The 70,341-nt window shown below is 41.5% G+C and overlaps 8 protein-coding genes across 8 annotated transcripts; 2 read left to right on the top strand and 6 right to left on the bottom strand.

Moving 5' to 3' along the window:
* The first annotated feature begins 1,766 nt into the window (after positions 1–1,766).
* TTC5 (tetratricopeptide repeat domain 5) lies at positions 1,767–9,982 on the top strand. Its single transcript, XM_044422412.1, has 10 exons — positions 1,767–1,835; positions 2,935–3,067; positions 3,655–3,866; positions 4,155–4,305; positions 4,415–4,506; positions 6,165–6,221; positions 6,652–6,798; positions 6,906–7,120; positions 8,195–8,342; positions 9,008–9,982. Exons 1-10 carry the CDS (start codon positions 1,788–1,790, stop codon positions 9,125–9,127), a joined length of 1,323 nt encoding a protein of 440 aa, XP_044278347.1. The 5' UTR covers positions 1,767–1,787; the 3' UTR covers positions 9,128–9,982.
* Positions 9,983–13,022: 3,040 nt separating this feature from the next.
* Positions 13,023–13,919, bottom strand: LOC123019485 (vomeronasal type-2 receptor 26-like). Its single transcript, XM_044422397.1, has one exon. It carries the CDS (start codon positions 13,917–13,919, stop codon positions 13,023–13,025), a length of 897 nt encoding a protein of 298 aa, XP_044278332.1.
* An 11,977-nt stretch (positions 13,920–25,896) lies between these two features.
* On the bottom strand, positions 25,897–27,156 carry LOC123019484 (vomeronasal type-2 receptor 26-like). Its single transcript, XM_044422395.1, has 2 exons — positions 27,078–27,156; positions 25,897–26,801 (listed from the first exon to the last, which is right to left on the bottom strand). Exons 1-2 carry the CDS (start codon positions 27,154–27,156, stop codon positions 25,897–25,899), a joined length of 984 nt encoding a protein of 327 aa, XP_044278330.1.
* An 8,875-nt stretch (positions 27,157–36,031) lies between these two features.
* LOC123019483 (vomeronasal type-2 receptor 26-like) lies at positions 36,032–37,285 on the bottom strand. Its single transcript, XM_044422394.1, has 2 exons — positions 37,207–37,285; positions 36,032–36,942 (listed from the first exon to the last, which is right to left on the bottom strand). Exons 1-2 carry the CDS (start codon positions 37,283–37,285, stop codon positions 36,032–36,034), a joined length of 990 nt encoding a protein of 329 aa, XP_044278329.1.
* Positions 37,286–49,143: 11,858 nt separating this feature from the next.
* LOC123019482 (olfactory receptor 10P1-like) lies at positions 49,144–50,180 on the top strand. The gene has a single exon (XM_044422393.1). The coding sequence runs from the start codon at positions 49,144–49,146 to the stop codon at positions 50,110–50,112; it is 969 nt and encodes a 322-aa protein (XP_044278328.1). The 3' UTR covers positions 50,113–50,180.
* A 2,579-nt stretch (positions 50,181–52,759) lies between these two features.
* LOC123019481 (vomeronasal type-2 receptor 26-like) lies at positions 52,760–54,390 on the bottom strand. The gene is made up of 2 exons (XM_044422392.1): positions 54,312–54,390; positions 52,760–53,670 (listed from the first exon to the last, which is right to left on the bottom strand). Exons 1-2 carry the CDS (start codon positions 54,388–54,390, stop codon positions 52,760–52,762), a joined length of 990 nt encoding a protein of 329 aa, XP_044278327.1.
* An 8,692-nt stretch (positions 54,391–63,082) lies between these two features.
* On the bottom strand, positions 63,083–64,769 carry LOC123019480 (olfactory receptor 11G2-like). Its single transcript, XM_044422391.1, has 2 exons — positions 64,740–64,769; positions 63,083–64,036 (listed from the first exon to the last, which is right to left on the bottom strand). The coding sequence occupies exons 1-2, from the start codon at positions 64,767–64,769 to the stop codon at positions 63,083–63,085; spliced, it is 984 nt and encodes a 327-aa protein (XP_044278326.1).
* Positions 64,770–65,897: 1,128 nt separating this feature from the next.
* LOC123019479 (olfactory receptor 11G2-like) lies at positions 65,898–68,589 on the bottom strand. Its single transcript, XM_044422390.1, is given in 3 exon segments — positions 65,898–65,907; positions 67,648–68,012; positions 68,014–68,589. Coding segments are annotated over 3 exon segments (951 nt in total).
* Positions 68,590–70,341: the final 1,752 nt, after the last annotated feature.

Genomic DNA, 70,341 nt, shown 5'->3' with positions numbered 1-70,341 from the left:
CTTGGGTCAAGGGGCAGAAGTGCTTTTGCATATCTGAAATTTAAAAAGAAATACATCGACAGACCAGATAGATCTCACTGACTTCCAGCAGGTATCAATTTACTGACTCCCGTACATTCTCCTGAAAATTTCAGGCACAGCAAACTTTAAAGATAGCTAGGATGATGAAAGTCAGTGTTCCAGTTAAAATAAACTCCCCTTGACGTTGGATTTCATCCAAACTAAGTCATTCTCAAAGCACTGAAAACAATTGGACTTAAGTTAGTCATGAGTAACTGAAGGGCACAATTCTGTGGCCTACTGACATTGTCTTTGGGTGGGTTCTTTGGAGGAATATTTGGCGTCCCAGCTCTTATATCTTCCAGTTTTGGAACAGGGATGCCAAATGCAGAGCCTCTGCCCTGCCCCACTTGCAGCTGGTAATGACAGAAATGTGCCAGCTGTGTCTCTGAGGTCAAAATTCAACCTCAGAAATAGCTAAAGGGACGTGCTGGATGAGCAGGTAGGAAAGGAGGCTGGGCTGATGGCTTACACCACTCTAGCCTCCTTCTCTTCCCTTCTGCAGCAGTTCATCTAGATAGCTGGACATGCAATATGAAGCATGGGGCAGTAAAGATTGCTATTGCCTTGTATTGAATACACATACGCCTCCTGGTAAGAGGCTTATTGAGAGTGGACAACATAGGATTGTGCCCTAAATCTAATTGATTTCAGTGCCCACTCTAACGATGATCCGTTCTGAATCTAGCGCAGTATGTTCTGCGTGTTCCAGACAGTTACCCTAGGCACCTCTCTGCTCCAGATTGTTAAAGACCTTGCAATTGTTCTTTCACTCAGCAACACTTCCCCTTTCTCCAAAGATTGTTATGGCACTGGCCATGATATTGAATGCTTCCTTGAACTGAAATGTATTAAAGATTGTTGCCATCTGTAATTTTCTGGTTGTTCTGGCACTAAAATGCTTAATTGTTATATTGATTTTCTATAACATGTTGTAGTACGGTCTCCCCTTCTGATGATTGCTTTGAAAAGTAACTATCATATTCAAGTAATATATTTTTCTCCAATTATGTACAGAATTGTATCATTTTGTTCATTGCTAACAGAATTGTATCATTTTGTTCACTGCTACTTGCAAACAGAGATACATGAGGGGGAAACCTCATCTACCTAGTGTTTTTGTCCAATTTAATCTGTATTTCCCTTGTTAGACAAATTCACACTGTACTGTATTCTGGTTTTAGTTATTAAGTTTGGATAGCTTTTCCAGTTAATCCATTTAAATGTTTATTAGATCTGAATTATGGGGAGATTTGCATCACTCAGTAAAGTGAATTAGTTATTTGGATCCTTTTTAGCTGTAATGATTCTATGTGTTTAACTTTATTAGCTATGATCAGATTGTGTATTCTCATATCTAATGTCACCTCAGCCATTTGTGCGAGTGATTAAGATGTGCAAGGGGTCACTTTGTGCTAAGAATGAGCAGTCATTCATTGGGAATGTGATATTACGAGAACAATACCTCACAGTTTGTACAGAGTTCCTTTCTTTTGTGCAGAAAACCGGATTCTTTTTGTTTCTAAACGGATAAGAAATAGTTTGAAAATACAGTAAGTGGGTAATAATACCGTGTGCAGCTCAAAGCTCCACTCTCGTTGGGCTGCTGCCACTTATTTACTTCCGCAGCTGAACTGTAATGTGGCCTCCAGACCTTTAGATGTCTCTGTAGGTATGTTTGTTGCAGAAAGAGAATAGCAGGAAACGGAGGAGGTTCAGAAGCGACCATGGCCGAAGAAGAAGAAGAAAACGTACAAACTCGAAAAGATTTACAGGTAAGGATGGCGCGCGGGGGGGGGGGGGGCGTTGCGGCGTATGCTTACGCCCTCTCCCACCACGCCTATGAAAGTTATATTATCCCAAGAAAGGATTATTTATTTTTTTTGGCTGCAGCTTTTCTTTACAAGGTTGTTTAACTGTCAGGATTTACTTGCACAAACCTAGGCATATTAAGGAATCGAGGAGGGATTAGCAAAGGGGCTGGAAGATGCAGAATGATAACCTTGTCTCCACTGCAGAATTTGCTTTTCAAACTGTTCCTTAACTTGGATGATAATACTTACCTGACTTCAGCCTTAAATTTGTTTGTTGTCTCTTCTTGATCTGGGTAATACTTAGCTACCAGAAGCTGGAACTGAGCAATATGAAAAGGAGCACTACATACCTCATATCTGTGGGGCTACCATTATGCTTAGTCCAGAAGATGCAGCTATTTCACAGCACAGTAGCCAGACTTTTGTCTGGCACAGCCTATCACCAGCATGTAACAACCTGAATGAGACAACTGGGTGGACTGCTAATTCACTACCTGGCTAAGTTCAAGATTTTGTTAGTATTGTTTAGACATCTAAGTAACTGTGTCCCTGCCTGGTCACTGAAGTCACCAGAGAAAACACTTTTATGCAGAACTTTATTCTTGGTCTGACCTCTCTGTGATTACCAGAGAAAGGGAGTTTATTGCATTGCATTTATGGAATTCCCTCCCTATTAGGTAATCAGCCACAGTGTTGGTTTTTAGATGCTATTTGTTTAGACAGACTTTCGCTAAATTAAGTTTCTAGCTATGCATCTTTTGATCAATGTATATATTATATTGTTTTATGAATTATTATGCTTTATGCTGTATACCACTTTGTTATTTTTTACCTTAAGTGGTTTGATAAATGAGTTATGTTCTGTTTTTTTTTTCATACACACTTTCTCATGCCTGGTAACCCTCACTGAATCACTATAATGATGGACAATTTATCTTAGCCAATAAAGTCATGCTCATAGTTATGTGTTTCTTTCCCTCAAAGTGGAGTGTTTTAACTTTCTGTGCCAGTATATTATGATTGCCTGGGTAACATACTTTCTTTGGAAACTTCCTGATAGGAACTGGTTGACCAGCTATATCATTTTCGAGACCACTATTTTGAGAGCCACAGTGTGGAGGATGCTGGGAAAAAGCAGCAAGATGTACGGGAGGAGATGGAAAAGACTCTTCAGCAAATGAAAGCGATAGAAGGTAATGCTCACAAATTCTGCATTCCCCTATATCCACCCTGTATACCACCAGCTCCTGCTGTCTCTCACACTGTCTCAATTATTTCATGGCTTCCTCTAATCTTCTACCTGGCCAATGGCCATGCTGGTTGTAAGATGCTTGGAGATGCAGTCCAAGATATTTGGAGGGCACCAGTTTGGAAGAGGCTGCTCTAAACCATTTGGTACATGTCATGTAAGACAAGCCCTTCTGAAACAAACAAAAGGACTTTGTAGACCACTACTCTGATTGCAGTGATGGCCAGCCGGATGCTTAAGGAATTGCATAAAGACATGAGGGCAACAGCTTTCTCCTGCTTGTTTCCCTCAGCACCTGGTACTTAGAGGCATGCTGGCTATGATCCCAGAGGTATCATATCATATCTTTCTCTTCCATGAAAATGCTTTTGTTTTAACTGGAACAAAATTGTACTGGTGTTTTTGGGTCATCTTTGCAATTTAACGTCTAGTGGGTGGATTTCATAGACTTGTGGTGCCCGCATGGCATCTCTCTCTCATTCTTTCTGCCACCCCACTGATACACACCTCCTCTCTCTTACCTACTGTTAGGTTTTTCTAAGGGGAGAGCTCTCACCCTGATGCTGAAGGGGAAAGCTTTGAATGTGACTCCAGATTACAGTGTACAAGCTGAGGAATTGCTTTCAAAAGCTGTCAAGCTAGACCCAGAACTGGTTGAGGCCTGGAATCAGTTAGGGGAAGTTTATTGGAAAAAGGGTGATATCTCTGCAGCCCATACATGCTTCTCTGGAGCACTCAGCCATGTAAGTCTCTTCCATTTTCTTTCTCTTGCAGGTTGGGATTTTAGTTTTTAGAGATTGGAACTACCTCTGGATTTCCTAGTGCCAATTTTAACACCAGTCTGTAGGAAAGTAAGCAGATTCTTTTCAGCCAAAAGCTATACTCCCATGACTTTTTGGGGGAAGCTGGTAATTGGCATTGCAGTGAGAAATGATATGAAATTTTACTTAATGGATACATCTTAGCCTGCAATACCCTAATTCAGCTGAGCATGTTTTTTTCTTCTTCCTTTCTCCTTTTTTTTTGTTCAGTGCAAGAACAAGGTGTCCCTGCAGAATCTCTCTATGGTGTTACGGCAGCTACGCACAAGCTCTGCTGATGAGCATGCGCACAATGTGATGGCCAGTGTGCAGCAGGCCAAGCTGGCTGTGCAGATGGATGTGCATGATGGCCGCTCTTGGTGTGAGTCTGCAATGTGCTTTTCTTAGCCAGCTTTTTGATGGAATGGGATAGAACAAAGAAGGGAATGGGACAGGCAACTTGCTAATTCTCCATTCTCTGTTTTCCACAGATGTTTTGGGCAATGCCTACCTCTCCTTGTTCTTCAATACAGGGCAGAACCCCAAGATCTCCCAGCAGGCGCTGAGTGCCTATGCCCAAGCAGTAGGTGCTGGAACTGTCTCTAGAAAAGGCTGTGGTGGTGTGAGGAGGGGCTTGGTAGTTCAGGTTGAGCTTCTGGAGGAGACTTTAGATTGCCAAAGTGAAAAAAGCTGGTTCGGCATGGTAGTTGAGAGTGTTCAATTTGGATTCTGAGAGACTCAGGTTCAAATGCTTGGTTAGCCACAAAGCTTCCTTGTGGACTATCTGGACAAGTTGCACACACTAGGACTTGGTCTTCACATGCCACAAGGATGAGCTGACAGAGATATGAAGTAGCAGAATGGATTGAGTTACTTCAGATGGTTGGTGAGGTCTCCACATTTTTGAAGATTTTCTATGGTCCCCTACCATCCAGCTTTGCAGTTATGCTAGTTTTTGCATGGATTATATGTTTATTATTAGCCACTTACCTCAGGGAGTAGTTCCAAAAAGGTATTTCTTACCTGCAGGCTAAAGTGATATATCAGGATTTTGCCACCTGATTCATGTGTGTAACCTGTAATGAAATTAGCTCACTGACTTGTCCTGAGACATGTTGCAATCTACCCTAACATAATTTTTGCCATACTGTGTCAGACCAAAGATCCATTCAGATGAGCTGTGATGAACTAGTTATTTATTATTTATTCAACACATTTTTATTTAAAAAGCTTTCAGAGTGGGCAGGCATCCTAAAATGATAAAGGAAAAGGGGACCCGACCCAGGTAAAAAAGAGAAAAATAAATGGTGGAATGGCCTTGCTTCGCCTCTCATTTCCTGGGGAGTATGGAAGTGAGAGAGCTACTGAAGAGGGCCTAATGTACTCTTTAACTGCTTATACTTCCCTCATTCTCAGAGGAAGTTCACAAGCAGAGCATCGTATCTGAAGGAAGAGCAAATTTGGAGATGCTGCAAAGAACAGGAGAGAAGCAAGTGCTATTCTGTGGTTAGGCCTAAATTTTTCCAGGTTATCTCTTTAAGTTTTCCAAGTTCTCACTTTGAATGTGTGGAGAGAAAAGCTATCCATTCACAGATATGCAGAACACATACTGGTTCTTGTACGAAGAGATGCATATAATACACTCCCCCCAAAAAGTCCATCTCTAAGAAGTTAGGCTTGGACAAATCCTCTTTAAAGATTAATTGCTTCATGCAGGGGTGGGGATTGGACGACTTGCAGTGTTTTCAACAGGTTATCCTTTTCCTTCCCAATTGTGAGTCCTCTAAATTCTCCTCCCATTAGGCTTGGAAAAAAGCCTTAGTTTAGCTTCAGTAAAAAGCATTGTGAGTGATTTAAGGGAGGCTTAAGCCTTCCTTTCCCAGCATGCCCTCTCCATGCTCTGCATTTACACTTGAAAAAAGCCTTTTTTGGCTCCACCAAAAGTCCAGTTGTGGGGAAGATGAAAGGCCCTTTGGGTTGCATCTGGGCCTGCAGGCTGGAATTTATCCAGTCCTCTGGATTTTTCATGAACGGTGTTCTCTGTGTTCTGCATAAAATGAAACCAGTCTCCAGCCCTGGACTGGGGCAGGCTACACATGAGAATGAAGATCTGCCTTGGTGAAGAGCTTGGGCAGGAATAGTGCTCCTTAGGAACTGCGAGGCCCAGAGGAAGTGATGCTTTGTCATTCATGCATTTTTCTTTTGGTCTTCTTTCCCTCCCTCCCTCCCTCTTTCTTATAGGTGAAGGTAGACCCAACTGCTTCATGCAATCCAGATTTACATCTCAATCGAGCCACGGTGAGCAGACAGGATGGGGAGGGGCATGAGGTACTATTAAGTAAGGAGAGGTGACTTGGAGGTGACCATGGTCATGTGGCATGCATGCCTTCTACCTCCTAAGAATGCTAATGAATCAGATCAGCTTCTGCAACATGATGCCTTCCAGAGGTTTTGGAGTTCAACTTTGTTCAGCCTCAACAGTATGACTAGTGGCCAGGAATGGTAGGGGTTCAAATCGAAAACCTCTGGAGGGCATCAGGTTGGGGAAAGCTGTATTAAGCTCTGCAGCTCTCCCACGACCCAGTGTTTGGGCTCCCTGTCCTGATTTCCCTTCCCATTCCTGCCTTAGGTAAAATGCTAGAACTCTGAGCTTTTGTTTCAAGAAGACTAGACACCTTCCTTCTCACCCTTTCTTGCCTGTTTTCTGTCACTACTTCTTTTGTGGCAGTTATACAAGTATGAAGAAAACTACATGGAAGCCCTGGAGGGTTTTGCACATGCTGCAGCCCTTGATCCAGCTTGGCTGGAACCACGCCAGAGGGAGCATCTACTCATGGACTTCCTAGAAAGGCTAACCAACCTCCTTGAAAATAAGGTATTGTGGGAGTGAGACTTGGCTGTTTATTTTTTCATTGCCCTCTCTGTGCAAGGCAGCTTCATTTCCGTCCCAGCAACTCCTTCTGTTGCTTTTTCCCCTCACAGGGAAAAGTGAAAGGCAAGAAGCTGCAAAGCATGCTGGGAAGCCTGCGGACCTCTCAGCTAGGCCCATGTGGTGATGGGCACTACCAAGGGCCTTCAGGTCAGAAGGTGCAACTAGAGCAGCGTCCCCTAAGTGCCTTGCAGCCTGGTGTTAACTCTGGTGCTGTGGTACTGGGAAAGGTGCTATTCAGCTTGACCACAGAGGAAAAGGTGCCCTTGTGAGTGTCTGTCCATTTTTTCCTTGGACTCTTTCATGGCTCAAGTAACTCTTATTTTATCTGCCTGCTTAGATTTATTCATATGTCATTAGTATTGCTTAGAAATTTGTGGAGAACCTGGGTCTTGGCATAGGGGCTGCACAGCAGAGCAATTGCACTACTTATAACTGAAAATAGAGAATCCTTTCTCATCACTAGGTAATCCTTCTCTTCACTCCTACTGTTCTCACAGAACTAACCCTTTCATTTGACATGGGCCCTTTCCCCTAAAGCAGTGGGTTTCCAGACATAAAACAAAAGAAATCAAAGATGCCAGAACAGTAAACAAGCTTTAGAGTATATTATAAAACTGAAAGCAAGAAAGATGTTTTTAAGATTGTTATTACTACTTTGAAAACAGGGTTACTATACAGTCACTTTTACCAAGTGCTTGAAGCCCCACTTCCTGTCCCTAACCAAATGCTTCCTTAATTCAAATGAAATGTCTTTTTATTCTCTCTGATGTGAAACAGGGTGCTCTCAGTTCAGCCTGAGGACCGTGGTGCCTGTAAAATGTGTAATGCCTAGTCTGTACTAAAGCTTGATAGATCAGGACCAGCTGTTTGAACTATGCTATGTGCTCTTAGGTCTGTGGGGAAGCCCATCTTTTTGTTCCAACACTGGGGGAAGTACATTGAATGGTGAAATGAAATAGGAATTTTTCTGTGGCGACAACCTGACACTGAAATCTCTTCAAAGAGGTGTACTTTGCACCAACATTGCAAATATTTTGGCATCAAACTAAGGCCTGTTTGTTTACCTGAGTATTTATAAGTAGTCAGTTGCCTCTGCAATGAAAAAGACTGACTGTGTGATTAAGCATTGTTTCTGCTGATTTCATTAGAGGCTTTTTTTGTATTTTATTATCTGTTTTAGATAAAAAAACTAACTACCCTGAGGTTTTTTCCAAAGGATGGCCTATAGATAGAACTAACAAACAAAAATAAATCTTCTGTTAGTTCCACTTGCCTTTTCATTCAGCAGCCTCACTTCTTCTTCCTAATACTTTGTCTTCTTTTCTTTGTTCTTTGATAGCACTTTTGGCCTAATGGACTCCCTTGAGGGCCACTGTTTTGCTGTGACTGTTTACAACATGGCACAAAGCTGGGGCGTTCTGATTGGTGACTCGGTAGCTATCCCTGAGCCTAATGTCCGGCACCATCACATCCAGCATCAGAACAAGGTGAGTCTAGTCTCTCTTCTTCCTCTGGACCTCCCAAGCAGTGCTAGGTACCTGTTTTATGTATGGGAATTCTTCCATAATGAAAGTCCCAAACCATGCTAAAGGCAGCATGGAATTGAAGCTCAGAGACTTTGGCCACCTAATGAGAAGGAAGGATTCATTGGAAAAGATCCTGATTCTGGGAACAATTCTGGGAAGGAGAAGGGGGTGACAGAGGTTAAGGTGGCTGGATGGGGTCACTGAGGACGTGGGTGTGGGGTTGGGTGGACTCCGGGAGATGGTGGAAGACGAGTACCTGGAAGAAGGTTGTCCAGGGGGTTGCAAAGATTCAGACACAACAGTATGGAATTACCTGAATGCACAATTGTTGTAAGGAGTCTAATGCACAGGTAAGAGGTAAGCAATTCAGGGATTACAAACTATGTTGAGTCTGCCATGGTTTCCCCACATGAGCTGCTTCCTTTGCTTCCCATGGCTTGGAGAAAAGTACTCCAGGTAGAAGAGGCCTTTTAAGGCTAGAGGTTTCCTTACAGGCTTTGGGTCGTGTTATTCCCTTATTTTTTTCCAGTTGTCACAAGTCAATTGCATTATAGTCAGTAGAATTTGGAATGAGTGGGTCCCACTTTCACTGAATGTTCCCTTGCTTTTTATCTCCATTTTTTCAGAGTTTTATTTTCTCTGGCATCCGGGTGGAGACACCTTTGCTGCTCGTAGTGAATGGCAAGATGCAAGGATCCCAGAGTCAGGCTGCTCCCACCATTGCATACCAGGCACAAAGTGAATGAAGAAGGAGAGCGGGAAAATGGGGCTGTTCCCTCTTGTAATTGTGCTTGATCTTTGGGTTGTACCTGCTGCCTCTTAGACAGCTGTGATGTTCAATGGCTTAGGAAAGTTGGACTATTTTTAATATTTAGAGTTAAGGGATTGTGTGAGACAGACAGAGAGGGAATTACAGAGCATTTGTGCTCAAACTGGAGCTTACCCCTCTTGATTTGCTCCTCACTTCTACTTCCACAGGCATTGACCTATGCCTTACTTCACTGCTGTAATAATTATTTGGTCTGCAAAATTGGGGTTGCTCATTCACTCTGTCTCACCTCTTCTCAACTCCTTCCACTTTCCAAAAACAAAGCCTGCTTTCTTTATACTTTTGAGGGAACGATTGCCATCCCCAGCCTAGTGCCTCTGTATGGTTTGGACCACAGTTACATTTCTGACCATTGGTCATGCTAGACAGGACAAATGGGAGTTTAAGTCCAAAACTTGTGAAGTCACCAGGTTGGGGAAGCTGCTCTTGCCCATTAGTCACCTTCTTTACGTTTCATTTCAGTTTTAGCACTTGGTCTTCTTGGACTCTTCTCTGTTTTGGAGATTGCATTGGAGTGGATCCAGGCTTAGTCATATTTACTTCTATATTGGAAAAGAAAACTTAAGTCCCACTAATTTTAAGGGGTCAGCTTTAAATATGAATAAGCTTGGATAAGCCTCAGTATCTTTGATTCACGTGTATATAGGGGATAATAAGTTGTGTATTTATTTTGTAACATTTTGAATTTGTTTTTGTAATTTGTATACAGACTTTTCCAGATTCTGGCTTTTTCCCTGTGTCGTCCCAAAGCAATAAAACATGTTCCTTGCCATTCAGGCAGTTCTCTGTATGTGGTAATCATAACGAAGAACAGGAATTATTTGTTTAAGGCACAAGATACCTTAAAACACATCAGCAAATTTTATCTGCATTAGCAGTCCTGTGAGGTTAGTAGACTGCTCTGGAGGAGGGTTGCTTATCCATTGCAATCCACTGATCTCCATGGCTGAACAAGGGTGACCTGACCCATATTTTGTGAAATTTAGTCAGTTGGTTGTCATAGATCAGTGGTGGCGAACCTATGGCACGCATGCCACAGCGGACACGCAGCGCCGTCTCTGTCGGCATGTGAGCGAAGTGACCCTAGCATCCTCGCAGCAGCTGAGCATCAGATAACAGCACATATAGCCATGCGCATGCTTGGAAAGGAGTAGCGGTGCCAGGTGATGACATGAGCCACCACTCATTAGCCATGACTCGTCTGAGCTTTTGCATGGTCGGTCAGTGCGCTGCCAAGGATATTTATATAATTGCTTGTCTGTGAGTTGTTTTTTCTAAACTAAAACCTCAGTTTTCATGTTTGATTGCAATGTTGGCACTTTGCGATAAATAACTGGATTTTGGGTTGCAGTTTGGGCACTCGGTCTCTAAAAGGTTCACCATCACTGGGTTAGGGTTAGAAAAATGAGGTGTCCTGGTATGGTTTTGATGGTTGGACTGTATTTAGAATGGGCAGAAATGATGAGCAGTGCAGAAAAAGCTACTCAAGGATTACTTTTTCAAAATTGCCCTCTTTTCAATGGAACTTTAGCCCTATATTAGGGTTAGGGGTGTACACCAGGGTAGGGTTAGGGTTAGAAAAATGAGGTGTCCTGGTATGATTTTCATGTTTGGAATGTGTTGAGATTGGGCAGAAATGTTGAACTGTGCAGAAAAAGCTACTCAAGGAAGGCTTTCTCAAAATCGCCCTCTTTTCTATGGAACTTTAGCCCTGTATTAGCATTAGGAGAGTGCACCCGGGTAGGGTTAGGACAGTGGTGGTGAACCTATGGCACACGTGCCACAGTGGGCATGCAGAACTCTCTCTGTCAGCACGCGAGCCAAGTTGCCCCAGCATCATTGCAGCAGCTGAGCATTGGATAACAGCACACATAGGGGCCATGTGCATGCTTGTAAAGGAGCAGAGGCGCCAGGTGATGACATTGCGAGCCGCAACTCATTAGCTGTGACTCGTCTGAGCTTTCACATGGCCAGTCAGTTTGCTGCCAAGGATTTGCTTGGACTGGCTGTGAGTTGTTTTTTATAAATTAAAACCTCAGTTTTCATGTTTGATTGCAGTGTAGGTACTTTGCAATAAATAAGTGGGTTTTGGGTTGCAGTTTGGGCACTTGGTCTCTAAAAGGTTCGCCATCACTGTCAAGAATGGGAAACAGGTATTCTGTAGAGTGGAACCCCACCCCCTTTGATAGGATGGTAATTTTATCCTGATGGATCTACAAAATTGTGTTCAAGGATTGATTAAAAGTTTCCTACAGTTTTACTTGCAAGAAAAAAAACCTTTTCAAGTTGTAAAAAACAGATAAATTCCAAACCTCATGTTAATCTCTGTTACTTTGGTATTGTGAGCTCATTTTATACAATGCGAAGTGCTAGGTTGTTCAACTCATGAATTGTCAGGACTATGCTGGAGTGAGCAAGCACACTACCTCCCATATGCATGTCATTTCTACTTTGTGTTCAATTTTGCATTGGTTTTTAGAATGTATTTTATGCAAATTAGTCATTTTACTACAGCATGCAGTACACAGGTAGTTTAAATTAATAAATGAAATATAAAGCATAAACAGTGATCCATCCAGCTGAGTAATAGCTATCATCACTCTCACCAGCTTCTCCAGGGAGTCTTATCATTCAGTTACTTGAGACTTCATGTCAGTATTATAGAAGTGAACCTGTTATCCTTTTCCTTCCAAAACATGTGGCAGTGATTACTCCCAATCAATTAGCTGTAGCAATAGTGGTAGTGCAACCGTGACCACCATGACTGCTATTTGCAATCCATACATTCCTGCTGTTGCAAAAGATGCAATGAACAATATGCGTGCTTTGTATATTTAACATACAGGTTGGTACCTTAAAAGCATCCAGTGTGATGAAAGGTCTGAGCAAACCTGTTTGTGTTGCCTTTCCCTCCCACTACCCTGACTGTGAACCTGGAAGGGCATGAACAAGATCTAAGAAGATGGTCATGGAGAAGTGGAAGAGGAGAAATATACAAAGTCATGTTTCCAACACTTGTCGGACAAACCACTCCATCGCATCTTAATATTGTAAACACACATGATGGCCTACACTTCAGAAGGTGGATTCACTTCAGCAACACCAGGGAAGCAAAAGGCTCAAGAACAAAACCTTTCCATTTGTCAGGAGAAACACATTGATTTTTTCAGGCAACTGTCTCTAAATATCTCAGTATTGTAGTATAGCATTTGGGAAAAGAAGGCACCCATGTAATCAAGCATTCAAAGCCAAGAGTTTGTGGTCAAACACTAAAAATGCAGATGATACTTACCACTGCTATAACATGTTTCATTCTTTCATTCTCAGTTTGGGTATACACCTGGACTGAGCCCTAGATTTGGATGTTTTGGCAGTTGCAAGAATGCATGCATTCACACAGCTAAGGATAGGCTAAAGTGCCAACTATGCTGAATTCATGGTGATCTGAGATCTTGCCATGGTGACACAAATCTTTGATACAGATCTCATTTGGATTACTGGAATGCAAAGCTGCCTTTGAAAAACTTAGAACTTGAGTTGATCTAGAGGGCTGTAGCCAGAATATAATTGGGCCAATTTTAGGGAGATTATGACTATTGTTACAATGGCTTTACCAACCAGTCTCTTTCTGTGTCAGTAATTTGAAGGCTGTTATATGAGCCTATAAAGTCCTACATATATATAATATATATAATGTAGCCTATAAAGTCCTACATGATTTAGGACACAGTATTTTAAAGCTTGTGTTGTCCATATGAACCTCGCCAAATGTTAATGTATTGCAGTTCTTAAGGATGACATCACTTGCCTTGTCAATTGTACCTACCCTTTTTTTGGACTAACTGCTCTCGGGTATTCAGCTCAGGCTTAAACATAATAATGTATAACTTGGGTAGGAAGATGCAACCCAGCAAGCCAGCACCAGAAGACAAGATGGAGAAGACTTCCACAGCCACCATATATTTCCCTTTGGTGCTCAGGTAGGTGGGCACAAAGGACACCCACACACTGCAGAAGACCAACATGCTGAAAGTGATCAGCTTGGCTTCATTAAAGGTATCAGGTAACTTCCTAGCAAAGAAAGCCACTGTGAAGCTGGTGATAGCCAAAACCCCCATGTAGCCCAGGACTATGTGGAACATGAGGAGGGAGCCTTCATTGCATTGAGCTATGATTTTATCAACCTGGGAGTGCATGTCAAACTCTGGGAAAGGGGGGGAAGTTACTAGCCAGACAACACAAATAACAGCATTGATAAAAAGAGAGAGAGCAATCACTGCTACTGTAGGTCTCCTTCCAACAATCCATTTCCTCATTGTGTTCCCTGGCTGAGTGGCCATGAAGGCCAACACCACTGTGATGGTTTTTGCTAACAGACAGACAATAGCAGTGGAGAAGACAGTGCCAAAGATGGATTGCCTCAGAAGGCAGGTTGCCTTCCTAGGCCCCCCAATGAACAAGAAGGAGCAGAGGAAGCAGAGCAACAAGGACAAAAGCAGAATGCATGTGATGCTCCAGTTGTTGGCTTTGACAATGGGAGTATTGTGGTGCTGAATTAAACTCCATGCCACCACAAATGTAGTAACAGAAAGGAAAAGAGCCAAGGAAGCCAGAGTAATTCCGAGGGGCTCCTCATAAGAAAGGTAGGCAATTTCTTTCAGAATGCATTGGTCCTGGTTCCTGTTTGGATACTGATCTTCTAGGCACATCTCACAGTGATCTGCATCTGAAATGTCAGATTTCTAAATTATAGAAATACTTTCACCCCCTCTAATTTAATTTTGCAGTTTTTCAACAGCTGTGATATTTCCTCTGCCAGATTGTTCTCTGTGTAAGAAAGAGCAATGATAGGCTGGTGGTACTATAGAAAAACCTGACAGGTATAGCATTATACCTGAATTGAAAACTTGGATGATTTTCCAAGTCTATCTAGATTCCTTCACTTACCCATGTGGATTGAAATCCTCCCTTTGGGGCACTGAATGCAATCATAGCAACACACTTGCTTTCCTGGCTGGGCAAACATGCTCTGTCCAGGGTTGCAGCTCTTGACACAGGTGGAACTGGGCAGCATCTAATGGTAACCAGAAGGAAGCAAATGGCCCTAATTTAGCTTCTGTTCTCTGTTTTTGACCAAGTGCAGATACCACTTCCAAAGAAGGAACCCAAACTATTTTAGCTGCTTAGTCTCTATTGAAGACATTATAAGCTCAGAACCTCTGTGTGCACTTGCACAAACAGGCTTCTGAACTTCACAAACAAGATCCCCCTACTGCTTTGATGTCTCTTCAAAATTATCTTTGCTCATCACAGTCCTGTAGGCAGATAATACTTCCTGCAAAAGTAAGGGAGTCCTGCCACTCCCACTGAAATTCTCAGCTGTGCCACAGGCATTGGATTACAGCATCAATTGTGAATAAGTACCTCAGAATAGCTAGAGACATACAGACCAGAGGAAGGATGTGATTGCATGTTTTGACTGAAAATTCTTAGTGTGACCAGTGTGCCCCAGCCCACAAGACTGACTTGAGGAATGCTGGGTGTTGTAGGGCTTTTTCTATCTTAATGTAGTGTTGCACCTGAATTGAGTTTACCTTCTTCTGAGCCTTTAAGCAATGTTTAAAACTAAAGCAATGTTAGAGTTTTTCCATTCTTGTATATCAGAACAAGATAAACCAATGCTTTCTGAGGTAGCGAAGTTGATCCTTGCTAAGAACAGGAAAAATGAAGAAATAATAGCTAAGTCTTGGCAATTAGTACAGTTCTTAAAAATCAGTGGCAGACATCAGAGTCCAAAATGTGTAAAAAAAAAAAAAGAAATAAAAATTGAGTATTTTTATTATTGATTGGACAAAAAACCATGGTGTGGGAAACAATCTGAATTCATACTTTACTATTCCATAAATAATAGTTAACAATATTTTTGTAAAACTCCAGAATTGAACCAAGTGATATTGAGTGATTTTGTAGGTACTTTCATTCTATATTTTCTTAATATTATTTTTTTTAAAGATAGAAGAATAATTAGCTGACTCTCACACTGCACATGTCTACTAGAATTGATACCAGTCTCAAGCTGTAAGTTGAGCCAAGCCAAGCAGGCCAAAGGGCTAGTGTGGGACAGAGAGGATGAAAGTCGTATTTCAATCCCTTAGTTTGGCTTGAATATTGGAATTTGTCAATTAAGAGCAATGATTTCTGTTAGTCTTTTTGTCCAATGCAAAAACCTTTCCTCTATACCTACTAGGAAGTTTCTTGAGAATATCTGATGAGTATGTTGTAAAAAGATGGAGGGAAAATAACAGTGTGATTTGAAAAAGGATTACCTCCATCATAAATGAGTAGTCTAGCTACCCTGATAAATAAATTGATTTATGCTGCTATTAACTAATAAATAGCAGACATGTCCAGCATAATCTCAACAAGTATCAACCATCTCAGTATCCAGAATGTGCTTATAATAAAATTCATATGAGACAGTGACAAAAATAAAAAGAATTATTCCCACCTGATTAAACTTGTGGTTCCATACCACAGCACTTCCATTAATGGTGAAGCCATGCTCTGTAGTAAGCCCTGGATCGATCCTTCCAATTTGTATTCTCCGGAAAGAATCGTTGGGGAAAGTAACTAAATTGATGAGATCATATCCACCTTCTAGATCCCCATTTGCATTAAAGGATATTTCTTCCCCAGCAGTGTTATTAAAGCGAATTGTTCTCAGAAAAGGGTGAAGCTGTGTTGGAGAATAAAAAGAAAGGGGTTACAATGTGATATTAGTTAAAAATATTTCTAAGCAATGCATATTCTGGCCCAAACAGGGTGATCAGATGGTTGGAGTGGTTAATGTTCTTTCCTTGCACATTGCTAATGTGTGTCACTAAGGGTGCTACATTCCAGAGAAAGCTTTTATTGGGCACCTTCCCTGCCTCATATACAAAATTGTATAGGGGTCCACATGGCGTTGACTTTGAGTGAAACCCTTTCACGTCACCCAACAGCTTTTTGCAGCTTTTTCTGATGATCTTTCCCCCGTTAAGGAAAGTGTCAAACACAATGTCTGGGCTCTTATGACTCTACAAGCGGCATCATTTTTTTTTAAGCTGTTCCAGTGGTCTCCATTGAAGAAGGAGGTGAGGGTGTCTAATCAGTTCCCCCAGCCTGTCTGCTGTGGTTCAGGCATGAGTCCTGCTTCTGCAGTGTAGACTGCTTGATGGTCATGATGGGCCAAAGAGAAGAGCCTCACTGTAGTTTCTCACTGGTGAATCATGCAAAGGCAGTATTTATTGGTTCTGTTTGCTCCTTAAAATTTAAAGCATCATCAGCAACAGCAAATGGGATGCCACAAGTCCTGCAGGTTTGACCATTCTTTCTGCCAGAGAAGGACACACAGGTGAGTGAGGAGAAGAATGCAATGAGTAAGGGCTGTGCCCTTTCACATTTCTGGCCCCGCGATAGTTGCCTACCCATGTTGACCAGGATACTGAGCCTAATCAAGATCTTCTCCTTTGTCACTATTCCAGAAAGAAGTGCATTTTGCATTTTCAGTAACTTCAGGTTTTGAAGTTCATATGCTGACACATTTAATGGTAGAGGTTTATTTCTTCTATTATTATTATTTGATATGGTTCTGTCTTATTTTGTGATGTTCTTTGAGGTGTTTGTAACTGTGATTACCTCCCATGCTTGAACTTTATGCTGGTTCCATTGGTTGCCTTCCACTCTTCTTGACTTCTGTTTGGCTCTCGATAAATCCATGGCATGGAGAGCATGTGCAACAGCATAGACAGCATTGTACACATTGTAGCTTTGGCCAGACATACTCATTTCAAACACAGATTCAGGAAGACTCCCCAGTTTCTCTTTCCCTGTGCAGTTTTCCTCACTGTGCACATGATACTGTGTGAATGAACAGAGAAATATGGATATCCAGAAATTATGTATGTCATACAGATTGGATTCATATGGATTTATTTTTTCAAGAAAGTCCTGAAATCCTGGCACCTCATTTGTATGAAGAATGAATGATAAGGAACCGTTGAAGGATCTTGGGGTAAACCTTTCTTTGTAGAATACAGCAGTGTAATCCCATTCAACTGTTGTGATCCACACCCTTTCTACAGGGTACATATTAGCAACTTCACTTATGAATAGAAATAGCCGTAAGCCCTCCAGAGCTTGATTGTCTCCATAGACAAGAATCACATTGATTTCACTCAGTGAGAGAATTGATTCAATTGGCCTTAATTTTTTCTCAGGTCCTTCATGTATTGAAGCTATCGTCAGTTCTGGGATCACCTGTGTCCAAGCAATACAGATCTTACTTTGCAGAAGCCTTGGTCTCAGTGTGTGAAGAAAAGTTTCTCCACTATCATTATCTGAAACAAAGAGGCCAATCCAATTCCATCCAAAATGCTTGAGAAGCTGCACAATCCCAATATATTGAGGATCTTCATTGGGGGCCATCTGATAGAAAGAGGGGAACTGATTTTTGTCTCTCAGCACTGGATCAAAGGAACCAAAACTGAGCTAATGGGAAAGATATTAACATGTTCTTTAATCTGAGCAAATAAACCCTTTCTTCACAAACAGAATAAATTTAACCAAAGGTCTGTCAAGGTAAAAACCTTGATTTCACTGACTAGGGCCTCAGAGCAAATGTTTTGATTTCTAACAGTCGTATCTGCAAACCCATAGTCATGAGAGCAAATTCCAACACACTTGGAGGGTGTTGCTTCTGAGTAGACATATACAGCAATTTTCAACCTTGCGTTTTCTTGTCCTGGAAGCATCAGGACAAACTGGCCATGTAACTAGTTATGGGCTCAGGGGGTTCAATGGGGCATTTGCAATGAGTAAGTTTTATGTGGGACACACATAAGTGTAAGCACTGCCATTATGGTTTCATTTAAGGTTAAAATCTACTTACCTGTGGTATCTTGTAGGTTCTGAGAAGATTTGCTATCTGGATGGAGTTTGGGGAAGTGAGATCACCAATAACAGCCCTTAATTTGTCTTTCCTGCCACAGCTATAATTGGGGAGGTCCCCTTGTCCCATAAAGAGAAGATGCAGAGTGTTCCCACAGGCTTGCATTGGATCAAAAGAATTGTCATTAATTTCAGATCCCAAAGTGGTGTTGGGTAACAATTCAACATCCTTATTAATCTCATGAATGGCAAAAACAAAGGCAAGAACATGATGGTAGTATTTAGGAATCATGCTGAAATGAGATTTTCACATTGTCTTAAATTGCCAGCTGCAATAAAAATTGCATTCTGATTTTGCCATCTAAGTTGGATGCTGCCACACATAGTATAGAAAAGTCTGGCTCAAATTAAGGATGTGAGGTCTTACTCTTAAAACAACATGAACAAAAGTAGGTAAACAGCACAGCCATGGAGATCCAGTAGCATGCAGTGGCTGAAATGTTGGATCATGGTGCAGGAAACCACAAACTAAATCCTGCTTACCTGCCAAGTTCACTGAGGCTTCCCTGAACCCCTTCTGTTCCCATTAAACTAGGTGTAAACCCTGCTGAATTCAACAGATTCATACTTCCAAACAAATGCAAACAGGATGCCCTATTATTTTGCTTACACTGTTCCTAATTCATCTTTAGTGTTGGTGAACAGGACACACAGTACAAGAGGCTGAACAGAAATTGCTCATGAAGTTTTCAGTATTTCTCCCAGATCTTCTTGCTGGTTTCCAAGGAGGTATTGGGTTGTGTGTCTTCTTTATTTACCCATGGTAATATTTGGGATATGCAGTGACATCATAGCCATCTAATTGTCTAAAATAGGAAAACAAGTAATTACTCCTTCCTTCCTTCCTTCCTTCCTTCCTTCCTTCCTTCCTTCCTTCCTTCCTTCCTTCCTTCCTATTTAATTCAATGGAAGCACAACACTGCAGAAAAGGGAAGAAATCTGGCATTTCTTTAAACAAGTCCAAATTGCACTTTGAATACAATGGATGAAGATTTATAGATTCTATTGACAAGGATGAATATTCTACTTCTAAGGCCCAGGTCACTGTCATTTTGTCTAAGTGATGCCTGGGGTGGTTTGGGCAAGAACCAGATCCAACCATGAGCAGCAGGTGGCTTTGCTTTTACTAGATGGGAAATTACTTTGAATGCAGACCATCAAGGTTTAGAAAAGAGCAGAAGACAGAGGCAGACCAGTCCTTAAATGGTTATTTTATCAAACTAGGAATAATAATTGAGCATAGAGCAGAACTAGTTAGATAGAACTAGCAACTTACACAGCATTTACTTCAGAATGATCTGTCTGTTTTATAAAATCTGGGATACTGAAATTGGCAAGTGAAATGGATACAAATTCACCAATGATGATCTCATGTGAAGGACTAGTGGAAGAGTTCCAATTCTTGGGGGAAGAATAATGAGGCAAGAACAGAAACAAAATCAACTCCAAACCAAACCTCTTCATGATTTCAAATTTCAAGAGTTCAAATTCTTGCCACCATCAGTATTCCAAGTCCTGACAGAAGATACAGAAAAGCTTTCATTTACACAGCTTTGCCTGGTTCAGGGTCACTGCACAGAGGGGCTGGAGCAAGTTGCTTGGATGGACAGGAAACTTTATAGACTGAAACAAGAAGCACACACTTTAGATTGTCTCCTTTTGAATGTTAAATTGCACAGAAACTGTGATGCCCTGTGGGATTCTAAAAATGAAGGTGCTGATGATGGTAATTTCCTTTTTAATACTTCCAGAACTCTAGCACAAAAGAGTCCTCAAGTCTCAGAAGTGTAGAAAACATATCTCTGTGTTTCCACTCTTGGGCATGGCCTAATCCATCTTGGAATGGTGCCAAAAGTCTAGATAATTTTGTTGGACTGATGCCACCTTTTGGAGAATTGACTTAACATTTTGGCTAAATCAGAATAATCATAGGACCAGAGGGAAGAAGGAGGGAGGCGACTGAGCAGTTGACATCCCAAGCCTGATGAGGACTATTAAACGTTTCCTTCTACTGAGATTCCTCCACTACAGTCTAATCCAAGTAGCAAGGGTGCCCCAAAACTCAGAAAGGACTCTCCCTTACATATACTGTACCTCTAAATTCATTTAACTGGTTCCTTCATCCCTTTGACGAATGCAAATCATGTTCTTTTCTACTTGGGTGCAATCACTCCCACTGAACAGGGAAAAAGCAAGTCTATATTTTGTGGAAAGCATTTTATTCTGCTTCTCAGTCAAGAAGACTCTTCCATATCAACAACCCATGCACATCTCTAGACAGTTCTTTCTCTTATGCTTTCCTTATAAAGGAAAAGACACAAAAGGAGGCAATGAGATCACAACTAATGCCCCCTGAACAAAAATTCTGAGTTTGGATCCAATCCAAAGGCAACTGTTATCTCAGGGGAGTCCATGGAACATCCTTGGATCTTGCTGCAACTCTTGGAAGGAACCCCAGAAGCCAGACAACCCTCGTGCGATTGTGGATCCAATGCTGTGGCATCAGGAGAGAAGGACTAGCCAACAAGAATGGCAAAGAGACTTACCCATCTCCAAATGGGCCCACCCACAGTGGTTGAGCCCTGAGGTTCGCAGAAGTAGTTACTACTCTGGGTTCAATGAAGTGCTCTGTGCATGCTCTTTGCTGATTGTACTTTAAAGAATAAAGCTTTTGGCAAAGAATGGTTTGTTGTTTGAAAGGACAAAGGAAGAAACAGAGTTCCTGCCAGGAAGTGACAAAGTGCTGGGTGCCATTCATTCTCTATTAGTAAGGAGTCATGGGAATGCCTTTTACTTCGTGTGAGTCTCACAAAATCAGGTTCTGCCAGTATAAACCTAAAAATTCTACTGTCTATAGAAAAAGAAAAAGAAGCCCACTCAGGGTTTCATGGCCTGCCAATCTTGTGGATGGTATGCTTATTCTCTCAAATGTTACTATTCTTTTTTCCTAAGTGCTCTTTGATGTTCCGATCAGGCCCCAGCATGATAATGTACAACTTGGGCAGGAAGATGCAGCCCAGTAAGCCAATGCCAGAGGCTAAGATGGAGAGGATCTTCACAGCCACCATGTATTTGCCCTTGGTGCTCAGGTAGTGGGCATGAAGGACACCCGCACACTGCAGAAGACCAACATACTGAAGATGATCGGCTTGGCTTCATTGAAGGTATCAGGCAACTTCCTGGCAAAGAAAGTGATGCTGAAGCTGATGAAGGCCAAAAGACCCATGTAACCCAGGACAAGGTAGAACATGAGTGCTGAGCCTTCATTGCATTGAACTATGAGCACATCAACCTGGGAATGCATGTTAAACTCTGGGAAGGGTGGAGAAGTAGTCAACCACACAACACAGATGACAACTTGAATGAGTGGGCATAAAAATATCACGGACACTGCCAGTCTCTTCCCTATCCATTTCCTCATGCTGTTTCCAGGCTTGGTGGCCATGAAAAACATCACCACTGTAATGGTTTTTGCTAACACACAAGCAATGGCAATGGAGAAGACGATGCCAAACATGGTTTGCCTGAGAAGGCAGGTCACCTTCCCAGGCCTCCCAATGAAGAGGAAGGAGCAGAGGCAGCAGAGCAGCAGGGAGGCAAGCAGGGTGCACGTGATGCTCTAGTTGTTGGCCTTGATGACGGGGGTGTCCCAGTGCAGGCTGAAGATCCCGGTCACAACATCTGTGATCGCGGAAAGAAGAAGAGCTAAGGAGGTTAGAGCTACTCCCAAGGGCTCTATGTAGGATAGGTAGGTTATCTCCTTGGCAATACAGTGGTCGTGGTTACTTGGGTTGACTTCAAGGGTTACTTGGGGTTGACTTCAACTGCCCTTCTATCAGCAGGCTAAGATCTTTTTATTTAAGGTAGGCTTTTGGTGAATCAACAGGTCTGTTGAATTGGATACTGTTTTCACTGACTGCTGTGTTTTTGTAGTTAATGTATTTCTTTAAATGTGGTTTTAATCAAATTTGATTTTTGATTTTAAGCTATGTTTAGTGCCACCCTTTCTTGGCACATTATGAGCATACAAACTCAGATCAGATCAAATCCAGTCAACCAATTATTCAATATTTATATTTTTTGTTGATCCTATGTTCTGTATGTCATCTATTGAGATGTACATGTAAGGCTTATAATAAACCATTAAATAAATAGATCTTGGGCAAGTTCAGCATATTGTGCTTCACCATCAATATTTAATCCTGTTGAACACCAGCATCAGGAAGGCGCTTATCAAACAATGCTGATACTACAGGAGATAAAACAATAAAGTCCACTCCCACCTGCTTAAACTTGTGATTCCACACAATGGCACTTCCATTGATGGAGAACCCATCCTCTGCAGGAACCGTGGGATGTACCTTTCCAACTTGGACTCTCTGAAATGATTCACTGGGGAAGGTGACCAAATTGATTAGATCATATCCACCAGACAGATCCCCATTGCCATCAAAGACAATTTCCTCTCCTGCACTATTATTGAATTGGATCCGTCTCAGAAAAGAGTGAAGCTGGAATAGAGGATACTTTTTTTTAACTTTTCATAGTAAGCATAAACCACCCTTCATGCATACAAGTACCAGGATGGCAAACAATGGGAAACTGGAGATGTTCTTTCTGTGGCATTTGACAAGTAACAAGTAGAGTGTTTCCAAGTTAAGCGTTGTCTGAAAAGTGCTGTAATTTCCTTTATTTGGATGTTACCTCCAATTTTTAATCTTTCTACGTCTTCTCACTGGTTTTGGCATCTTGTTCTTTTACCATCATTCCATGAAGCCACCTGTTTTGTAGCATGACCAGATCTGCAGCAGTTTCTGTCTACGCTTGTGAAAGCTACCAAGTTCCAGGAGTTCAGGAGCTGGACTTCATGAAACAGCTTTCTAGGCTTTCTCCCTGCTTTTTGGATCAGGTCTGGTTTTTTAAACAGCATGCCTGATGAAAATGGTGGCTCCTATACTGAGTTTAAAGAAATGGTTTGAAAAAGGTACCAGTTAGGTTTTGGATATTTCAGGAGAGGCTTTTGACAGGTTTGTCTGTAAGGCTCCAGAGACTGAGGGGTGTTGGAACTTTCTACTAAACTGAAAGAAGTGCTGTGGAAAATGGGTTAAAAGATTTTCCCGCACATCTGAGTCTCTACTGCTGCTATGCTTAAATACTCATTCAACTGCAGTAATTCTTATGGTTTTGTATCTCAAAATAATATTTGCTTTTACGAGTGTCTTTAAAAACGTTTGTTGACTTTAACTTTTGTGAGCCACTCAGACAGCCCTTGTGTTGGATGGGAAGAAATAAATAAAAGTAGAAAGTGGTTGAATTGTTGAGTCTGAATCAGTTTTATTTTCTGGAGTATCTGTGCTGACTTACCAAGCAAGCAAGATCTAGAACCTGGAAAGCATTTTGATGTTTTGGAATCATTCTGTTTGAAATTTTATTAGCTAGGTTATGAGTGGAATTTTCAGGAGGGGGGATTATATAAGAATGGAAGTGTGGAGGAGCAGCTTGTCCCATTGGTTCTAGGAGGAGTCATCATGGGTTCTGATAGCCCTTTCAAGAAATGCAGTAAGAAGATATGGTGCCAGGATTCAACACAACTAATTTTCAATTAGCAAAGCTTGTGTGTTGCCTGAAGTGTCTGATCCTGCCTCATCTTGGAAACTAAGCAGGGTCAGGCATGGTTAGAACTCAGATGGGTGACTTGTTTGTATGAATCTATGATTACTATGATAAACCATTGAGAGAATTTTGGCTATGGGCAGCATAGAAATAATAATAGTTATCATCATCATCATTGTCATCATTATCATCATGACAGATCATAAAACCAAAGATTTGAACAGCTTCAGTTATGACATATACGTCTTGTATGAATTGACTATGGAGCAGAATGTTGCATCCATGTTTCTGCTGACTTGCAAAATACTCAGGTGGCTGTGTTACCTGGGCATGCTGGGAGTTGTAGTATTTTTTCTATGCAACCATGCATAGGATTGAATCTAAGAGTCAATGCTTGAGGTTGATAAAGTTCCGAAATGTAAGAAGTGTCAGTAGAAGTCTTCTGTCAAAATGTTAACATTCAGAGTCACCCAATAAAATGGGTTGGTAGTGGATTAGGGATGGGTGGATGTACACCTTCTTTCATAATTTGGTAGTGATTTCCTGTACCTTATCTGGCTTTTAAGTGGGGTAAAATAAATTTGTTCATGAGATGAACACCAGACTTTCCCCACTCAGTGATTTTGCTTTTCTTCTAGATATAATGTTCCATGCTACCTGCCATGGCTGGATTTTCAAGATGAAGCCTCTGTCTTCATGTCCTCCTCTTGCTTTCATTTCGGCTTTCTCCAAGTGCATGGCATGAAATGCATGTGCAACAGCATAGACAGCATTGTAGATACTGTAGCTGTGTCCAGACATGTCCATTTCAAAGGTAGCACTAGGAAGGCTGCCCAGCTTCTCCTTTCCAGTGCAGCTTTCTTCATAAAATTTATGTAGTGGGAATGAACAAGCAAATGCACTAAACCAGAATGCTTGGATATCAAAAATTGCAAACCAATATCAATTTTGCCAAATATCTGAGGGACAACACATCTTTAACAATCATGCATATCAGTTTGGCTGTAAAGGAAGGGAATTTTTAAAAAATCCAAATCTTTTAACCCTAAATCAGGGGTGCAGAAGAGTATTTGGGTGGGGACTTGGTATATTCCAGCCACACTCTCTGTGCTGGTTGAACAACTTCAACAGCCATGGCCATGCCCACTGATGTCATTGTCGCACCCATTTTAACTCTTCTCTGTTCTTCTCTCAGCACAGAGAAAGGGACTTGGCCAGCTGGGTTCCAAGCTACTCAGGGCACTCTGCAGTAAGATTAGGATAATACAAGGTTCCTCCCAGTTCCCAGAGTGTAAGGACTCCCTTGTGGAGGACTCAGGAACTTGGTCAGCTGGCTGTTGTCTTTGCATTCATACTGATAAAATTTACCTGTTGAATCATTTGCACAAGGACTTCAGTTGCACAAAGCCCATGTGCCTATTTCAGCAAATTTAGAACTTAGGTCAACTTGTTTGTCACTGATGAATACAGAGTTTGAAGGAAGTGCAGAAGCTGGAACTGAGCAGGGTATAGGAGACTATGCATACATCAAGAGAGATAATCAGTAAGATACAGAAAAGATTTATTAGCATTGTAACAAGTCTTAGGCTCTCATTCATAGTTTGGGTATACTCTGGACTCCAGGCTTCCTCTGCATGACCAGGTTCAACTGGTGTTCCAGAATACATTTGTGCAGCTAAGGCCAGCACTCAAGTTGTGCCCATTAATGGAGATGCCTGACCTCAAGATCATGACACATGTCTTAGATCAAACATGATGTTCTCCAGAAGTGCTGAAGTGTAATTCCCCAAACCTGCCTTCTATGCAACCTGTTTGGACTACTGTGATGTGGTCTGCATGGTGCTTCTTTTGAAAAGTGTTCAGAGCTTTAGCCTGTCTAAAGACAGCAAAAGACAGCCTATGAAGAAACCACATTGCTCTCTTTGCATCAGCTTCAGAGGCAATTTCTGCCCACAGCTCAATATGGCATTTATGGGCTGTACAGACCCACATGCTTTGTGAGCCCGCTATGAAGGATTGCATAAAGAGGTACCTGTCCAGGTTAAAAAGGAGTTTGTTGTGATGACATTAGTTCCCCTTTCCATTCTAAAGATACTTTTTCCTGACTAACTGGTCTCTGGTGTTCAGTTCAGGCCTCAGCATGATTATGTAGAGCTTAGGAATGAAGATGCAACCCAGTAAGCCAGCACCAGAGGCCAAGATGGAGAAGATCTCAACAGCCACCATGTACTTCCCTTTGGTGCTCAGGTGGGTGGGCACAAAGGACACCCACACACTGCAGAAGACCAACATGCTGAAGGTGATCAGTTTGGCTTCGTTGAAGGTATCAGGCAACTTCCTGGCAAGGAAAGCCACTGTGAAGCTGATGAGGGCCAGAAAACCCATGTAGCTCAGAACAAGGTAGAACATGAGGGCTGAGCCTTCATTACACTGAGCTATGATTGCATCCACCTGGGAATGCATGTCAAACTCTGGGAAGGGTGGAGAATTTGCCAGCCACACAACACAGATGACAGCTTGAATGAGAGAACACAGAATGATGACGGATGCAGCCAGTCTCTTCCCCACCCATTTCCTCATGCTGTTTCCAGGCTTAGTGGCCATGAAAGCCAACACCACTGTGATGGTCTTTGCTAACACACAGGACACAGCGATGGAGAAGATGATGCCAAAGATGGTTTGCCTCAGAAGGCAGGTCACTTTCCCAGGCCACCCAATGAACAAGAAGGAGCAGAGGAAGCAGAGCAGCAGGGAGGCAAGCAGGCCACATGTGATGCTCCAGTTATTGGCTTTGACAATGGGCGTGTTGTGGTGCCGAATGAAGCTTCCAATCACAAGAACTGCGGCCACTGAAAGAAAAAGAATTAATGCTGTCAGAGCTACTCCCATGGGCTCTGCATAAGACAGGAAAAGAACTTTTTTGGGAATACACTGGTCCTGGTTCTGGTTTGGATATTGATGCTCTGGGCACATCTCACAATGGTCTGCATCTGAAAGGAAGAAGCAAAATCTCAGGATTTGCAGAAAATACAAAAAGTTTTTCTTTAATCTAAACTTAGCACCCAAAAAAGATATGCCCCTTTGCCTAAAAAAAATAAATTAAAAATCAGTGATGCTTGGTCTCTTGGATGGGAGGGTGTTGGATGTCTTTCATGTAAAGATGCAATGGCACATATTCATGGTGAAGCAAAACTCACTGGATTTTCTTGGGTCTGAATTTAACTTTCTGGATTCTTTTCCAGCCAACTCTGGATTTCTTCACTTACCCATCTGAGTTGAAATTCTCCCTTGGGGGCACTCATGGCAATCGTAGCAACACACCTGCTTCCCCTGCTGGGCGACCATGCTCTGCCCAGGATGGCAACTCTCCACACAGGTGGACCTGGGCAGCATCTGATAGTTACCAAAAGGAAGGACAAGTTTGGAAATTGCTAAATGAATGTTTCAACTGTTTTCTGACTTTTTACCAAGGACAGATCTCAACTTACCAGGAAGTAAGCAAACCAATTGTGTTAATTATTCTTCATTAAAGACAATGGGAGCTCAAAGCTTCTAACCACAGTCACCCACACACGGATCTCATCAACAATAACCAGAATATGCTGACATGTCTCTCACCTGTTTCAAATATTTACTTCTGGTTAACTTTTGTTCTATTGACATGTCATTTTTAGCTTTCATATAGCCTGAAGTATCTGATCCTGCCTGGTCTTGAAAACTAAGCCAAGTCAAGACCTGGTTAGTATCTGGAAGGGAGACTTGAGTGTACGATTCTATATTACTGTTGTAAACCACTCAGAGAGCTTCAGCTACGTGAAGTATAGAAATGTAATAGTAGTAGTATTAGTAATATCTTTTGCTAACACTGCAAGACTGTTCCTCCTTTCTCTCTCTATGGCATTTCTCACCTTTTCCAAAGAAATAACAAAAAGAATTGGGAGCAGTGTTCACATATGGTCTATATCTTGGATTCCAAGGTCTTAGTATATCAGTTTAACCTGAGATGAATCAGTGATTATACTTATCAATAAAGTGGTACTTTTGTTAAGGACCATCAGAAGTTAGGCATGCTAAGGGATTATCAGAGGTGCTGGTAGTAAGGTTTCTAGCATCTATATATTGAAACAGTTTGACCCATCTGTTGGATACCTTCAAATGTAAGATATGAGTATTGATTTTTAAATACCCCAAGAAGGTCAGAATTAGATGTGATTGCTTGAGGGGAAACAGCAGTGAGTAGAGTGATCTTCAGGCTTCTGGATGTATCAAAGACATATGATCATTTAAATTTCCAGATCTGAAGTTGGGCTAAGATCCAACTGCAGAGCTGGGAATCTGTGACTGGAAACAATCCTGTCCTATTTGCATTTTTCATGGAAAGAATCTCAATTGCAACTTCAAAGTCATAACTGCAACTTCAGAGAAAGGGTGAAGAGGGTGTCCTGGGAGATGGGGAGGCGAGGAGACTGATTTTGCCAGGCTATGTTCATGCAGACAGACATTTAGCTAGGAAAATATCATTCCTATTCATATATGAGATGCTTGGGATGAGTCAGATAAATATTTGGCTGCATTGATAATTTCTGAGAAGACACTTGGATTCTATGGAAAGGAGTAAAGTAGAACTGCTAGAACAAAAATGCGCTGCTATCTCTGAGTCATGGGTGCATGAAAAGGGAAAGGGAAGCATTTCAGTTGCTTCCAGAAAATGCACGCAGAGATGCCTTCACCAGGGAATGATGGTTCACCAGGGAACTCATCTTTTATTGGACTCTGCTAGGAGAACACATGATAGGAGGTGGGAAGACTCAAGTTCCACTGGAGGGTGGAGTAGTCTTTCTTTTGTTCTGTATATTTTCTATGTAATTGTAATTAATATTTTTTTAAAAAATCATGAAAATGATGCTGGGATGATACAGACAATGACGGAAGTAAAAATAACATTTCCCACCTGATTAAACGTGGGATTCCACACAATGGCACTCCTATTAATAATGGTGAAGCCATCCTCTGTATTTCCTACAGGGCTTATCATTCCAACTTGAACCCTCTGGTATGATGCATTTGGGAAGGTGATCATGTTGATAAGATCATACCCCACTGCCAGTTCTCTGTTGTCATCAAAATATATTTCCTCTCCAGCAGTGTTATTGAAATGGAGGCATCTCAGAAAAGTGTGAAGCTGTATTGGAAGAGTTAAAAATGTTTACTATGTATTTAAAGTTAATTATTGGAAGTAATTATAAGCTTATGCTTGTCCTCAAATGCAGAAGGGTGTTCAGATAATGCAGAACAGATAATATTGTCTTTCTAGAATTTACCCAACAGTGACAATTTGGGTGCTTCCTGAAAAATATTGTATAGTGCAAGGTCCCTGCCTCATTTGCAGAATGTTATAGGAGTTTCTGGTGATGGCCCCTTCTGTAGGTATCTCCTCTCTAACGTCTTACCACCATTTTTTCTATCATTTTTCTTACCATCTCTTCCTGTGCTATGAAGAGGAATCTGAATTAAACAAATAGTTTACAAAAAGGAAAGGGGAATCTGAAGTAACCAAACAGTTTACAAAAAGGAAATGGGATTTTGCAAATGCCTGACTTCTATTTTTTGCAAATGGCCAAAAATGATCTATCCAACCTGAGATGGGGGGGGGAGGGAAATAAATAATCTGGGGGTGGTTTCTCATTAACTTATATCCTGCCTTTTTTCCTTCTTGCAAAGTTAGCTCAGATAGTTCTCCTCTACTCCTTTTTATCCTCACAATAACAAGTCTTGCAAGGTGGGTTAGGCTGGTCCAAAGTCACTCAGTGAGATTTATGGCCAAGTGAAGACTAGAACCAGGATCTCCCAGATGTCTGGTCCAACATTTTCAGCTCCACAGTGGTTCACTCTGCTATCCTGAGTCAGATCACTGACTTGGCCTTATTGTGTTTGTTTTTTATATACTTGTAACTGTAACAACCTGCCATGGCTGAATTTTCTGAAGGTTCCATCCATCCTCATCTCTCCTTGGTTTCTGTTTGGCTCTTGATAAATCCATGGCATGGAGAGCATAGGCAATGGCATAGACAGCATTGTATATATTGTAACTTTGGCCTGACATTCTCGTTTCAAAGGCTGATATTGGAAGGCTCCCCAATTTTTCCTCCCCTGTGCAAATTGCCTTGCTTGGTGCATAAAGGTTAAATTGTGGGAGAGAACAGTAAAATGCATTCATCCAGAACTGCTGAATGAAATGAATGCTTGACTGATATGGATTTAGGTTGTTGAGGAAATCCAGAAATCCAGGTAGCGCTTTTGTATGGAGACTGAATGACAAAGTGCCATTGAAGGATTTTCTGGGGAAGATGTACCCAGTGAAAACAGTAGTGTAATCCCATTCAGCTGTTGTTATCCACACCCACTCTACAGGAAGCAGACGAACAACTTCACTGATGCAGAAAAATATGTGTAAACCCACCAAGGATTGATTGTCCCCGTAGACAAGGATCACATTGAGTTCATTTAATAGGAGAGCGGAATAAACTGATTTCATTTTTTCAAACAGTATTTGACTTGGTAATAATGGCGTCACTATTGGGATCACTACTGTCCAAGCAATGCAAATTTTACTCTGCAGAAGCCTTGGTCTCATGGTCTGAAGAAAGGTTTCTCCACTGACATTATCTGAAACTATAAGGCCAATCCAGTTCCATCCAAAATGCCTCAGCAGGTGAACAATTCCAACTGACTGAGAATCTTCATTTGGGCCCATCCGGTAGAAAGAAGGGAAGTGAATTTTGTCCCTCAACATTGGATCAAAGGAACCATAGCTGAGCTAATGGGAAAAATAGAATGTTTAATGCAAGCAATCCAACCATCTCTTTTCAAACATAGACTCATTCAAAACATCTGTCCATTTTAAAATCTTGATCTCATGAAATAGGATCTTCTTGCAAGTGTTGCAGTTTTTCAACAGCACAAAGAAATGTACACTTCCTAGTAAACTTAGTTGATGCTTTCAATATTCAAATTATAATGCAATACTAAGCAGAGACTGTTTTTCTCAAGGCTTATGTTTCTGACTGGCATCATTCACAGCTTGGATTCCTAAGTTGCCATCTTAAAACAACTTATGCAAGTGTGTCCTGTTGACCTCATTGAGCATTGCTACTAGGAAAACCCTTTCAGAATAAATATTCTTGTTTTGTGACTCATCCTAGATTATGAAATAGTGTGGCCATTGGTATTTTAAAGGGCTGGTGCGAGAATTTTGCTCATAATAACGTGGCACACAAGTAGATGTAAAACTCTCATTATGGTTGCCTCAATCTAATTCTAAAGACATACCTGTGGTATCTTGTAGGTGTTTAAGACATTGGCCATGTGGATGGAGTTTTGGGAGGTGAGACCACCAATGACAGTGATTAACTTGGCTTCCCTGCCACAGCTGTAATTGGGAGGGTCCCCGTGTCCCGTAAAAAGAAGATCCTGAACATTTGAATAAGTTTGCCATGAATTAAAAGCATTCTTGTAAATCTTGGATCCCAGTGTAGTGTTGGGTAACAATTGACTGTTCTTGTTGATGTCATGAATGGCATGAATAAAGGCAAGGACATGCTGGTAGTTTTTATTGATTATGCTGCAATGAGATTGTCACATCATCATAGACAACATGACAACAGAGTCAATTACCTTTCAGCATGCATTGTGATTTCTGTATCTAAGTAAATTGGATGTAGCCACACATAGTCATAACAACATGGGTAGAATTATGTGAGTAGTACAGCCAAAGAGCATCAGTGTTGTTTAGTATCTAAGGTCAGCATGCAAGAAACCCAAATCAAATCCCTGTTCACCTGAGATGTTCACTCAGGGTTAGGGTTACACTTTTTGAAAAATGTGAAGAGGATGCCCTGTACATATTCTCATGTAAGACAGTCCCTGTTTTCCTAACCTACCATATTAAACTGATGTGAAAATATGATGTCCATCTGAGCTGTATGGAGGAAGTGCAGGACAGAAAGAAATGACTATAGTCAGAACCATTGGTGAAAGATTTGTACCCCTTCTATTCCCCTTAGGGACCGCAGGTGGTGCAATGGTTTAAACCGCTGTGCTGCTGTGCTGGTAGATCAAAAGGTTGTCGGTTTGAATCTGCACAACAGGGTGAGTTCCCGTTGCTCCGTCCCAGCTCCTGCCAACCTTGCAGTTCGAAAGCATGCAAATGCAAGTAGATAAAAAGGTACCACTTTGGTGGGCAGGTAACAGTGTTCCGTGTACTTCGGTGTTTAGTCATGCCAGCCACATTACCACGGAGACTGTCTGCAGACAAACGCTGTCTCCCTCTGCTAGGAAACAGAGATGAGCACCGCCCCCTAGAGTCAGGCATGACTGGACTTAACATCAAGGGGAAACCTTTACCTTTTATTCCCCTTATCCCTTGAGGGAGTCTGCAGTCCCATCACATCTTGCCTCCAGCTTCCATCTTGTACAGATGATTTTCTCAGGTTTTTCTTCCCCATCCAATCATCTTTACCCTAACCGTCTCTCCTTTCCCATTGGTGGTGCACACAAATGTATGATCAAGATTACTCTTAATACTTAGGGGAAGGAGGCATGATTGGGCTTTGACTTTCTTTGCCGTAGCAACAGTTGTGGTTGCCATAGCCACTTCTGAAGGCCAGGATCATCCAGATTGCCTCTGATCCTGTATGTATCAAATGGTTCTTGGAGTACTCTCAGTGAGCACTTAATGAATTATTCCAGGAGGTGTGGTATGAAAAGTGTAAGGCCCATGGTTGTTTTTTAAGTCATTATATTAAGAAATCATTAATGTCGGTGTGGGAAAAGTTAAAGACAAAACTGTATAATAAATTACCAAGATGACTTTCACCTATGGAAGCTCTCGTATATCCAAATGCATTGAATTTCAAAGCGATTGTAAGATATGACGACATTTTGGATAATGATGGAGGACTGAAATTGAATCAAGAAATACAAGAACAAGGATCTAATATCTCTTGGTGGGATAAGGTGCAGATACAATCAAGATATGCTAAAGACTATAGAATGTGGGGCTTTTATAAGGATTTAACAGCATTTGATCAGGTGATGCTTAAACCAGATGATAAAATGATTAAAAGATTATATAATTTCTTACTAGATAGGAGGATGGAAGATGAACAGGTTAAGGAAACTATAACATGGGCACAAAATTTTGGATATAATATTGAATTAGAAAAATGGCAAAAGCTGTGGGAGAGAAATATTAAGGTAACATTAACAACTTCATATAAAGAAAACTTGTATAAAATGTTTTATAGATGGTATTTGTTGCCAAATAGACTAGCCAAGATGTTTCCAAATATGTCAAATGTATGTTGGAAATGTAAACATAAATTGGGTACCTTCTATCATATGTGGTGGACTTGTGATAAAGCGAAAAAGTATTGGATTAAAATACGTAAATGGCTTGAGGAAATGTTACAAAAATCTTTAGCTTTTAAACCTGAAGTTTTCTTATTAGGCATTATACCTGATGATATTAGTAAACAAGAAATGTGCTTGACTTTACATGTAATTACTGCGGTGAGGATTGCATTTGCCCAACATTGGAAGAGTGAAGAGCCACCCACCGATGAAATGATCCTGAAAAAGATCTTGGGCTGTGCATAAATGGACAGATTGACTTTGTCACTGAAGGAGAAAGAAGATACTAACTTCTTTCAAACTTGGGACTCTTTTTATTATTGGCTAGAGAAACAGGACTTTGCATAGATTTAAATATGATCATAAGTTAACATAAAAAGAATGAATGTGGGGGGCTGACCCAGTAGGTCCGATGTTTCCGATGATTGATGTTTTTAGTTTTTCTTTGTATTAGCTTTATTTAGAATAAAACTTATTCAAAAAAAAAAAAAAATTCCTGGAGGGATGAAGTCCTGTCCCCTCCACCAAAAAAAAAAAAAAAAAAAAAAAAAAAGATCAACCCAAAAAAACCCAAAAACCCATTTTCAGTAACTGGGATCCCAAGATATTTTCATAAGAACCAAAGCTTATCTTGAGCTGCTGATTACTCTCTTGTTGACTTGCTGCAATGAGCAGAAACAATTCTGAATAGACACTACCAAGATTTACAGAGGAAAAGGCAGCAAGTAGGACTCATGATCAGAGGATATTCGGCATAGCTACTTAAATTTTTTAAAAAGAACTACTCACATAGCTTTTACCACAGAAGGATATGGGTGTTCTTTAAACTGCAGCACAGTAAAGTTGGCAAGTGTAATGGATACAAATACACCAACAACAATCTCATCTGGAGAACTGTAAGTCTGAGCTGTTCTCTTCCAACTACAAACCGAAGAGCTCAAACCCTTGCTGGGAGAAGGATACAGTAATAGCAGAAGCAAAGTCCAATGGTATGCTACTGAATGGGAAACCTTCATGATCTTTAGAGGCAACCACCAGTTGAATAAGTTCTGGAGAAGCTTGGATTGGCAAAGCTGTGCTTGCCTAAAAATCACCTCCTAGATTAATGTGGAGCAGGTTGTTTGGATAAGAGACTTTATAGACTCATTGCAGAATATCACACTTTGAATGTCTTGCTCTGCTTGGAGCATGTCATTGCACAGGGTCTGGTATGGGGCTTCTGAATACCCCTGTCAATTACAGCCATGTTAATATGCCAGTGCAGGCCACCTGCTTTCCCAAAGCCCTCATGTCTCAGAAGGAGTGAAGAAAACATGTCTCTGTGATTGCACTGTGGCCTGATCCTTCCTGGAATAATCCATCTCTCTGGAGAACTCTTGGAGAGTTGCCTTATCCTTCTGAAGAAATAAGGATGGATACAGTTCTGGTGTGAAGGAATCAGGTGATGGATGCTTAGGGGACCTACCTACCCAGATCAAAAGCCACCATTTACCAAGTTGTACAATTAGGATGGCACTGCCTACTCTTCCTTGGCATTCCCAAGATTCTCAATGGAGTGCCACTTGAAGGCACTTTAAATGGATCCTTCCTAGTTTTTGTGAACTCAAAACATGACCTGTGCTATTGAACTATGGCTCTCACACTGAGCTGGCCATTTTCGTAATAAATGCTACAAATCTCATCATTCCCAAACCAGCCATGCTAGGTGAGAAATTCAGGGAATTGAAAGAGTCCATCCTGTCCCCGCAACCCCCAAAATATTGAAATATGCATAGGATTGTGCCATTACAGAAATGTCACTTCACAGGATGCCAAACATGTGAGATATCCAGCTGAACACCATCCACTGTTCCATTTACTTTGACTAGCACATGTTTAGATAGCCAGTGTGGCATATTTGTTAGAATTAAAATCGGGTCTTGGGGATCCTGGTTCTAATCCCCAGTTGGCCATTAAGCTCACTGAGTGATTTTTGACCAGTCATATGGTCTCAATCTATTTAGCCTCACAGAGTTGTTGTAAGGATAGAGTGGAGGGTAATCTGCCTTGGATTCCTCACAAGGAGAAGATGTTGTCATGATAATACAGTTGGTATTTAGACATGGCTGGCTGTGGAATGCTGGAAGTTGTGGGGCCACTTTTCTATCTAAGCATGAATACAAGCACCCACAGCCTTGATTATTCATTATAATCATGTAACAAATACGAAAATGAATTCATAAATGCAGTCAAAAGTAAATATAAGCCCTTCCAAATGATTGCAGAGGAGGTAATGTGAAAAACTTGCAAATTGTAAAACTTTATGCTGAATAATAATTTTAATTGATGTATGCACACACTTTTTCTAAGTGAAGAGATTTGATTGACTTATTATTTCAATGAATTGATCTATATACCACTTTACATCTTTACAAAAGATCTCAAAGGGCTTCAGAAAATACAATAGCAAAACATAACAACATAATATACCCATCAATCCATAAAACCACAAAATATTCAGGGGTGGCTGGTGGTGTGATAACTCAGAGACAGCTAGGCAAGTAAATATCAAAACTCCGGACTATGAGTAATCCATCTGGACTGCCTTTGAGAAGTGTTCAAAAGGTTCAGTTGACCCAGAATGCTGCTCTGGAATTATGGGAAGTGTCTCCCGACTCTTGGTATCATAGCTTCACTGGCTACCTGTCTGTTTCATAAATTGCAACATGGTGTGGGACCAGACCAACTCCTTGGAAGGCTGCTTTCTCACATACAAAATGTCTCAAATTCTAATAGACTGCCATTCCTAGGGATAAAATCACTTCCCCACTCAACAGAAATCACTCTTCTTCCTAGATAACTGCTCTCTGGTGTTCAGATCAGGCCTCAGCAAGATAATGTACAACTTGGGAAGGAAGATGAAACCCAGTAAGCCAGCAGCTGAGGCCAATATGGAGAAGATCTCCACGGCCACCATGTATTTCCCCTTGGTGCTCAGGTAGGTGGGTACAAAGGACACCCACACACTGCAGAAGACCAACATGCTGAAGGTGATGAGCTTAGCTTCATTGAAGGTATCAGGCAACTTCCTGGCAAAGAAAGCCACTGTGAAGCTGATGAGGGCCAGAAAACCCATGTAGCTCAGGACAAGGTAGAACATGAGAGGTGAGCCTTCGTTGCATTGAATTATGATTGCACCAATTTCAGAGTGCATGTCAGGCTCCAGGAAGGGTGGAGAAGTTACCAGCCACACAACACAGATGACACTTTGAATGAGAGAACATAAACATATCACTGATACTGCCAATCCCTTCCCCACCCATTTCCTCATGCTGTTTCCAGGCTTAGTGGCCATGAAGGCCAGCACGACTGTGATGGTCTTTGCTAACACAGAAGCAACAGCGATGGAGAAGATGATGCCAAACATGGTTTGCCTGACAAGGCAAGTCAACTTCCCAGGTCTCCCAGTGAACAAGAAGGAGCAGAGGAAGCAGAGCAACAAGGACGAAAGCAGGATGCACGTGATGCTCCAGTTGTTGGCCTTGACGATGGGGGTGTCCCAGTGCAGGCTGAAGCTCCTCATCACAACAAGTGTGATCACACAGAAGGAAAGAACTAAGGATGTCAGAACTACTCCCAAGGGCTCCTCATAAGAGAGGTAGCTTATTATTTTGGGCATACACTGGTCCTGTTTCTTGTTTGGATACTGGTCTTCTGGACAAAACTCACACTGGTCTGCATCTGAAATTGAGAAACACACTGTCATTATTTGAATGTTGTGTAAATACTCAACTTGAATCTACTCTTGCAGCAAACAAAGTATATTTAACTCCTTTCTCACTCTCTGTCTCTCAACATCCATCATGGTTTCTCTCTTAGTTTGTCTTTTGTTTAAGGGAATGCATTCATTCAATTGTGTAAACACAAAACTGAAAGGAATTTCATCAGTCTGAATTTAAAATTGCTGGAATATTTTCCAGGTAAACTCTGGGTTCCTTCACTTACCCATCTGGGTTGAAATCCCCCCTTTGGGGCACTCATGGCAATTGTAGCAACACAACTGCTTCCCCTGCTGGACAACCATGCTCTGTCCAGGGTGGCAGCTCTCCACACAGGTGGACCTGGGCAGCATCTAATAATAACCAAAGGTTTAGGTTAATATTTGCAGTTACAAATGGGCTTCACAAAGGTCTAAAATGATTTTTGGCTTTTAGTTCTGGAGAGATTCCAGAGAAGAAAACACAAAGTGTGTATATCATGTCTACTTTGTTAAAGAATACGGTGTCCCATAGTGTCGAACTACAGAAATCCAAGCAACCAACTCAACAACAACAACAAGTCAGCCCAGTTCCTTGCCTCCCATTTTTGAATCTTCTCTCCTTGTTCAGCAGAACACCCTTGGCAATTATTTATTCATTGTGTATTTATTTTATTTCTATGCTGCCTAATAGCCAAAGCTCTCTCTAATCTTCACTGAAGAAATAGTTCAGGAAATAATTTAGGAACTTAAGCAAGTAGTTTGATTAATTAATATAGGCTATTGTAATTTTAAGTGTGTGTTTTAATTTGAGTTCAGATTTTGCATGGTAACATTTTAAATTTTGTTTTTAATGTTGCTTGTATTTTTCCATTGAATCTTGGTGGGCTGCAAATGTTTTCCAAAAATCATTCCGTACAAATGGTACTGTTACGACAAAGTAAACCTCATTTTAGTTTGCAGCAGGGACATGTAATACTGTTAAATTGCTGGTGGGCACCCATCACAATTTAGACTGTTTTCTGTCCTACATAAAAATAGGCACAGATCCCCCTCACAACCTCCTCTCCTATGGTAGCTTATTAAACAATTTCTCTGTGTATGACATGAAACTTTACCCTACCACCAAATAGACTTCTAATGATGGAATGCATTTTTTCTGCTTTGTTCTACATTTTGATCTTCCCTCACCTGGACTGGTTCCCAAGTCACTTCTGGACCAACTACAAAGAGCTATTTTCTCTCTAAGACTCCAAATGACTTGGAACTTTGGGATTTCATGGGTCATCTCTTCCCACATACCTACCCATACTGTAAGATCATTCTTAGAGCTTATAATGTAGCTTATCTTTTATACTTCGTAGTCATTTAGTTTTTGGAGATGGATTGACTCCATAAGGGAAGCTACAGCCTTGAATTCATAAGAGCTGAGCAGGGCTGTCAACAACAGAACATTCTGAGAGTGATCATTCATAGGGTCACCATAAGTCAGAAATGATTTAATGGCACATAACAACAAAATTAATTTATGAAGTATTGATGAATTTATTAATTTCATATTATAAGGTTTTTCTTTAAAAACTAGGAATTCATATTTTTATGTTTCCATTAATGTGTTTGCACAACTACAGGCATTTGTTTATGAACCCTTTAAATTTATTAAGGTAGGGCATCTCTGACATTCCGATAAGCTATCAAGAACCTGGAAACCATTATCTGAAAATTGATATTTTTGTTAACCTCCCAGACAGCCTCAGCTATTGGATGGAATAAAAATGAAATAAATCAATAAATACATAAAATGAAATAAAATATGCTTTTATAACTACAGTGTTGCTTCAGGTAATGATATCAATAACAATTGTCATTTCCACCTGGTTAAATTTAGGATTCCACACAATGGCACTTGCGTTAATGATAAACTCATTCTCTGGAAGAGTCTTTGGTTTCAGCCTTCCAACTTGGACTCTCTGAAATGATCCATTAGGGAAGGTGACCAGGTTGATGAGATCATACCCCCATGCCAGGTCCCTGTTGTCATCAAAATAAACTTTTTCTCCAGCACTATTGTTAAAGTGGATGCATCTCAGAAAAGAATGAAGCTGTATGGGAGGAGGAAAAAAGTTTACAAGGGACATTTAATTAATTAAAAGAATTAAAATGTCCTTTATCCTTGCACATCTGATGGTGGAAATGGGTTATGTAATTTCTCTGCAGTTTGCAAAACTACAACATTTAGGATGAAACTTTTGTCATGCAACTATGCTGTCTCATTCACAGACTTTCATAGTTTGTCTAGACCTTTCCATTTGTTTGTTGCTTTCCCTTTATAACCCTGCAAATTGTCTTTGATTAGTAGCACTAGGAGACCTCAATTTGGAAGAGTCATCAGATACTCAACACTTACAGTATTTCCCAAAGTATCCATTCCCCCAGACCCTGCCCCTAGTACAGAAATCATGCCCAGAGGATGAGATAGAACTCCCAGCATGCACCACAAAATGCCCTAAATCAGAAAAGCCTGTGCCATGGGGGTTAGGGTTAGGGTTAGCATTAGGGATCAGTCCCTACAAACTCTTTGGAGAATGAGTGCTTCTTCATTGGGAAAGGAAGATTCCCTTGAGCAAGACCCACATGAATAGGAATTTTGCCAAAGGGGTATAATGAACTGCAGCTGAGTTCTATTGGAGCTCAGGAAGCTCTGGCTATCAGTGTCTTTGGTTTCAATCAAGCCAGTAATGGAACAACATTGTTCGACTAGCTCCAAATGTCTGTTGTGATTGACCTCTGGGTCAATCCATGTTACAAACCCTTGGATTCCTGCTGAACTTGCTTCTTGGACTGTGTAATGTGTTTGAAAGCTTATCTGTGCCTTGACATCAGCTGCACCTCAGAACTCTTTTCTGGAAACTACCTACATCCTGGTGATACAGTGATTGACCATTTCCCTCCTTGAAGGACTTGTCTTTTGGATTTATCCATGTAATTGCTTAGCATAGAGATGTACCCACTCTTAGTAGGGAAAGGATGAAAGAGCTTGTGCTTGCTAAATGTTCAAAATGGTTGCATCCCACCTGAGAAATTCATAAATGAAATAAATATTCTGGTGGTGGAATGTTGCTATGACTTCACCATGAATCCATTAAATATGAGTTTGTAATGTGTTTTCCTCCTTTTGTGCATTTTAAAATACATGTAGCTTTCTGATATTTTAAATGTCTCCACGTTATTTTATGGAAGTTTATGATTTGAGGGTAGCTTCACCTACCAGCCATGGTTGAACTTTCTGGAAGTCCCATTTGTCCCCATCTCCTCTCAATGTCTGTTTGACTTTGGCTAATTCCATGGCCTGAAGAGCATGTGCAACAGCATAGACGGCATTGTAGCTACTATAGCTTTGGCCAGACATTTCCATTTCAAAAATTGATCCAGGAAGGCTCTCAAGTTTCTCTTCCCCTGTGCAGTTTTTCTTCCTTGGCATATATAAGTTATACTGTGGGAGTGAACAACGGAAGGCTGAAACCCAGTAATGTTGAATCAAATGCACTGTTGAATGATATGGATTTATGCTCTTGACAAAGTCCAGAAATCCTGGCACTGCAGTTGTATGGAGATTGAATGACAAGGTGCCATTGAAGGATTGAGCAGTGAATTTGTACCCTGCTGATATAGCAGAATAATCCCATTCAGCTGTTGTGATCCATACCCGCTGAATGGGACTATTAAAATCAATTTCATTGTAGTATAAAACTATTTTTAAACCTTCCAGAGATTGATGGTCTCCATAGACAAGAATTACATTGATTTTGCTCAATAAGAGAGTCTTTTCAATTGGTCTCAATATTTGTTCAAGTGTTTCAACTGGCATGAATCCTGTCACGATAGGAACCACCCTCACCCAAGCCAGACAAATAGCATTCTGCAAAAGCCTTGGTCTCAGGGTTCGAAGGAAGGTTTCTCCACTGTCATCGTCTGAAACAATGAAACCAACCCAGTTCCAGTTAAAGTGCTTGAGGAGTTTGACGATCCCAGCAGACTGAGGATCTTCATTTGGGACCATTCGGTAAAAAGAAGGGAACCGAGTTTTGTCTCTCAGCACTGGATCAAAGGCGCCATAGCTGAGCTAAGGGGAAAGGTACAATAATGTTTAAACTAAGATAACCAACTCTTTCTTCTCAATTATAAACTGACCATATACCAGAAATGGAGAAGTTCATTGTGTTTGCACTTGAATAGCTCTATGTGTAATTTTTGCACTTGGAATAACTATGTGCATCAAAACTAAGTCATCCTATGAAATTTGCACTTTCCCAAACATTGGAATAAAGTTTACCAATCAAAATTCCACATATCAGTGAAAATGCATTATAAGAAATTTGCTTGCAAATGTCATGTTTATTAGCCAGAATTGTATGCAAAAATGCATGTATTAAGAGGAAATTAAGCAGAGACATATATGATTTTTAATGAAAACAATAGAAAAAATGCAAAAAAAGATGGAGAAAATCCTCAAAATTCAGGGTGAACTGAAAGCAAATATGAAATATAATTTATTCATTACATTTGAGATTTAATGGACAGGTTCAGTCGTTCTTGATATATACAAACACCAAAATCTAGATCTCATTTAATAGCATCTTTTGGGAAATGCTTCCTTTTTTTTTTTTTTATCCCAACCTTGCATTTTCAAATAAAATTCCTTAATACTATCAATATTTAACTTATACGTATTATGTTGCAAAGCCTTACATTTCCAGTTCCCAGTGGGCACAATTCACAACTCAGATTCTGGAGCTGCAATAACAACAGACATGAGACTAAGCCCAGTTGAACCCAAAGGGCTTCCTATCAAATATCTGTATCTCTACCTATATCTGCACACAGGGATTTATATAGGTCTGGTTCACATGACACAAGGCATCTTAATTTGTTCTGGTGATAATTAGCCTTTATTAGCCAGAGTGATGAGGGGGGACACATGTAACTGCCATTTTGAATATGTAACCTGTGGTTGGGTGATTGGGGGTTATAGCAGGCCATTTAACCCTGGTCATTGTGGGTTAATCAAAGGTTAAGTTACCCACACTTAATCCTCACTTAATACTTGCTTTAAGCATCAATTGCCCTGCTCAGAGGCCTCATGTTTTAACTGGAGGCTGCACGTGTCCCACTTTTGCCATGGCTAACTTTGTCTTAATTACTCCGTGATAGACTGCTGAATCATGCCAATCTGCTATGGCATGGCGCTTTCTTTTGTTTTCAGAAATTGACAGTGCAGACAATTATGATCTCATAGTGTGGGATACAAGATAGTGTCCCACATCAAAACTGCTAAGGACAGGAGAAAATTCGACCACTCCTATAGTGATTGCCTCTGCCTAAGGATAAATACCTACCTGTGCTATCTTATAGATATTTAGGACACGTGCTATCTGGATAGAGGTTTGAGAAGTGACACCTCCCACAACAGCCATCAATGTATCTTTCCCAACACAGTTATAATTGGTAGGATCCCCCTGTCCCATAAAGAGAAGGTCCAACGTGCTCCAACAGGCTTGCATTTGGTTAAAAGCATTCTTGTAAATCTTGGATCCCAGTGTCATGTTGCGTAACAATGCAGCATCCTTGTTGATCTCATGGATGGCAAAAACAAAGGCAAGGAGATGCTGGTAGTTTTTAGGAATCATGCTGCAATAAGATTTTGGTGACATCATCTTAAATCAGAGTCTGAGCTGAATTATGGATTACATTGTGTTTTGTCCATTTAAGTAGTTCATGTTTAACACGCATGATACAGAAAATTATCACTCAAGGTGACATGTCCTAAGAAGGCAGGACTAGAAGTAGGTAAATATTAATGCCAAAGAAATACTGTTCTGTACAGAGGATTCATATTGGGTCAGGAGGGGAAATCCCCAAGCCAGATCCTCCATGAAGTTCAATTAGGCTGCAATTCTGTGTATTGTTAACTAAGTGGAAAGCCTGGCAAACACAGTGACTCTGTATGGCACCATATTTTTTCCTAACCATACTTGTTGGGTTGTTGTGAAGAAATGAGGTGTCCCTGGGCTCGAGAGAAGTAGCAAGTAAGCTGGGTGCTTCAGTTTCTGAGTGCCTGCATTATTGCATGCTGAAGGATACACCCTGAAGGACACCAAGGAAGAGGCAGTGGGAGACAAGAGGATCAAAGTGGGTAGGAGCCTTTGAAGCTCCATCTAGGTCATTGCCTGCAGTTTCCCAGCCCAATCATGAGGTCTTGGAAGATACAGGAGGGGACCCAGGAGAAAAGGGAGAGCCTTTGCCTTGCCCACTCCCTGACACCATGATGAGGTATTAGAGAGATGAACTACCCAGTTGGAGGGCTTTTGTTGGTCTCTCCAACTGCCTTTCACCAACTGGAAGCCACCCAGAGAGGGGAGCCCACAGTGTAAATCCAAAGAAAGGACTGGGGAAAAGTTCCTAGTTTGGGCTCATCACTCTTTACATGATAGTTCAGCTTGCAAGAGGGCTTTAGATTACATTGTCTTGTTAATTGAGAAGTGTCAAGAAAGATCTGCATCACAAAGGACTGTTTGGTACTCTGGAGCCTTGGCCAAGAAAGGAAGGGTCTGACTCAGGACACACAAGGCACAAGGAAACAATAGCTGAAGATATAAAGTTGTCCTGCTTCCTCTGGTGCATGGAAGAATTCCCACTCCCCTCATTTTTGTTCCACCCTCTCTTGCACACATAACCTTTTCTCCCATCTCTTTCCTTCCCGCTTTCCTCTCTCAACAGCTTCCTAATCATTACTCCTTCTTCTCTGTGACACTTGCAAGGACAAATTCTAAGCAGGACAAATGCAAAAGGATGGGCAGCAACTCTTCATGAGGTGGCCACTATTTTTCCAGAGAGTCTTGCTATTATCTTTTTGTGGTGGTGGTGATTGGAGGCTAGATATTTCTTAATTTAGGCATACTGATACTTGGGATATTCATAGCCATCTCTGAAAGTCATGACTGAGCAGAACTGGCTGGTTCAAGGCAGGACTCCTCCAGTCACTGGGACCACCTTGATTATGAACCTGATCCAGCATTGACCTTCTGCTAGCCCCGTTGCTATTAGACAGAGTGGTGGTCATTTAATATGAATAAATGACTACCACATTTTAGAGAAGAACACAAGCCGAACTGGTAGAGCAACGGCTTAGTCTGTCAAGGTAAGAATGGTAAAAGAACTTAGAGCACATTTTAAAAAGCTACTTACAAAGCTCTTACTGCAGAGTAATCTGGGAGTTCTCTAAAATTCAATGTAATGAAGTTTGGAAGTGAAATGGATACAAATTCACCTATGATTATCCCATCTGAAGGACTATGTGGATGAGTTCGGATTGTTGTCCTCCAATTACATATGTTGGAGTTTAATCTTGTGGTGGAAGAATAATGAGGCAACAGCAGGAGCCAAATCAAAGGGGATGCTGCCAAATCTCTGGTCAAGTTCAGGCTGGAAACTTTCATGATCATAGATCACCAAAAGCATCACACCTGGTAGAAAATACAGACAGAATGGAGCAGGTTGTTCAACAGCAGTCTTTATAGACTCAGCACAGAATTTCAGACACTCTGTTTTTGGTACAGTCTTTGCACAACACTTATGGTACCCCATGGGACTTCTGAAAACAGCATGGCTGACTGTAATAATTCCAAGACAAGTCACCTGTACTACCTCAATTGTCAAGAGGAGGTAAAGAAAATATATCTCTAGGATTCCAGTGTAGGGCACAGTCCTAAACAATTCCAAGGATAACTAGCTGTTGTAGGCTGTCAGAGTGTTTCCTAACCTTCCTAACCCTACCCATTTAGGAGTAGTGAGAAGAACCAGGAGTAGTGAGAAGAACCAAGATTTCAGCATCTTCCTTGTGATTGGAAACACCAATTATTTCCAACACCAATTGGAAAACACCATCAGCCTACGATTTCTGTGAATACATGCTTATTATTGCTGAATGAATCAGATAGATGGGGTCTTAAGCAGGAATGGAACAGGGATTGTCCCATTTTGCCTAATTTGATACATTTGGATTTGGATTTGATACATCTAAGGATCTCAGCATGCATTGGAATTCAGGAAAAAAGTTGGTTCTGCGTCTACCGGATGTCACAATTTGGGTTGGGGTGAAACCCATTGGGATACATTCTAGTAGCATTTGTCGACTTCCTCTAGTGCTCAACCAGGTCTTGGAAAGTGAGCTGAGCTGAGAAGAAGTCCATGTGCATACATCATCCAACCAACAAACTTGTTCTGCATCTGGTGCAGCAGCACAAAGGTGGTGGAGAATAAGATGGATGCTGCTTGGGCAGCAATCATAGAGGGCTCCATCCCTGGTGAGCTCCATGGGAACCACATTCTTCCTGTCAGGTGCAGCAGCACAAATGGCTGTTGGTTGTGGCAGGGCAGAGGGCCACGGCTTGTACAGCACATGGAGCTTAATTCCTGGCAAGTGCCACATAGATGCTGGGCATGCTTGTCAGGAGCTTGGACTCAGGGCTGCAACAAAGTGGACTGAAGTCCAGGGTCTGAGCCCAGGGAATCCATTGGAGTCCTAGCCCCAATAGTTTCCCCCACATTGCTAGTCACAGCCTATGTTGTTGCTGTTGCATTGCATTTATATGCTACCTTTACTTAGGGGAGCACAGGTAGATTGCAGGTTGCACTCAGCACATTTCATGCAACCTGGGTCCTACCACAGCATTGTATGACCCAAGAACATGACACACATCCTGGGACCAAATGTTATTTACTCCCATAGCACGTGGTCTCGGTTTTGGTGAAAACAGAGCAAAAGATGTATTAAAGATTTTGGGGAAAAAATCAATGGGGAAAAGATCGCTCAGATTCTGAGCACACATACATGGCAGATCAGAGGCAAATCAGTTTTAGTGGATGTTGGAGTTGCCCTAATAAAAGTTATAGGTTTTATTCATTAAGTATGAAGAGCTCTGCCTGTCCTCTCTCCCCTCACCCCATTCGTGGGGTTTTTCCTTTCTAGTTCTTTCTCTGGAAAAAGTAAAAAACAGCCCCAAGCTATGCTAATGATCCACCCTCTCTCAGCTCCTGATTGCCCAGCTGAAACAGAATGAAAACAATGCTGCAAGTTGATTAGGGCAGCTGCGCTTCCTTTGCAATGTAAAAATACCTAGCCAGCTCATGCTTTGTCTTAAGGAATTTTGTATCTGCTTGTTAAAACCAACATCAAAACCTGTTAGAATTTGGTAACTCTTGATTGTTTATTATCTTGATTATTTGTTATCTGTTACTCAAACCTTTGGTGTGTCAAAATGTTTTTCCTGATGTCAATAATGATTTCTCAATGTTGCTGTATTATGTTTCTGCACTTTCCCACAGTCCTCGCCTTCTCACCCATTCAGAATCTCATCACTGCCTTGAAACTATGCATGTGACCCGCAACTTATAAAATACTCTTCTAAACCTGGAATCTCTTCTAGCCATTTCGATATACTGGCTACCTGACAGTTTTTTCTCTGTCAGAGAGTGGTACCTGGGTGTTCCCTCAATAAACTGCAGAGACTGAGACTAGCATCTTCCATGTGAATCTGCATGTACATTCTTCTGGTGCTGCTATCGAGATTTCCTGACATGCACAAGCAATAACTGAAGCAGCCAGCTGGTGCAATGCATATTTTCGCAGAGGGTCCAGTGCTAATGGGAGCTTTTTGGAGGTGGATTAACATTCATGAGAATTAAGTTGCTTGGGTATTATTGTGTCTGAGGAACACAGGCATCCTTGTCCCAGGTCACTGAATATAAAAATCAATTGCCACTGCTCCATGCATTTTATCCTTGGGGTCAGAGTTATGAGAAGCATCCTCACTCAAGTATTTACCACTGCATGACTGCCTGCCAAAGAGTGCCTCTAGGCAATGCTGAACCTTTGGGCACAGCTTCATTTAGATCCCTGCTGATAATGGCCACAGGAATATTAAGGGATGGAATGATTGAGAGAATAAATGGATGCATTTTTAGGATCCTGAACTGGGTGAGAGAAAGGTGGGTTCAAAGGAGTGGGTTTGTGTTCTGACTTTCTTTTGGAGAAGAAACCTGAGGGTTTTGAGTTGTGAGTTTGCATTTGGGTACACTTGCCCCACCTCATTCCTGTATTCAATTTCTGGGAAAATTATCTCATAGTCTCTGAAAGACTGGTATATCTGTACCTATGCCCTGCATCAGGTAGGGCAGTCTGCAAGCCATCTTTTGGTTTTCTTGAATTGTCTTCAATTACTCTTAGGGAACATAAAGATGGAATAACCAATAACCTGGACATGTGGGAATCTAGGCTTTTGGCTTGTACATTTGAGAAGGGTAGGCTTCTTGTATGGAGGTTCCTTTAAGTTTCTTAAAACCCAAGGTAAATTAGAGATTTCCTTCCTCAGGAATTCCTCTCTTACTTCTCTTGGTTTGCTACCTAGTGATCATCCTTGCTAAATGCAGAAATCTATGGTATTAATAATTTTGTTGCCACACAAGAAAGTGTTCCATTCCTACTGACCCTTTCCTGCTTTAATCAGTCACATCCATTTCTTTTCCAACCATCTCCATCTGAGATTTCCTACTGGGAAAATGTCCTACAAAACATGCTGTGGAATCTTAGGAGGACCCAGAAAGTTGTTTCTCTAATTTCTCTCTAAGTTAATCAAAAGTTTCAGTTTGCTCCCCAAGGATGGTGCTCAACAAATCTCTTTGGACCTCATCACTGAAAGCTGAGGTTCAGCCCTTTAATTTCTATAGAGGTTAATCAAACTTGTTTTTTACTCTCCAAGGATAGTGTTCAGATGAGCACTTTGAATCTCATTATCAGTGGAGACAAGAATTCAGTTTAGATCACTATTGGGAAAGAAAAAGTGGTTAACACAGTCCAGGCATCTCCAAAGATTCCTGTCCGATTAACTCTTGGGTGGCATTTCCACCTTCATGAAAAGATTGTAGCTACTTCATTTTCAGGATGTGCCAATTCAAAATAACAATGAAACACAATTTAATGTTAAATAATCACTTATCATAAGCCAACAGTTCATATTAACAAGAATTATAGTGGCATCCACTTATAGCTCATAAGCAACAAGTAGAATTCAGCAGAGATTACTTGTCAGGACTTAGGCCACAGTGAGACTTCAAGGCAGGAGGTCCACTCTGGATGCTGTGGGTTTAGCTGCCCTGAAGTCAATGGACAGGTGATCTTTAGGCAGGGAGATGCATGTTAATGGCAGTAGATTTTACAGTACAATTCCCTCCTCTAACTCCAGTCCCAGGCCTTCATTTGCCAAGCCCCATGGCAATTAATAATGGCTCTGTCACATGACTTTTATAAAGGGAACAGTCACCTATTCTATTAGGAATTTCTAGCCCATTGAAATAAAATTGTGTTATAAATTCCCTTTCTATCTATGCTTAGTAGAACGATGCTGGTAGACAGTGAGGCATATTAGACAAAGAAATTGTTTCAGTGTTTGGACTAGTTGAGGTGACATCTCAAGCAGATTATTTTTTGGACTGGCCAAGGCAAGTTTCAAGATTTTAGTTATTAGTCAGTGAACATTCATCATCTCTCTGAACAGCATCACAAAAGTATCAGAAAAATATGATCCATCTAATATAGTTTGGAAAAGTTTCTGTGTTGCTTCCTTCTTTTGAGCAGGCATGTCTAAAAGGGAGGATTGCTTTTAAGTGAGTATGAAAGAGAAAATTGAAAGGGGGGTATTTTGCTGTGGAGGGAAAAATACATATAAAGACGCATGTTTTTGTTGTTTGAGAAAAGGAGATTCAGGTAATGCTTAAAATATCTGCACCTTGGCAGAAGTTCACATGGTCTAAATTTTTATGAGAAACTGTGGGGAATTATGAGTAGCTTTTTCTGTTCTGAATTAGTCGTGGAATGAAGCTTGAGATTCAACCAACTGCAGGGACATTTGAAAGAGAAATGGTGTGAAGTGCATTGGAACAAGAAGGGCTACTTCAATATTAATTCTTATTTATAGTATTTAATTAACAGGATTCCTGAAATAATGCCCAAGAATAAAAATAGGTTGTAAACTCAATGCAAGAATTTACCTAGATTTTAGAAATTATGATGGATGTCCAAAACTTAGGGCCTTTGAATTGACTGTTTTTAATTTTCTGAAGGTCCTGTTATGTCTCCAGGAACCTATCTGAATGAAATAAAAAAAGAGGGCAACCTGTCCTGCTTGACTGAAATTGTACTTTTGGGCTTCTCAGATGTCCAGAACATGTGGATCCTTCTGTTCTGGCTGGTGCTAATGTTCTACTTGGTGACATTGAGTGGGAACAGCATCCTATTGATCCTCACTGTGGCCAATCCTTGCCTTCACACGCCAATGTACTTCTTTCTCTGCAACTTGTCTTTCTTGGAAATTGGCTACACTTCAACCATCATCCCTAAGATGCTACAACATTTATGGATGGAGAATCAAGCCATCTCATTTGGGGGCTGTGGGGTTCAGATGTACTTCTTCATTCTCTTTGGCATCACAGAGTGCTGCCTTCTTTGTGTCATGGCATATGACCGGTACATTGCCATATGCAAACCCCTGCAATATGCTTTCCTTATGAGCCTCAGAGAATGTGCCCAACTGGCTGCCATCTCATGGGCCATTGGTATTTTGGTGGCCTTTGGGCAGTCTATTTCAATATTCACTCTCCCCTTCTGTGGGCCTAATGAAATCAGCCATTTCTTCTGTGATGTTCTCCCTGTTTTAAGACTGGCCACTACCAACACCTTCAAGAATGAAGTGGCAGTTGCCACAGTAACAGTCTTCTTCATCCTGGTTCCCTTTTTGCTCATCCTCTTATCCTACATCTTCATCATCTCCAGCATTCTCATCATGCCTTCGGCCCAGAACAGACACAAAGCATTCTCCACCTGTTCTTCCCATCTCATTGTCGTCTCCCTTTTCTATGGAACAGTAACTTTCACCTACATTCGACCCAAATCAGTTTATTCCCTGGACAGTGACAGGATTCTTTCCCTCCTCTACACAGTGGTGACTCCAGCATTTAACCCAATAATTTACAGCCTGAGGAATAAAGAGATAAAAGCTGCTTTCAGGAAATCAATAGAACGAAAACAAGGCTTCATCTAGCTCTATCAAGCACACCTATCTCAGCTATCACCTTTCCCACCAGCTCTCTCTCTCACTTTCACAAATACACACACACACACACACACACACACTCTGTTCTTGCTTTCCCCACCTTTTTAGTCTCTGACGGGGTTCACATGACACAGCAAGCCACCTAGGCTTATTTTGGGGTTTAAAAATATATATTCACAGATTTGTATACTAATTTCTAAACCAATTCCAGAGCCATGTACAATGAAAAGACAAAATAGATCCAAGAATAATGGCAATGCATTACAAATAGGATAACATTAAAATCATGACAGGTCAACAAGGAAACATGTCAGGACAAAGATGTCTTTATTAGGCAGAAAGCAGAACTGTCAGATCCTGCCTGACCTCCAGCTGCAGGGAGTGCTGCAGAAATGGAGCCCCCAAATGGAAGGATCTTCTGGTGGACTCCACATAGGCTGTTGGTCCATGTAGGGTCTGTAGGCGAATATCGTCTAGCAAAAGTCTAGGCTGTATTCCACTGTATTGGTATTTTAGCCTTGTGTTTGTGCATTGCTATGAACTTCTCAGAGAGCTTTGTCTACTGGACAATGTAGAAATAAAAAATTAACAATACTGTTGGGGAGGCTTCCTGAAGTGATGTTCTTGGAGGAGAGGCACCCTCATATTTCCTAATTTTAGTTGTCATCATCATCATCTCAACAGGTTCAGCTCAGCTCCCACCTGGAGCCAACCTGTTACAGAAGACTCCTTTTCCTAAGAAGAACAGGTTGATGAACTTCTACTGCTGCAGCTGAGCAAGATCAAAGCCAACATTTCTTTTGGGTAGAGCAAGTCTCGTGGTTCCTTCTACCTCCTGACTCCATGGCTAGGGCAAGTTGCAGCCACTCTATTGGTTTTCTTCCCATTACTTCCCATCAGCATGTTGGATCAGCTGGGATATGATGTGGATGCAATTCCTGGTATGCACTTTCTACCCTGCTAGGAGCAAGCCAGCTGCACTCGGTCTTGCTTCCTTCCAAGCAGGCATGTGTAGGATTGTGCGAAAAATGTATGTGGTACTTCACTGTGGTTAGGATTGGGAAAACATTTCACTATTTGTAGGGAACATTGCATTGATGCAGAAAACCATGTTGGACAATCATTTTGGTGTGCTGGAAGAAGGGTTGTAAAGAAATCATTTGGACAGCACATTTCCCTCTTTTGCATGTACTGATATATTTGTTGACTTAGACAAAATGTGTGTAAAACTCTCTCTCTCCTGGTATGAGTTTTCCAGAAAATCTTTGGGTCTAGAGGTGCAACAGGTTTGCATCCACATGGAGTGACTTTATTTACCATTTCTTGGGTGCAAATTCTTGCATTATTGCTTGTTTTTAAATATGGGACTTGGGTTTCTCCTTTTATTTGTTTATGTTTTAAATGTGGGATTTACAAGTCCTTCTCAATGTATGATTACAGCAAGTAAGGATGGGGGCAATAATCATGACCATAATTATTTTAAGAGAAAACAAATCAACATCATGCAGTTTCATGGGCCAAACATAATAGGTGCTTTTAAACAAGGACTTCTTTCTTGGCCATGTTGGCCTTGATCAAAAATTATTGTACTTCCCTTAAAAAAGTACAACTTTCCTTCTGGTTCATTTGCTTGCTGGTTGTCCTGGGCCAACAACTCTCTTTTCCCTGGAGGCTCTCTCTACATCTCCTTGTCTATAGGCAGCATTATTTTTACACTTTACATTCTCTGCATTGGTACTTAGGAGAGATTCACCATTGTACCAGTCATCACAAATTCATGTACATCTGCGGGGATGGTGTAAAAAAGTGGAACAAAACAGAATGGGCTGAAATGGTTCCTCTATTTAAGAAAAACATGGCATAAACAACACCACATATGGGAACACTTGCAAACAATATTTTAGGACTCGGACCCCTGCAATATTATATTATTATCAGCCCCATAATGCTTAGAAACCATATTGACAGGGATGTAGGAGATGATCAGCAGGTGGGTAGCAGACCTGGAGATCCAAGTGGGGGCTGAAGAACAGGAACTAGGACATCAGGTCAGGAGGGATGAGAAACCAGCAGAAGACGACTGAAGTAGCTTCTTAGGAAGCTCAGATGGACACAAACATTTAGTGGTGCAGTACGTGACAGATGACAGATGCCACCCCAAAACTATACTTATTTGGAGGATGCATATGGTAGATCTCATGACAAAGCAGAAGTGCCTGCTCCTGCCTAATCTGGGAAACTAAGCAGGGTCAGGCCTGGTTAGTATTTGAATGGGAGACTTGAGTTCTTCACTGAGCAGGGGTTGGACCTGATGGCCTTCTAGGCTCCTTCCACCTGTATGATTCTGTTCTATTATATTCTCAGAACTGGCAGAAACATTCATGGAGTGAGACAGTACTGAGAAGGACATGCCTTTGGGTTGCTGATCCCGGGACTGTGAGTGCAGGCAGACAGTATATCAAAGAAGAGATTAGAGAACTGCAATTTCAGGAGAGTGATATTTGCTGAAGTTTGAGAGTTTGAGATGGTTTTGGATTGGCTATCCAACCCACACAAAACTTGGGCTAGACAAGTGTTGTTTAAGACTTACAGAGCCCCACATAACTTGAGATCAGACAAGGATGGCATTCCTCTCTCAATTCAACCCATGCCTTTTCCTTACTAACTGCTCTCTGGTATTCAGATCAGGCCTCAGCATGAGAATGTAGAATTTGGGGAAGAAAATGCACCCCAATAAGCCAGCACCAGAGGCCAGGATGGAGAAGACCTCCACAGCCACCATGTATTTGCCCTTGGTGCTCAGGTAGGTGGGCACAAAGGACATCCACACACTGCAGAAGACTAACATGCTGAAGGTGATGAGCTTAGCTTCGTTGAAGGTATCAGGCAACTTCCTGGCAAGGAAGGCCAATGTGAAACTGATGATGGCCAAAACCCCCATGTAGCCCAGGACAAGGTAGAACATGATGTCCAAGCCTTCATTGCACTGCATAATGATTGTATCAACCTGGGAATGCCTGTCAAATTCTGGGAAGGGGGGAGAAGTTGCCAGCCATGCTGCACAGATGACAACTTGAATGAAAGAACCTAAAAATATCACTGATACTGCCAGTCTCTTCCCCACCCATTTCCTCATGCTGTTTCCAGGCTTAGTGGCCATGAAGGCCAACACCACTGTGATGGTCTTTGCTAACACACAGGAGACAGCAATGGAGAAGATGATGCCAAACACAGTTTGCCTCAGAAGGCAGGTCACCCTCCCAGGCCTCCCAATGAAGAGGAAGGAGCAGAGGAAGCAGAGCAGCAGGGAGGAGAGCAGGGCACACGTGATGCTCCAATTGTTGGCTTTGACTATGGGAGTGTTATTGTGCTGAATGAAAGTCCCCATCACAACAAGTGTAGTCACAGAGAGGAAAAGAACTAAGGATGTCAGAACTACCCCCAAGGGCTTCTCATATGACAGGTAGCTTATTTCTTTGGGAATGCACTGGTCCTTGTTCTGGTTTGGATGCTGATCTTCTGGGCACATCTCACATTGATCTGCATCTGAAAGGAACAAATAAAAATTCCACATTTCTGGAATAAACACAATGTCTCAACGCTTCCAGAAAGAAGAAAATCTTTAGCTTTAGTCTAACCCAACTTTCAAACAACATGACTTTTTCAACCTCCTCTACTTTCCAGGTTTCCAGATGGTTTTTCTCCTAGAATTTTCTCTCTGAGAAAGAATTGGTTGTGCCTTATGCTGGTGTTCATTTTTTATTACAGCATCACCTTTTATCACATGAATCTTTTATTCTGCCTTAGGAGGGATCCTATCTTGAAATATTTCTAGAACTCCTATAAATTATGAGAATGAGTCAGAGTCTTTGCCTGATAAAAGGTTCACCTGGAATGGCACAACTTGACAAATTTCAAGGAAATTTGGAATCAAATTTCTGTCACTTTCACTGGAATCCATACAGGAGAAAGGTGGGTTATACATTCATTAAAAAGTAAGGAAATGAAATTTGTATTCCCCCCTCCCCCCACATTTTGCTGACAAACATTCAATTCAATAATTTTGCTGGAAAAGATATATATTTTGATACAATGATGACTCGGCACGGGGGAGAACAGCTCTTCAATGTGGAATTACTTTAGACCTGAATTTATAAGTTCTTTTAAGTTTGCATTCCTTCACTTACCCATCTGGGTTGAAATCCTCCCTTGGGGACACTCATGGCAATCATAGCAACACACCTGCTTCCCCTGCTGGACAAACATGCTCTGTCCAGGGCAGCAGCTCTGCACACAGGTGGAACGGGGCAGCTCCTAGTAGCAACCACAAGAAGGACATTTGTGATGCAAATGTCCATATTAGAACTTTTGAGGTGTTTTCCAATTTTCATCTATGAACTGATGCCATTTCCAAGGAGGGAATTATTTTAGTGATTTATTATTTGCTGAAGACAATGGAAGCCCTTATTTCTTAAGTCTGACTAAAATCCCTTAAACATAGAAACAGTCATCAGTAAAAATAAATAAATAAATAAATAAATAATAGGAGGTCTCAGCTTATTTGGCCCAGATAGTCATGCTTTGCTCACCACACTTATGTTGGGATACAAACTTCACTACAGAATTAAGGACACTTTCTCCATTCACATGTACGCTATTCCTGGAATCTCCACAGGGATATGTAGGTATTTCACAGCTATATTTGGAATATTTTGGGAATGTGTAATCGGTCATTGTCTTGGATGCCAAGGCTATAGGTGCTCAAAATGACAACTGGTAGCTAGATTTGTTTTTAAAAGGCTATTAATGAAATAAGTGTGCTTGGATCATCCTTAAATTTGACCAGAAATGTTATAGGTTTTCCATTTATGTGTATCCAAACTGCACAGATCAATTAATTCTAATCTGTTAACATTAGCAAAGCTGTTAAGAACTGGAAACACAAATAAATAATTACAGATAAAGAATGCATAATCACATTTTGGCACTTCAGCCCAGCAGGATATAGAAGTTTCAAACATTTTTAAGTACAGGGCTTTCCAAGCAGAGAGGAAGCAGTTCTTAGAAACCCTTTAACAACCACCTGGAGACTATTGGGTGGTGTAGAAATTTAATAGAGCAAATGATGAGAAAATAGACAATGGAACCCAGTATTTGTAAAAGAGAAACACAGGGAAAAGCAGAGCACATTAGATGGTTTAAGGATGACAAGATAAGGTATGGGAATAGTATATATTGATATTTCAGACTATGATAATTCATAGATTAACGAGATTGAACAATATCTGATATAGATGTGGATCATATACCATCTTTTGCTCTGTAGATTTTTTAGAAGCAGAAGAAGTGAAGAAAGACTTGGGTTGATTCCATAAAGGAGATGGGTTGATTCCATAAAGGAAGCCACAGCCTTGAATTTAAAGCAGTTAAGCAGGGATTTAATTGATGGGACATTTTGAAGGGCATTGATTCCCCAGAGAGGTTCACCTTTTCAGGGCCAGATGAAAACCTTATTTTCCTGTTATTTTAATGTTTAAATGGTTTTAATGTGTTTTATATTGTTATATTACTGCATGCTGTGTCATTTTAATTTCTATTTTACTTGTTTGTTGTAAACCATCCTGAGACACTAGTAGAGGGATGGTCTATAAAAGCTTTAAATAAGTAAATAAATAATAGATAAATTCATCCATATGGTCTCTATAAGTCAGAGATGACTTGATGGCACATATGAGCATCAACCAACATCAGACTTATTTATTCTGCATTATCTTAATAACTGTAGAAGAACAACCTCATATAAGAAATAATTTGCCAAATCATGCATCTCAAGCAAATATGTTTGGTTCAAGGAGATGAATTTGAGCACATAATCAATTTGTTGATGATGCAGAAGAAAATAAAGATAGTAATTCCTACCTGATTGAATTTGTGATTCCACACAATGGCACTTCCATTAATGGTAAATGTATTTTCTGGAGGAATCTGCTCATTTATACTTGCAATTCGGATTCTCTGGAATGATTGATCAGGGAAGGTAACCAAGTTGATAAGGTCATATCCACTTGATAGATCCCTATTGTCATCAAAATATATTTCTTCTCCGGCCATATTGTTGAAATGGATGTTTCTCAGAAAAGCATGGAGCTGGATTGGAGAAGAAAAAATATTAATTTTATTTATTAATTAAACCCACCTTTCTTTCCTGCAGTTTGCAGAGTAATCAAAGAGTCAGAAATGGAATTCTAAATTTCCTTGGAATTTGCCAAGGTGTGCTATTTAGTGTCTTTATCAAGCAAAGACCCTGCCTAACTCACATAATTTATAGGAATTTTAGATGATGTTGCTTCCCATTTAAAACCAACCCGTATCTTCTCACTGCTTTTTTCTGTATTTTTTCCTAACCATCGTTCCCTGTTAAGAAGAGAATCTCAGCATCATTGACGGGTAGAGCCCTCCATCTGGAAGCACCCTGAAATTTTCAGTAAGTGGCCCTTAAGTATTGGTATGACCAAAGATGAATTGGCAAGTGCTGGTGCTTGCCAGATGTTCAGTACTGATTGATACAAGCTGGATGGATGATGAAGAATGAAATAAATGTTCCAGTGGTGAAAATGTCTGTATTGTATTTTATCATATTGTACTTTGGGGTCTGAATAGTTGTGAATCACCCTGAGAGAATCAGCAAATGTGTGGTACAGAACTATAATGAATACATAATGAAATCATTTATTTGTTTATATTGAATATGGGCAAAGAACACCATCGAGAGGTTTTAACATCTTGTGCATTAGGACTGACTAAAAAGTGTGCAGGTTTTTAACACTTTTTTAATGATAAGAAAGAAAGATCATGGTGGACATTTTTCAAAATATTAATGGTAAGAGGTGGTGGCCTTTCTGTGTCATAATATTAGAATTCAAAGTCACTTTGAAAGTAGTCTGGGAGCACATCTGAGATGGGAAAGTTAAGCTCCTGTTTCAATTAAGACATGATCCAGTAGCCATACCCTCCATCATAACAGGGCTTACAAAAGGTGTAGCGTGAATTGAATATGAGATAGAAACATAGAAACAGAGCGAGTCAGAAGGGGTCTCCTGGGCCATCTAGTCTGACCTCCGGCACCAGCCATCTCAGCTCATGACATGCCCACCATGTCCATCAAGATCTCATGCTGCTGTCAATGATAAAGGAAGAGAGAATTTTTTCTTCCATTTCAGTAATGCATTCAAAGCTGGATCTGCTCCGGGACTCTTCTCTCCTAAATGGAGGATTTATTAACAGTGCTGCTTTTGTTTTGTTTTTCAATTTCAGAACATGGTTCCACGCTACCCTATGATGTTCTATAATTAGTCTGGAGCTGTGTCTACCTGCCATGGATGAATTTTCTGGAGGTTCCATCTGTCCCTATCTCCTCTGGATTTTTGCTTAGCACTTGCTAAATCCATGGCATGGAGAGCATGTGCTAAAGCATAGACAGCATTGTAGATACTGTAGCTCTGGCCAGACATGTCCATCTCAAAGGTAGATCCAGGAAGGCTCCTCAGCTCCTCCTCCCCAGTGCAATTCTCATTCCCCTGTGCATAAAGACCGTATTCTGGGAGTGAACAGAGAAATGCTGTGATCCAGAATTCCTGAATGTCATAGATCTCTGACTCACATGGATTTATGCTCTCAAGAAAGTCCAGAAATCCTGACACCTTACTAGTATGGAGACTGAATGACAAGCTGCCGTTGAAGGTTTGTGCAGTGAAATTGTCCCTACCCAAAACAGTGGTGTAATCCCATTCAGCTGTTGTGATCCACACTCTTTCAAGAGGGCTGTGATGAAAAATTTCCTCAGAGTGCAAAAGGAGTTGTAAACCTGAAAGAGATTGGTAGTCCCCATAGACAAGGATCACGTCTATTTCGCTTAAAGAAAGAAGTGAGTGGAGCAGTCCCAGTTTTTCTTCAATTATTTTCTTTGGTGAAAACTCAGACACCACTGGCATCACATGCATCCAAGCAAGGCAAATCTTACTCTGCAAAAGCCTTGGTCTCAGGGTTTGAAGGAAGGTTTCTCCACTGTCATCATCTGAAACAATGAGGCCAATCCAGTTCCACCCAAAATGCTTGAGGAGCTGCACGATCCCAACATACTGAGGTTCTTCATTTGGGACCATCCGGTAGAAAGAAGGGAACTGAGCTTTGTCCCTCAGGGCTGGATCAAAGGAGCCATAACTGAGCTAATGGGAATGGTATGGGTGCCATTTTAGTCTGAGAAAACTAGCTGTTTTATCTTAAACTTGAATTAACACTAATCACTAAATCAAGCTAAATCATAATTTCATTGAACAGGAACTTGCAACAAATGTTGTGGTTTCTAAGATTTGTGCTTCACATTCTAGTAAGTTTGACTGGTACTGGCAATGTCCAATATATTGTACATGCTCCGAGCTAGTTCTTTCCCTCTTCAGGTTCCAAAGACCCAAGTTACACATTCCAAAGTCTTTAAACACAGCTCTTTTATTGCAAATCCACAGTTGACAGAACAGTTTAACTCTAAACAGGCTCTTACCAAAGCTGAAGGGTGAAGTCTATGCAAGTAAAGAGTTGAATCCAAACTGGAAGTTTCACTATGGTCCCAGTAAGGCTGTTGGTCCCACCTTCCAGGGGGACTTGATGTTGAAAAACTGGGTGGTGAAAGCAATGGAGCCCCTCCAGCTGAGCCGCTCATCAATCCTGATAGCTCCTCATTGGACTGGCCCTGGGTCCCCTGTCCTGAAAATCCCCCTGCCTCTTCCAAAATAGTTTAGCTGTCATGCTCAGTGTGAGACCCTCCATCAGGCAACCTTGAAGGAGCCTCGAAGGGTTCAGCCCCTCTGCTCCCACCCTGCTCCTCTGTTCAGAATCTGACCATGGTGTCTTCCATTGCACAGCTGCAATGAGTGCGAAACTGGTTTGCTCTCCACAACACAGCATTAAGCAGGGTGCAAGAGAAACTGGGTTTATATTTCCACCCTGCCTTGTTCACACCTTAGCTCCTTATGCCAAATCCTGTCCTAACCTACATGCCAGCCAAGTCCTGCAGTGAGGTTTTCCTCCAAGTGTACATAAATAGGACTGTTCTTCGGGAATTGTGGGTTCTTATTTTCAGGGATTCCAAAATGCCAGTGCAGCTAGTCAAGAACTCAGTGGTTTACTCAGAAATGTATATCCTTAGCAATTTCATGTGGCACACAGGTAGAGGTAAAACTCTCTTTGTGGTTGCCTGTCTCTAATTCTAAAGACATACCTGTGGTATCTTGTAGGTATTAAAGACATTGGCCATTTGGATTGAGTTTTGGGAGGTGAGACCACCAACCACAGCCACTAATTTGTCTTTCCTGCCACAGCTATAATTGGGAGGATCCCCTTGTCCCGTAAAGAGAAGATTCACAGTGTTCCCATAGGTTTGCATTGAATCAAAAGCATTGTCATTAATCTTGGATCTCAGTGTAATGTTGGGTAATAATTTAACATCCTTGTTGATCTCTTGGATGGCAAAAAGAAAGGCAAGGACATGCTGGTAGTTTTTAGGGATCATGCTGCAATGAGATTTTCATAGCATCTTAATTCTTTACATCAGAGAGCCGACTGCATTAGAGTTTGCACTGTGATTTGCCCATCTAGGCAAGGTGATCGTTGCCATACAGACTATAGAAAAGTCTCCTGCACATATTAATGGCATGAGGAACATCTCCTAAGAAAGCAGAAGTATGTAAATAGTACAGTCAAAGTGACACCATGCTGCACAATGGATAAAATCTTGGATCAGGTTGTGTAAAACCACAACATTAGTGTAGTTCATGCAGGCTGCAGTTCTTCTTGCCTCTTAACCAGGTGCAGTCTCCGTTGACCACGCTGGGATTTTCTTCTGAGCAAACGTGAACAGAAACTAGTCCTGTGATAAGTACCACCTGTTTTCCTAACCTAACTTACTAGGCTGCTGTAAAGTTATGATATTTTGATGAGTGCTGCAGAGAATATGCAGAACTGAAAGCAATGCCTACAGGTATAGAGCTACTGGGGCTGGGTACCAATGCAATGCAAGCCGACCAGCTCCCCTCACCTGATGGAAGAACCCATCTCTCCTACCCCATCTCCTCTGCAGCCTTTCTCTTGGGCACATCACCTTCCCTCTCATCTTTTGCTTTCTTTTCATTCTCTCTCACCACCTTCTGACCTATCCCTGCTTGCCCCATTGGGACAGATTCACACAATGCAAAATGATACCCAAAAATCCCTGTTGAGATTACTATTATCTCTCCAAAAAGCCTTGCTATAATTTGTGTGGTGGGGGATGAGCTGGGGCTTGGTTCTTCTTGGTTTATCCATGCCAGCATTTGAATTATTTGCATTCAAAGTATTCATAACCAAGTATGAAGCCTTGATTTCATCAGGTCTGCCTGCATTATGGATTCTAGTCTTGAGAAGAGAAGACTGAGGGGGGACATGATGTCCCTCTGTAAGTAGCTCAAAGGTGTCACAAAGAGGAAGGTCAAGATCTCTTCTTGCTGATACCAGATTGTACAGCATGGAATAATCAACTCAAGCTATGACAACCCAGATTCAGGCTAGATATCAGAAAAAGCTTCTGCACTGTCAGAGCAATACAGCAGTGGAAACGGCTGCCTAGACAGGTGGGGGACTCTCTTACACTAGAGACATTCAAAAAGAAAGTGGAAAGCCATCTAAGTGGGATGGTGCAAATTGCAGGGGGTTGGACCTGATGACCTTCATGACCCCTTCCAACTCTACCATTCTATGAGTTTATGATTCTAAATTGATGGCCGAGGCATGTGGTGAAGGCATATAAAAGTTTTAAATAAATAAATAAATAAAACATGAAAAATTGCTCTATACATTCCTTCTTTTTCTCTCTGTATCTACATCTATAGAAATACAGAATTACACATGCACATCTTTTGAAGTCCAACTTGCTCTTAGAGCACAATGGATGAACATTTATTAATTCTACTGACAGCCAGTGTGGGGTAGTGGTTACAGAGCACTGGGCTGGGACTCAGGTGATCTGGGTTCTAGTCCCCGCTTGGCCATGGATCCAATTGGGTGACTCTGGGCTAGTCACAGACTCTCAGCCCAACCTATCTCACAGAACTGTTGTTGTGAGGATAAGATTCAGAGGAGAACGATGTAAACCACTTTGAGTTCATAAGAAAAAAGTGGGCTATAAGTCTATAGATAATTGAATGAATGAATGAATGAATGAATGAATAATTTCTTCTGGAAAGGATCCTGTTGCTGCCCATAGGTAAACTCCAAAAACATTTTAGTAACTGAGACATGGAGTGATTTTGATAAGAGCTTGGTCTAATCTTGACCTGCTGGTGGTTCTGTTTTGGTCTGTTTCTATGGAAGACTGCAGGTAAAATGGATTTATTTTGCTGTGACCAAACATAATTGCACACAGAAAAGATCTCCTTAAGAACAAAAATAAAGAACTACTCACGCAGCAGTTACTGAGGAGGACTGTAGCTTTTCCATAAAGTCTGGCATGGTAAAGTTGGAAAGTGTAATGGATACAAATTCACCAATGACAATCTCATCCAGAGAAGTATGTGAGTTAGTTTGAAGTACTACCCTGGAATTGCACAAGGTGGAGTTTGAAGTCATGCCGGAAGAGTAATGCAGCAGCCAGAGCAGCAAAACCCAACAGAACACTAACAAATATTGGGTCAAGTCCAAACGGGACTCTTTCATGATCACCAGTGACCACCATAAACAGTCTCTGTCCTGGCAGAAGATACGAAAAAGCCTGGACTAACAGATCTGTGCTTTACTCAAAATAACCTCCTTGGTAGAAGCAGAGAGAGTTGTCTTCATAGTTTCAGCATAAATCACCATATCTGAAATATGCTGATTTGGGCCTGTATGTAATATTCCCAGGGCTGTGATATCCTTTGGGATATTGGAAAATACCAGTGCTGATTGCAATCATTTTCATAATTACAGGGTAGGTCAACTGTTTTTCCAAGGTCCTGAAGTCTCAGAATTGGCAAAGAAAACATGTCCCTCTGATCCCATTCTAGAATTTAGGACAGTGCAATAGTGTTGAAAACTAGGTTGTACTGATGCAAGTTCTTGGAGAGATGGCCAGCTTCCTAAAAGTTCAGGATTGTCATAGAACCAGTAGGAAGAAACATGTTGGATGATGCCCAGTGAGCGTGGACATAATACAGGCCTGTACAAATATCATTATTTTATTATAAATTAAATAATTATTTATAGATATAAATAATTATTTTAGATATAGAAGAGAGCCAGGGTGGTCCAGTGGTTAAAAGCACAGGACTGGGACTCAGTTGACCTGGCTTCTAGTCCCCACTTGGCCATGGGGCCAACTGGGCCAGTCACAGACTCTTAGCCCTCTTATGCCTACAGCAATAATTCTCACAAAGATACTGTAAGTATAAGATGGAGAGCAGCAGGAGGAGAATGATGTAAGCCACTTTGAGTTCATAAGAAAAAAAGCAGGATATAAATCTAATAAACAAACAAATAATTAAAACTTTTGCTCTTTCACTGCAATACATCCATGTAGCCTATATGAGTATGTAATAAGAAAATTGTGCTTTGAACATCATACTTCAATGCTCTGTAAAATTTGTTCAATCCATGAAAAATGATAAAACAATAAATTATCTACTGATCTGTCTTTCTGTCTAGGAGGTTTTATGGCTGTCCTTATATATCTTCTGCTTTAAAAAAAAATCTTATGATCATTTATATTACAATCTATTTTTTCAGACATTCCTATTGGGGGAGGGGTTATAGATCAATGAATAGATCATAGCTATAATGAAAATAGCAGTAACAGTTATATAGCCTCTGCCAGCCAACCAAGGAGGACCTTAAAGAGGAAAAGGCCCTGATTTCCTGGCCAAGGTCCAAACCAGCCACCCCTGGATGAGAGACTCTAATTTCCCCACAACAGTGTCCTTTTCAGAGCATCCTTCATCTCCTTGTTCCTCAGGCTGTAGATAAGTGGGTTGAGCAAGGGGGTCACCACTGAATAGAAGAGGGTCACCACCTTGTTGCTGCCCCCAGAGGCTTCGGGGACAACATAGGTAACCATGATGGAGCCATAGAAAAGGCTCACCACAGCCATGTGTGAGGTGCATGTGGAGAAGGCCTTTTGCCTTCCCCCTGCAGAGGGCAGCCTTATCACCGCCTGGAGGACAGCAATGTAGGAGCACACGATGAAGAGGAAGGGCCCAAAAATGGCTGTTGAGCTGAGGCTGTAGAAGGTCATCTCTGGGCCAGGGGCTGGAGTGCAGGAAGAGGCCAGAAGTGGTCCTGGGTCGCAGACAAAATGGTCGAGAATGTTGGGGCCACAGAAATGGAGCTGGGCAATCATGGTGATGGGCACCAGGAACCACAGGAAGCCCCCGAGCCAACAGGAGGCTGCCATGCTGAGGCAGAACTGTGGGGACATGAGCACTGGGTAGCGCAGGGGCTGGCAGATGGCCAAGTAGCGGTCCAAGGCCATGGCTGCCAGAAGGAAGCTCTCGGTGGTTCCCATGGAGAAGAAAAAATAGAACTGGAGGAAGCAACCGTGGAAGGAGATAGCGCCTGGCAGGGGACTGGCCAGATCTGACAGCATCCTGGGTACTGTGCTGCTGACATAGCATGTCTCTAGAATGGAGAAGTTGCCCAGAAGGATGTACATGGGGAGGCGGGAGAGGCGAGAGTCCCAGAGAACAGCCCACACAATGCAAAGGTTTCCGGACAACGTGAAGGCATAGCAGGTAGACAAGAAAGCACAGAGGATCAGCTGGAATGGACGTGAGAGGGATGGGAAGCCCAAGAGGATAAACCCCGCTGCTATGCTGGTGTTGTTGGCTTGCTCCAGGTGGGGTTGCCCCTGTTGCTGGAAGAGTGACAGAGAGGGAAATGATAAACATCTACAAGCAACCTCATCCAGAAGCAGTGCCTTTGCTTCACTGGACTGCAATTCCTATCATCCAGTTTCTCCCCTCTGTGCTTTCCCAAGAACAAAGGTCTTCAGAAGAGGACCTTTTCTTGGCATAACTGCCATCAGAGAGCTGGTGTGGTGTGGTATGGTATAGTGGTTATAGTGTTGCATTGCAACTTCAGAAATCCAGAAAACAGTCCAGAAGTTCACAGAATGTGTGTGACTCAGGGACAGTCAGTCTGTTGTGGAGTCCATGGGTTGGATCCATAGGAATTTCCTGTCTATTCCAGTCCATTCTGGATTTTCCTGATGTCCCCACCCAGAACACCACTTCCATGTCAGCTCACAAACATTTTTCTCAAGTCTTGATAAAGTCCTGCATAAGTCCTGTGCCAGGCTTCCCCAGCTTGGCACCTCCACAGATATGTCAGATAACAACTCCCAGCATTGCTGGCCAAGAATGATGGGAATTGCAGTCCAAAACAGTGAGTTGAGGGTAGCTGCCCTGTGCTGTGAGGTCATAGACTAAGCTAATGTGCACATAGCAGAAGATGTATTTGGATTTAATATTACAAATATTGCAAATGAACAAATATTAATTTATGAATGAAACTCAGAAACAAGAAACAGCAAGAAGGGTTTGAAAAAAAATCTTTACCACATGTTTGGGCACATCCAGGGAAGACATCTGTCATGACGATTCTCTCAGTTCTGATCTAGGGGTCAAGACAGGTATCAATCTTAATTGAACTATATTACAGACTTAATAAAATGTGCATATAATTTAAACAAGGGAGAGGCCTTTTGCTATTTCATAAAACCTGTCACATTTTCTTCCGGATTCAAGTCTCCTGTTATTAAGTACACACTGGAGCTTTCAGGGTCTGTGCACAAAATGCTCATCGAGCAATTCAATATGCATCAGGCTTCAAACATGCATACCTGGAACCTCTTGCTCCCCTGTCCTCTAAACCTCCAGAAATGTTAAAATGGGCAGGCATAACCATTTATTTATTTGCTTTCTTGCAGAAGAGAAAGCATATATGAATGTTGGGAACATAGAAAAGTGCCATTTTCATTTTAATTTATCAACATTTACATAAAATGTTGATTTTCTTCCTATCTAGGAAAGAAATGCATAGCTTTTTTTTTTAACTGTATGCATGAAAAAGGTGAAATTGGCCATCACAAGTTGAAGCAGATCCAGGCAGGTCCATTCAGACAGATGGTTCCTAGTGCTTCTAATTGTAAGGCACCTTGTAGTTATGCCTTCTTTCTTCCCCTTAACCAATTTATGATGAAAAAAAATATAGAAAAAGTGGGTGGTAAAAGATGGGAGCTTAGGAGCAGAAGACAATATGATCCTGACACCCACACGTCAGTAAAACTCCATGAATTAAGCAGGAGAACAGAATCAGAAAAACTTTTTCTTGAGGTTTTCCTGCTGAAGGATAAAGAACCTCAGTTACCCAAAACCCCATCAGGAGTTCTGAGTTCTCCCCTTGTCTCATGGAACAAAAGTCAGGTGCAGTGATTAGAAGACAGGAGTCCATGAAACGGCTGCCTGCTTCCGATGAGGAATTCAGACAGGGAGGGAGTGGAATAGCAACAAGTGAAATGCCACAAATCTTACCTGGTTGTGAGAACTTCTCAACACAGTTGCCTCCTTAGTTCTGAAGAGGTGGCCTGGAGAAGATGGTGGATATTACAACCCCATCAACAAAGCCTCAGGAGGCTCCGATCTCCAGAGTGTGGCATAGATGCAAAATCTGGATTTTGCTCATTGGTTCAACAGCCTTGGCTGGGCTGAGGTGATCTAGGGTGACCTGGAAAGAGTGTCACAAGTAGATACAGGTTTTCTGGATCAGAACCAGGAAAATCTGCCATTGTCCATGTCTGAGGTATTTATGAGATGACATTTGGCTTCTTTTTGATTGTTCTGAAAGTCAAAATATAAAGCTGAATGACTGAGTTATTTGAATGTGTTCATAATGAGAGGCAGGTGCCAATGGATTGTTTTAAGTTCTTATTTTATTGCTATTCAGTATAAAACATTTCAATGATTCCATCCTCAACAAATGCACACAGAAGTCATGGCATGTATCCAATGGGTTTTAGTCACTGTTTGTTCCATTCTTTTCAATGAGTCTACTCTAACCCTGCACCTCTCTTGTTATGGACATGCTTTTCCCTGCAGTGTGTACCTCAAAGTTTCATCTTGACATAATGATGGTGGCTCTAGAAATCATACTAATTTCATACTGATAGTTAGCTTTACAAATAAAGCACTGGGTTTTGAATCCCTGTCTCCCTGTGCTCAAAGAAGTGGTAGATCACTCAGTGGAACCAGGTGCCTGGAATGGTGGTGGACTCTCCCACACTGGAGACATTCAAGGCAAAACTGGACATCCATCTGAGTGGGGTGGTGTAACTTGATGTCCTGCAAGAACAGGGGGTTGGACTCGATGGCCTTCATGGCCCCTTCCAACTCTACTATTCTATGATTCTATGATTTGTTTTCTTCTAGGATGCACTCAAACACATAGCCTGTTCAGTCCCTCATTCTGTAGCAAAATCTCAGATATGAGATTCATACCCTTTCCCCCCCCCAATGATTCACTTGTTCAAGTGAAAGGCAAGATTCCTCTGAATCTGTTCTGGTCCATCCTTGATCCAGTGACTTGATGAACAGAATTTTTATTTGGGATTCATATCAATTCAATCTTGGAGAAGCTTTTTTTGGGGGGGGGGGGCTGTCACTCTAGTGGTAAATGAAATCAAACAGAAAGAGAGCATGGCAGAAGTGTACTCCCCTCCAAAGAACCCCCAGAATATTTTAGCTTAAATGTGTTACTACTAGAAAATAAGCCTTGGGGAGGCATCTCAACCTTTCAGAATGTGGAAAAATACTGTAAAAATCAGGAAAACACCACATAATCAATATTTAGGGAGAAAGGGGTGGGGCCATGGAAAAGGGTGGAGCCTGGAAGGGGTGTGACCGTCCAGGAATGCTGGATAGCCCAGATGGGCTCGATATGGCTCATAGGCCAATGGGTGTGCACAAGTTTAATATGAGGACCCACAGTTGATATCCTGAGGACAATGTGCAAGCAACAGGAATATCAAGAAATGATGGGTATAGAGGAATCTTGAGATTTGAATTGTGGATTGGCAGATAGCCAAGTATGAATTCAAGGACATGGTGGAGGAGAATTATGTGCCATTAAGGAAAAGATGCAGAACTGGAGGGAGTATCCATGGAAAGGATAAAGAGCACGTGGGGTGCAAGCTGAGGGGATGCCAAGTCAAATAATATAAGGGGTGCTCTGGCGGGCATGCAGCCCATCTCCAGCCAGGAGAGATTGCTCAGACGGAGGGAGGGTCCCACACCACCAGTGCAATAATACAGATTTTCTCAACCAAAGTGAGCATGTACAGAATGCTGAGAAATATAAGGAGTTGGAAATGTTTCTTCTGTCCCCCTCTGAGGCCCACCAGAACAAATCTTACTTTCTTCTTTTTTCATATCCCATTCCTTTTCCCCCTTTATTTCTTTTCTCCTCAGCCATCTCTCCTTCCTTCTCAACAACCTGCCCAAGGCCTTCCTCACTTGATCGTTCCTTAGACAGTAAATCAAAGGGTTGAGGAGGGGTGTAATAGCTGTATAGAAAACTGTAACCATTTTTGACATCTGGGACTGACTTCCCACTGTCGGTGTTACATACATTGCTGCGACTGAACCATAGAAAAGTGTCACCACTACTAAATGGAAAGATATGGTGGAGAAGGCCTTCTTCCAGCTGCCTTCACCAGAGGATTTCTTCATCAGTGTGAGAATGATGATGCTGTAGGATAGTACAACAAAGAGGAAGTTTCCTAATATAACAATAATATTTATGGAAAACTGGCAGATGAGGGAAACATTTTTTTTGTGGTGGGCAGGCTAGGGACAGAATGGGCCTAGGGTCACACAAAAAGTGGTCAATGATATTTGTATGGCAGAAGGACAACCTGGAGATCAAGGCCACAGGGAGAATGTAGCCCAGGAATCCGATGATCCAACAAGCAGCCACCAGAGCATGGCATGATGTTGGAGACATGATCTGTGGGTAGCGCAGTGGGTGACAGATGGCCAAGTATCGATCCAAGGCCATGGCTGAAATAAAGAAGCATTCGGTGCAGCCAAGTGAGAAGAAGATGTAGAACTGGAGGAAACAAGCATGGAAAGCGATGATCCCGTGAGGGGATGCCAGATCAAACAGCATACGCGGCACAGTGGTAGAGATGTAGCACATCTCCAGCCAGGAGAAATTGCTCAGCAGGATGTACATCGGCAGCTGGGCCAGGTGGGTATCTGCACATACTAGTGTGATAATGGTGATGTTCTCAGCCAAAGTGAGTGTGTAAAGAACAGCAAAAAAGATAAGTAGCAGGAGGCGTGTTTGCTGCCCAGCTCCAAGACCCAGCAAAACGAATTCCTGGATGGTGGACCCATTGGCCAGCTCCATCTGGAATCAGACAATAGAATCATATTCACACACCATGACAAAGAACCATCTGCCTGTCTAGCTATACATTTCCAGCAACAAAGCTCAAGCAAGTAAGCCATCTGAGGGAAAGATAAAAGTACAGCTGCTACCTACCCCCATGTCAGGTCTCAATAAGTTGGAGAGAATAAAAGCTTTACAAAAGTTTGGTGAAGAAGGCTTGGGAACCTTGCAAACATCCTGATGGTCTAAGTTAGATGCTTTTATTATGTCACAACATGGGTTTGAATACTATATCATTTACTGTAACATGAAACTGGTGGTTCATGGATTTGCCAGTTGTTTCAAGTTGGTTTCGTCCTTGGATCGCTCTCCTGGGCATTCACATACATGTTTTTCCATCACTTACTCCAACAGCAATCATAGAAGGTGAGTGTTGAGGGAAACTGAGCCAAGACAGGGTTGTGGAGAAACAAGAGGAAGGTATCAACATGTTGAAGTCATGTCCCACAAAAACCCCTTGTAAAAAACAAAAAGAGACAATGACCACAAGAATAAGGACTGGTAGATGCAATTCTATCCATGCTCAGATGTCCTAAACCCTGCCAGTATGTCCCAGCCAGCATTTCTCAAAGTAATTTACTGCAGCATTTTTAATGCACTCCTTTTCAGGTGAATGGAAGCCTCTAAACTCACCCAGAGTGAAGAACAGTGGCTGCTGTCTCAGCAAATCCTTTAAAAAACCCCCTAAAATTCAATGTATTTTACTAAAAGAGTCATTCTACCCTAAGCCCAACCCTAAAATACCATGTATTTTAACCAAAGAGCCATTCTTGGCCAGATTGTCAGGAGCAAGAGGGAAGCGGACTGAGGTGCCACTGGGAACTGGCACAATCTGTCTGCCCCAAACTCCTTCCTCCACATCCCATCATGCCCTTTCCACATCTCCAAGACCCATCTGCATCCTTGCAAAGGCAGGTACACAGTTCTTTTTGTGCTGGCTGCGAGCAGGGTGGAGCTCAACCTGGCTCTAAGATCACAGGACCTCAGAGCTGGATCTCAGAATAGCCCTATGGTCCTGGACTTCAACTCCAAGGTCCACTCCTCACAGCTCCATTGTTAGAACTGCTCCAAACCCCAGTTTAACTGTTAAGAAGGTTAAAATCAGGATTGCTTCTAAGAAGCTTGGGAAGTTTCCATTGTGATCCTTCAACATTTCTTGGAAAAGCCAAGATCTCCCCCCCCCCCCATAGAAAGTGTTGAAAGTTAAACCCATTCCTCTGCAGTTCCCAGCCCAGGGCATTTCCAGATGGAAGACTCCTTGTAATTCCAATCAAAAGGCAACAGGCAGTGATTTTTGTATTTCCCTCAACATGTGTGTGTGTGCTTGTGTGTGCAATAAGTGAAAATTTTTTAGAAAGCTTAAGTTGTGGGAAAATACATGAGGTTTACAATTGGAAGGCAATATGACTGGGTCCCTCTTAAAATTCTGTGAATAAGCCAGTGTGACTGCACATTCAAAGCCTCACCTGGAAGCTCTGGAAGTCTTCTTTGCCTTATTAATTGTTCCTGGTTTAGTGCCTCAGTAATATTTGAAGTGTAGCTCCATCCGGTGGAAGGCTTAGCACGACTGGTGACATTTCAGAGTTTGACAAGATAACGCTGTTCTTGTGCCATTTCTTTTGTGTTTTTGGTGGGCAGAAGCATGTGTGACCACAAACACTAGAGTCTTGAATGTCTCTGATAAATATGTGGTGGCTTTGAAGAACGTGT

The sequence above is a fragment of the Varanus komodoensis genome, unplaced genomic scaffold (genome assembly GCF_004798865.1).
Source record: "Varanus komodoensis strain SLA01 unplaced genomic scaffold, ASM479886v1 scaffold126, whole genome shotgun sequence".
In the NCBI taxonomy this organism is placed as follows: Eukaryota; Metazoa; Chordata; class Lepidosauria; order Squamata; family Varanidae; genus Varanus; species Varanus komodoensis.
The sequence above is the reverse complement of the archived record's forward strand: the minus strand, read 5'-3'. Positions and strand labels throughout refer to the sequence as shown.

Coding starts and splice junctions, on each gene's coding strand:
- TTC5 (XM_044422412.1), top strand. CDS start 1,788: ATGGCCGAAGAAGAAGAAGAAAACGTACAAACTCGAAAAGATTTACAG. Junction 4,306..4,414: donor GCATGATGGCCGCTCTTGGT/GTGAGTCTGCAA, acceptor TGTTTTCCACAG/ATGTTTTGGGCAATGCCTAC. Junction 8,343..9,007: donor ACATCCAGCATCAGAACAAG/GTGAGTCTAGTC, acceptor CCATTTTTTCAG/AGTTTTATTTTCTCTGGCAT.
- LOC123019485 (XM_044422397.1), bottom strand. CDS start 13,919: ATGTGCCTAGAAGATCAGTATCCAAACAGGAACCAGGACCAATGCATT.
- LOC123019484 (XM_044422395.1), bottom strand. CDS start 27,156: ATGGTCGCCCAGCAGGGGAAGCAGGTGTGTTGCTACGATTGCCATGAG. Junction 26,802..27,077: donor GAGAATTTCAACTCAGATGG/GTAAGTGAAGAA, acceptor TCTTCCTTTCAG/ATGCAGACCATTGTGAGATG.
- LOC123019483 (XM_044422394.1), bottom strand. CDS start 37,285: ATGGTTGTCCAGCAGGGGAAGCAGTTGTGTTGCTACAATTGCCATGAG. Junction 36,943..37,206: donor GGGGATTTCAACCCAGATGG/GTAAGTGAAGGA, acceptor TCTCAATTTCAG/ATGCAGACCAGTGTGAGTTT.
- LOC123019482 (XM_044422393.1), top strand. CDS start 49,144: ATGTCTCCAGGAACCTATCTGAATGAAATAAAAAAAGAGGGCAACCTG.
- LOC123019481 (XM_044422392.1), bottom strand. CDS start 54,390: ATGTTTGTCCAGCAGGGGAAGCAGGTGTGTTGCTATGATTGCCATGAG. Junction 53,671..54,311: donor GAGGATTTCAACCCAGATGG/GTAAGTGAAGGA, acceptor TGTTCCTTTCAG/ATGCAGATCAATGTGAGATG.
- LOC123019480 (XM_044422391.1), bottom strand. CDS start 64,769: ATGTCTTCCCTGGATGTGCCCAAACATGTG. Junction 64,037..64,739: donor TGGATGTGCCCAAACATGTG/GTAAAGATTTTT, acceptor TCACTCTTCCAG/CAACAGGGGCAACCCCACCT.